Raw genomic sequence first — 71,144 nt, 5'->3', positions numbered from 1 at the left:
ATAAATGCATAAAGAAAGGGAAGTGATAGTTGAGCCGCATTTCTGTTTACATCCCTATCGCTGGACATTAACATTTTGAGTCTTCTTTGCTTTTGCAGAAAGTCCTGTAAAAGTTGCCTTGGCCCATAATCCTAGAAGCGCCAATGACCATCACGAGCAGTGTGTTATTGACCACGGAGGAAAGGTAGGACTTTGACGTCTCAAACCAAAACCACTGTCGACATTCAGCAGGCGCACTGGACATAGAAGAGGAAATGAAACACCACTTCAGCCTGTACTCTACAGATATGGCCTTTTCGCTTCAATTCTATGGGTGTGTGAACAGAATTGCAATTAACGCGGTGAGTAAAAATAAAAGTATTTATATTGCTGTATGAGTATAGGCTGGGTTATAATGTTTAGCCTCTGAACTGAATGTCGCACAGATCCGTGTTCGTTGATACAGTCGCTTCTGTTGATCGAAAATCATAGAAATGCGCTTTGAATTGTTTCTTGTGATTCCCTGCTGCGGGCGCAGCCTAAACCAGCAGAAACCTCTAGGCACAGCAACAATTCTACAAAGAGCATTTTGATCTTAGTTTATTTAACTTGTTCTCAATAAAACCTATGCGATAGATAACTGTAAGCAGTTTGACCAAAAATAATATAAAATAAATAACAAGAGAAATGAGGAAGAAAAAGAAAAAGAAAAAAAAGAAGACTAAATACAAAGAAAATGTATTTGAAGTCATAGCGAAGTTGCTTGAGTAAGAGTGCGCAGGCCACAGAGGCATGAGACAGGGGGATGATAACCTCTGCTGGTGACCAGAGGAAAAGATCAGGAAGTACTTCCTGGGCTCAGGATTCTTTACGCATAAGCGCATCACACTTTAAGCACTACTACCACAACTACCACAACTACCACCACCACCACCACCACCACCACCACCACCACATACTACTACTACTACTACTACTACTACTACTACTACTACTTCTACTACTACTTCTACTACTACTGAGGCTGCTTCTTGACATGATGCTGGGACATTGCCAAGTCACTATGAACATTCTTTAATCTGTCACTGTCGCCCTCCGAGACAACTCATGATGATTTCGGATTTAACAAAAAAAATGAATTGAATTGAATTGCTGCTGCTGCTACTTGCTACTACTACCACTTCTACTACTATTACTACTACTAAGACGACGACTACTACTACTACAAATATAATAATAATAATAATAATAATAATAATAATGAATTCCAATAATAATTAATCTAATAAATAGGCTATAACAATCAACCTAATAATTGTTATTTTAAAAACCTTTTGTAACAACAATATTAACTCCAGTGATTAACTGCGATTTGACATGGCTAATTGACTTAGTAATCATGTCTTTGAATACATACATAAATACTTTTATTTTTTTTTTAAGTAACTGTGTGCACGTATATTAGGAATTCACAAACGAAAGTGAAATATTCAGCCTGTGTTTAAATATGTACAATATTTAATATAATATGTATTCACTTTCGTTGTTGGCATTTTAATTGCTAAAGGAAAGTACATTTTATGTTAGTGTGTGTTTCAGCGTTCCTTGTTTTTGACCGATTTGTCTTCTTTAAGTAAGCTTTGAAAGCTTTTAGGGCTATAAAGGTGGCAACCTGCCTGCACAGACTCAAAGGCAGAAAATGGGAAGAAAAGGTCTTTGTTTGCGCTATTGCTCTGTCTGGACAGCACCAGTGAGTTCTCATCTGAGACAGGCGCTGTGGACTAGACAGTGACCTTGACAGTGCACAGTTTACCTACATTTTGTCGACATGAAGACATACATTATGTGCTCGTGTGGATGACTTCACCACATAATCCACACATGCTCGAACACTCACTAAAGCTGCGCGCTGATACTGACAAGATTCAGGAACTAGAAATGACCAAACTAATGAGCGCGGTGCTCCTGGAGGAAAGGCCTGTTCGTTTTAAACAGAGCAGAGTTTGTCCAGACTTTCTCGTGATAAGCAGCAGTCACGTCTATACACGATCTGCTGCAATGCTATCACATATCGGCCGAGTTGCAAATTATTCAAACACCAATATATAAGTGAATGCTGATCTCACATAACGCTACGTATGGACAAATCAGAAGCACGCCTGTTGCCTTTTCAGTGCACATGTGTGAGGTGTCCATCTGGCCAGCAGCTGACTCAAGAATACAATAAGAAATATAATAATAAAATAGATAAACATAAAATTGTATAATTCAATTATGAAATCCTCATTTACTGGAATTCGTAATTGCGTCATAGACATAAACACGTGATTTTTTCGGAATGTACTATATACTATATGGTCTCATAGACTATTTTTGTATTCACCCACACACACCCAAGACACACATCAAATAAATAAATAAATAAATAAATAAGACGCATATATAAACTATAAATTATTTAAATTCTTAATAAATATATATATATATATATATATATATATATACATTTATTATATTTAAATAAACTGCATTTAATCTGGTTGCTGCATGTTTACTAGTTTTCAAAATGGTCTTAAATTGCTCCTGTAATAAGATGTGTATTGATTTATTTTGCATGTTTGACTGAGACTTTGACAAAATGCGCAAATGACTGTTTGCTTAGTGTCCCTTGAACGTTGAGAACTATTATTTTAGTATCCTGGTTAGGTAACTTTAATGGCAAGGAATAAACTAAAAATAAAGAAATGAAACAAACAGAAAGACTCGGCAGAATGCCTGATTGCGGCAAAAGCCTAACACTAGGTTTAGGGGATAAACCATTCCATGGAAAGTTTGGGTTTTTTGATGAAACAAATAAATTGGGTGAAAATGCATGTGTGTAATTATACAATTATTGGTTGTATAACCTATAAGCCTACAAATAAACCAACTGTCACCAGGTAAAGCGACCCGTTGTGAGCTGATAGAATCAGTATAGTGCCCTCAGATATCTTGTAAAATTCACATAAAAGAATTGTGAGATGTATAACAATCCCAGCAGAGTTTGGCTGCGAACGTTTATTGGAGTTATCTGTTAAAGTTGTTCATGTGAGGTGTATTAGAGAATATAATGTGAAATAGACGCTCTTAAAGTAGCCTTGTAGAATCCCGTCCTGTTTTACTGAGCCACTGGTTCAACCTGCTGACCTTCTTACTGTAAATACAAGAGGAGTGCGGCAACGAGCACCAGTCTTTTCTTAAAACAAGCTTGTAAAATTTGTACAATGCAGCTTTATATGGCATCAAATACACCTATAATATGCAAGAAATCAGCTTGTCACACACACATTTAGGCTACTTCAAGAAAAACAGTTTTAATAAGAAATCGCATTTTAAGAACGTGTCGGTTTATAAAGGTCTTTAAGAGGCCATGGACAGTTCCTGCAGTGTAAAGAGACACAGCTCCCGCTCAAAAGCACGAGTCAAGTGAGGAAAACACACTTCAACATTTTAATAAAAGCTTTATGGTATTTTTAAAAAGCATATAAACCTCTGTAATACAGAAGTTAATGTTTTGTTTTGTCTGAGATGTACAAAGTGGGTGGTTCCATTTGTAAGTGAAGTTCGCCTTGTCACGTGGTTTGAAACGGACCAATCGGGCGCCCCTCCAGGTTTAACTACGTTAAATGTCAGATTGCAATAAACTAGAAGCTGTTGGTCGGGCCCGCGGAAATGGGCGAACATAATCTTCTTAATCCCGGGTTTGTGGGACCTTTAGTAAACATCCACACCGGAGACACGTTTTACTTTCCGAATTTTAGAGCATCTGGGGGACAACTGGCGGGGCTACCGTCTCTTTCGTACCCGAGAAGGGACAATGTTTGCTCCCTCCCGTGGAATCCTTCGGAGCCGTGCAATGGATACTCTCAATCCTACTTTAGCAGCCCGGTTTCTATCAACCCCTCTTTCAATCGCTCTTGTGAAATTACCAGACCAGACGAGAGCAAGTGTTATTACAGCAACAACAACGGAAGCAGGGAGACCTGCTCAGGTGGCAGCAGCCTCAAACGAGAGGACAGGGCGAGAGACACTTCCCTGACATCTGACCACGGGATGCACGCAGGAATCGGTACCACTGCTCCTTTTTCCAAATACGATTATGGGAACGATCAGCTAACACAAGACCCACCATCCTGTCAGTCACTAGAGTCCGACTCCAGCTCGTCTCTGCTCAACGAGAGCAGCAAGCCTTCATCCAGCGACACACAGACCCTTGTGTCACCGGGAAGCCATTCAGGCAACATAGCCACAGGCGGAGGTGGGTGCATACCGTCGTTTTTTTTTGTTTTTTTATCTCTGTACGTTTTGCATGCACTAGAATGCATTAAAAAGCTGACTCACTTCCTTCCTGTGGTTTAATTTGTGTAGTGTAACTGTGAATGGAGCTCATCTTGTTGAGAGGCTGCAGGGCACCAGTGCGCAAACGCCACTAGGGGTTGCCCTAAAATACTCCTCGTACAACGACCATGATTACATTTTCTGTCAGCCTTTGCAAAGTAAAGAGCCCATGTTCTGTTCTCAAAGCAGCCTTATGACAGTGATATTGCTCTTCCTTGCTCATTCAATTTCCTCAACTGCTGATAAAAAGCGCGTGTTGCAGGAGTGTGAGGAGGAGCAATGGAGATATTTGATAAACGTTGTTATTTTTATTCACTAGTACAAGACAAATCAGTTCCAAACGGGCCACTACCATCTCACGAGTTGTATGTGACGCAACAATTTGCATATCACGAACTCCTTAAATAGATGGTTTTGTCCTGTGAAGTGGCCAAAACAAACCCATGCGTTTAGAGGAAGTCATCTCTTTTCGTCTTGATATAACATAAACATAACTTCTCTCATAACCTTGAAGGTGACCGTGATTTTGAAACTGCAATGACTCTTTCTCCCTCTCCTCAAGGTGCTCCATGGTACCCGATGCACACTCGCACCAGAAAGAAACGCAAACCCTACTCCAAGCTGCAACTGGCCGAGCTTGAAGGTGAATTCATGTTGAATGAGTTCATCACGAGACAGCGGCGACGGGAGCTGTCAGACCGCCTGAACCTCAGCGACCAACAAGTCAAGATCTGGTTCCAGAACCGCAGGATGAAGAAAAAGAGACTCATGTTGAGAGAGCAAGCTTTGGCCTACTTTTAGAGATGCGGCAGAAGGTGAATCGATAGGCAGTAAAAAGCCAAGCCTTCTCTCTTAGGTGATATTTCAATGTATGCACTCATATCCACCTTTTACGTTACAGCCATTTGTTACATTTCAAGTATTTTTTTAAATGTAGAACTCAAAATGAGCGTCTATCGCGTTTATAGAATTCAAAGGCTGTGGAAGTATAACTGCCATAATGTAATGGCACAAACTGTGACACTGTTCAGAATTCAGCTGAGGTTCTTGGCCAGTTGATAACACGGGGACATTGTCTTTAACGCAGAGAATGTAAACAGAACCATTCCACAGTCACGTTGTGGATATAATGGACGAGTGCATCAAATGATTATTGATACAGTATTAGAAACATGAGTTGAGCTAGATATTTTCAGCATACCTCGTTGTGGGCGCGGACATGTGCAGGAAGTCAAGAATTCTGTAAAAAAAAAAAAAATAAACTAAAAAATGAACAAAGAAGCTAAACTTAACTTTTCAATGATTCGTTCCATTTGAACTTCAACAACAGTCAAACATCTCGCAAACGTTTATGTTTTGGACGAACATAAGCTGCTATTGAAGCGTTCAGTTTGTTCCGATACGAACATGAAATAATGTAAGGCTGCTAAAGAGGTCAGTCTAAAACCTTGGTGCTCAGAACAAATATAAATATGTATAAACAATAAAAGGCGTGCGCCATGACATGACTATAGCCGTGTGGGTTTATCTGCAGCATGTTATCGATGTGAAATGAAAACGTTCCTTTCTTAAAGCGTATTTAACCTCAACATTTAAGACTTAACAGTTAACGCAGAATGTAGGCCTGTTGTTATTTGTAACTACTATTAATAATAACTACAAGTATTATTATTGTTGTCATAACATTCTTATTATTAATAACAGGCCAAATAATAATTGCCTCAAAGGCCATTTCGATTTTAATTTGACCCTTGCATTGTGCTCAGTGTCGCCCCTCTTTTCCCATGTATTGTGTAAACAGTAAGTGGCACATGTTACTCTTTGCATCCTGTTTAGGATTCCTTATTGCTGTGTAAATGTACTTTGTTATTCGCCGTCTTGTACAATCTCGCATTCCATAAGCTGCCTATGCGTTGTTGTAAGAGTTATAAATAGGCATAATTATCTTATACCACTAAAATATTATTAAGAAGTGGTATTTAAATGTATCATTTATTACGAAACGAGAGCCTCGTTTTTGTGTTGTTGATGTTTTTGTCCGTTGTTGCGTTCCCTCCTTTGCGCTTCTGAGGATTGCAACATTGTCTTGTAAAAGTGTTATGAACATGAATGTATATGCGTAAGGTCTTCAATAAACAGATTATTGAAACACCCAACGGCTATCGGTCTGTTACTTGTTCATATCATGAAATATGTACTCGTTGTTGGTCGCGTATTGTTTAATAATCGTGACCTGTAATATTTGTCCAGACATTGTATTAACCGCAGTCTAAAACTTTCAACTGCAGGATTGAAGTCTTTTTGAAGCTCGTTTTGAAACACTATGTACTCGGCCCACACTGTCTTGATTCCAATCATGCCATCTCAACAGACTCAATGCTCTGTGCAGCAGTTTCCTTCATTGTAACGCACGTTTATGGAAGTGAATGTAAATGCAATGACAAGACAAGCCAATAATGGAGAATATAGGCGCAGCATAAAACTGTAAAACGGTAATAATGTGACATCCCAGTGAAATAGCCATGCTTTCTGGCCCTACCCCTCACTGTACATTTCGTTTCGTTTCGTTTGATCAAAACAAATGCATATTTTCTATATAATATAATAATGTAAGATACATAAGGAGTCACAAAGCTCTCTCTGCTGGTGAATATGTGTAAAGAGCTTCGTCTTGCTTCACTCAACCAAGCTGGCACCTTGTACAGTAACACTAATTAATGATTTAATTTGAAACACAAGCCCTGGGACACCACTAAAATAATATTCCGTTTCAAGTGAAGTGCACTGACTGAAATACTCCTTCATTTTAACCTTGGTAAGGTTTGAGCATTCTTTGAAAATAAATATCCTAATTCAATAGCCTGCTTATTCGTAGCACATGTATTAATATTGATATATGAATTATATGACTCATTGTTAATGCCCAATAAGAAAATGTAAACCATTAGTCCTCGATTTAGGAATATTTTGTGAAATATCCCGTGGTGGATATTTACGGACGCAGATCGTTTAGCCGTGTACCAGTCAGTGCTATTGACAAGTTCCAATATCGTCAATATCTCACGTTGTCAAACCAAAATAAATAAGACTCAGGACTGAACAAAATGCGGCAAATAAATGATTGAGACGCGGGTGGAACTCTGACCACGTCTGTGCTGGAGACGGTGAGTTGGACTTGGTTTAACAACGTGTCCGTTTGGTGTTTGTGAGCTAGTAAATTTGTAAAACAGTCTTTTAACTTGAACTTCAAAAAATGGAGTATTTGTCACAAAACATGCTCCTCCCGTATTGAATTATTCTTTTAACTGCGTGTCCTTTACGCACATTCGTATTTAACTTAATTTATTATATTTTATGCTTTTCTTTCCCCCCCTCTTCAGTCCTTGTACCGCGCAGCAATTATTTTGACATCTTAATTTTGGCATATGTAGCCAATTTATACTTCTATAGCTAGTTTGAAAAAAATAAATAAAACAAAATAAAACAACGCAATAACCCGTGAGTGCACTTGAGAAGAATTTGCCATCACGTGCAAACACATTTGATGACGCTGGACACAATGTCTGTTTACTTGGCTGGTCTGGACAATTGCTCTTTGAATGGTCCTGGACACTTTTGACTTTGAGACTGGCTAAATCTGTTTATGGCGTCCTGTCTCCGCGTCGCAGAGGTCAGGGAGCTCCACGGTGCCCTTCGCAGAGAACTTGTGTGGTATGTTGTCTAGCTCCCCCGCCACCCTCTGCCGTTTATGGTACGAAGCTGGCTGGAGAAATAGGAAGCGGTGTTATTTCGGTTAAAGTGCGCGCGCTGTGTGTTTGAATGGACTCCTGCGTGTATTTAGCACTTCTCAGGGAGCCCGAGGAGTGTATCTGTGTTTTGAAACTGTGTTAATTCGATTGGCAAAAGGAGGAAAGTCGATGTAACTTGTGGCATGCGCAATAGTGTCAACTGTCTCTTCCTGAATGGTCTTATTGATTTTGATGTTATTTGGACTGTGTTCTTTATGCACTAGCCTATATTTTTGACTGATCAATGTTATCATTTTTAATACAGTGCAATTTAATATGAGTTTGAAGCATTTCACTGGTCTGTGGTAGGAAATAAAATGAAAATAATGTGCAGTTTATTGTGGTCAGGGGTGTCATGTTGAAAGGCTTGATGGGATTTTTTAGAATTCGCTATTTATAAGTCCAATTGTCACCGGATTGTTCAATACTCCCTTGATCCCATTTGCAAATAAAATATAAACTTATTGTACATCTTGAGTTGATAAAAGTTTTGATTCGTTGAGATAGTGTATTTATTTGTCCAGACTCTTCAGTGGAAAGTTAAATATGCTGTAATGTCGTGAATGATTCAATTGCTCTCTGTTATAAAGTTTTGGAATATAACTGACCTGAGGTCTTTTTTTTTTTTATCTTCATGACGTTCTTCTCTTGCAATGATTCAAATGCTAATACAGTGTCAAATATGTCAAATATTTTGGAAATGTTTGAAATTGTTTTATTGTAGCCTCCTTTTTAAAGGCGCTCAGCATTGAAACGTGGCAATAGCGCGTGTGCTAACGGCAACATTCAAACAAATACAAGCTTAAGGAACTGAGCTTTTGTTATATATATATTCGTACAAAGAAAACGAATGCTGTGTTCTTGGAGAGTTTCGTTCTTTAATAAGTAAATCGTTGATTACTAATTATTAGTGTGTATTTTTTAGTAAGACTAATTATGCATTTAATTGTGATTGTCTGTTATATATGTATATATATATATATATATATATATATATATATATATATATATATATATATATATATGTACATATATATTTATATACATATGCAAAACATATGTATTTTGACAATAATGCAATGACTGTGAGGCTAGTACGAACCCCTTAAGCTGATCAACAAGCATATGACATGATACTTAACTCTTGATTCTGTAGCAGCCAGTGTCCACATTTTCCCGGGGCAACAGCAACTGATACACACAGACACAATGACACCATTTTAAATGATCCAATACTTCAAATAAAAAGGTAACACAATAGTGAAAGCTTTATATTCTCGTGATTGAAAGAGAAATACACTCTGGAGATTGCCTTGAATTTAACAACACCAACACCACCGACACCACCATCAACACCACCAACAACAACAAACACCACCACCACCACCAACAACAACAACAACAACAACACACTTTCTATCTTGTAAAATATTGTTTCCACCGTGTGTATTCACTGAAACCTTAAAAAGTTGCCTAAATTCACAGCTCACGACCCGACCTTTAACTGCCCGCCTTACATCCAATTAAAGTAGGCCATTCGTGTAGAGTAATGTGATTACTGGCTTCTCATTCTGCGGTGACTTCAGCTGCGTATCCTACTCACTCCGAGCCCGCTGTGTGCGCGCGCAGCTGTGTGTGTGTTTCCTGCTCATGGGAATGTGGCGAGCTGATGTGTCAGATTCACAACCCTGCACACTGTTTAGCATTTTTAACCATAGATATCTTCTGTGCCAACACCCAGGTTACCAATAGTAATTACGGTGCTAGAAAGTAGACAAACACACCCTCATAGTATAAGGAATGGCTTTGTTCAAGAACGCAACATGGAATACACCTGACAATTATCTCCCCAAAAATATAATGAATTCGATCGTGTAAATATTGGCCAAAATTTCTCTACAAAACCTTTAATAGTGTAAATTATAAAGATTTTAAAAGCGTCTTCATCTTCAGCTGCATCAACGTTGTCTAGTGGTTTGTTGCACGTGTCACATCTTCTGGGTCCTACTGCCTGTGGAATATCATTCCTCTGGAGATTAAAAATCAGTAATCAGTGGTTAAAAGAAAAAAGAAAACAACAACAACAACGTCCTTGTTGTCAATGACGGATGGTGAATATTGCCTTGAACTTTGCCATGACAAACCACAAAATTACAGCTTTCTTCCAATGGAAACGTTTTGCTAAATGTACTTGCCAAAAGCTGGAAAACTGCAGTCTTCAAAAGTAAACACATTTCCCCTTGTACGTCAGATGCATATATAATGAGGCAGGTTCGACATAGCCTACTGTAACTACATCGTGAAACACACATCCAGATTTGACAAAATTGGCTGGAACATTTTGATACAGTGTCAGGTTTAATTAATACAAGCTCACAGCATTGCACGCCCGGGGTTTGTGGCTGTGCGTGAAGCCACGGACCGATATATTTACCCGTAGTATTTTAGTTTAGTTGCAGTTGTTTGTTGAAAAAAAAAAAAAATATGATACTAATAAAAATACATCTGGAGTTGTTATATTCAATTGGACTATACGCCCACAGGCGCTGGTGTCACGTGCATGGAAAGACATGCTAAGCCAATCATTTACCCACGATGTATTTCCTAACGAAACATGAGCTAGAGTCATTTAAAACGTACAAATATAAATTATATAACATTTTGCTGCAAAGCACAATCCTGCGTTTTTATACAGAAAAACGAAAAAAATAAATTAAAACAATTCCTGTCATTCTCGACTTTACGGTTTTCTATAGAACAAAGGAATTTGGCGTTACTACTGCCATTGGAAGTTTTATGGTGGATGTTGAGAAGATTTTAGTGGTCAAATTCAAGTGCTGTGTCTGGACAGCTGTCTGCTTTCTTTGTACTTGGATGCAGGATGCATCATGTGAGTCAGCCTTTTGTCTATACGTGGGCAGTAAACAGTCCAATGCTAACGCCACATTTTTAAACCTGGAATTAATTTGGTCAAAAGCGCACTGTCTCATGCGTTGTGTTGTTATTTAAACCCACAAACGTGTAATATTCTTCTGATTGACTGAGAGGACACGGGTGTAGTTATCGGGTTGTTAAAGAACGTACTTTCCGTTTCCCGCATTCAGGATTTGGAATTATTAACAATAGTCCGTCATATCAATTTCACAATGTGCTCTATAGTTACAGTATAAAGTACAGCCCACGACGAGGCAATTCACATTTTTACAACAATGCAGGAACCAACACTATGCTGATGTTTCTCATTAACATTACATGTTAATGGCAATTTATTAAAATCGTATTGAAGTGGACGTGTGTCTTTAAAACTGTAACCACGCTACGCTAATTTCTGGAGGGAAATAACATCTTCTGATGATCTTGGAACATCAGTGGGGACGTATTTAATTTTAGAGGGATGAGGGGTGGCTTTAAACAGGCCCTGTTGGAGTGGCCTATAACATAAGTAGCCGTTTACAAGAAGCCTCTACACGTGCGTAAAAGCGCGCGGAAAGTGTATTTAGAACGTCAGGTACCAGATCCATTACAGTGATCCAGTTTATTCAGCAGCTTCAGCGTTCATTTGGTGCAGGTTAAACACGTTGTTTTACTTGATATATGTAAAAGATGTGTGGGATGTGGTCTGGTAATTATTCTTCAGTCAAAATGGCTAATAGTCGAACAACAGAGGGAAATAAGCAAATACAGATTATTATATTCTGCATTATTTTAACGTAGTTTCATTTGACAGCATAATTACTGATTACTGATGTAGACAAATAAAAATAAGAACATCATATTTCTCCGTGATGAATGTAGCCTACAGGTGATTCATTTGTATGTGCTTGTTCAGTCAGTGTGACAGCCATTTTAAGCCTTGATTTAATATAAAAAGGGGATTTAAATGACTGAATTCACAAACCACAATTACCAAAGTGTCCCGTGGAGTCCACACACAAATGACTCCTTCTCTGTGATTTTGTGAAACACTAAAATGTGGATTGAGCTCATGGGGCTGCTTTTGACTCCTTTTAACTAGTTTATGCCATTATTGGGCTAGTATTCACGATCCTAATTACAGCCTGTGCTTACCATGCCAACGTCTCTTCAGTAAATTACATCACTTTCATTTGTATTATTAAGGACATGTGCCTATTGCCCATGTTTGGGTTCATCCAAATGTATTTAATATAACATTTTTGGCAATGGATGGAAATTTGTTGTTATAAATCTGAAAACGTTGCTCTCCTCAGCACATCACGTTGGTCTTTAATAAACTAAATTACTGTATGAATAGTAAATACTTGCAGAGCCTGTCTGAGTGGTTTAGCATTTAGCACAGGGCTAGCTCCCAGCAGCAGCAGCAGCAGCAGCAGCTCATTAACGTGAACACTGTGTAATTGTAATAAGCGGCAAATATGCTCCCAGTTTTCTTTGTGCATTTGTGCTTCTTGACAATCCTTCGTTCGAACCACCTAGAACCTACCTAAAGCCAACCACTCCTACACATCCAAGTCCACCAAATTGATATATGACAATATCTACTTTCGATCACGTGTCTGCGGGGCGACTTAGACGGATTGCGCGTCATCTCGCCTTCCCAAAATTTCTCCTTCTGCTGCAGCTCGTATCCAAAACATCTATCTATAGTGCGTTGTGCGGGAGAGAGAACGATGTTTAACTCGGTGAATCTGGGCAACTTCTGCTCCCAGACGCGCAAAGACCGGACATCCGAGTTTGGGGACAGGACGGGCTGTGCGTCTAACATCTACCTCCCCAGCTGCACCTACTACGTCCCCGAGTTTTCTGCCGTCTCCTCGTTTCTTCCACAGGCCCCGTCCCGGCAAATCAGCTACCCTTATTCCACGAACCTCTCTCAAGTGCAGCCGGTGCGAGAAGTTTCCTACGGCTTGGACCCTACCAGTAAATGGCACCACAGAGGCAATTACGCCTCGTGCTACTCGGGAGAAGACCTGGTGCATAGGGACTGTCTTCCTCAAGCCACCATGACAGAAATGCTTATGAAGAACGAAAGTGTGTACAGCCATCACCATCACCATCACACCCACCCCGGCTCAAATCATCCATCTGCTGGTTTTTACTCCAGTGGTGGAAAAAATAACGTCCTCCCGCAAGGTTTCGACCGCTTTTTTGAGACCGCGTACTGCGGCGCCACGGACAATCAGTCAGACAATTGTTTACAAAAAGGCGAGGGGGGAAAGCTGGAGAGTGACTCCCAACAGCAGCAGCCTCCAAACTCTGTCCCCGGAGCCGCGGAGCAGGAGAAGGAGCAGGACGATGAGGAGGGGCACACGAATTCAGCCGGCTCCTGCGCGTCTTCCACCGCAGCAACCAAGGACGGGAACCCTAAGAGCAGTCACTCCAGTAGGTATACCGAAGCTGTAAAATGGGGAAGGTTAAGGGGACTAGCCCGGTGTTTTGTCGGTCAGATTTTATGTGGAGTTTTATAAGCATTCAAAGGATTTTATTATAACCCTACAAAGCTCTTTCTTGCAACGAGAAGAATTTTTACGATGGGAAAGCGCTTTGAAAAAAAGGGGATGTTATACACAGACGCCTCTATGGTGAGAGTCTGTGAAATGTTTAAGAGAAAGCTATTGTGACAAATGTTAACTTTGATCATGAACTTGCGTAGGGCATTTTAAGGGATATTCACGTTGGGCTGTCGAGTGTAAAAACCAATTGGGCAGAACATTGCTTTTGGCATCTTGTGATTTCTTTTTTTTTAGCACTAGGCTGGTCGTAAAGTAAACTGTAATGTTAGAATTTGTATATATTCTATCTTCTTAACTCTAGGAGCAGCCAGTCTATCATATTTTAAACATATATGTATTCAACATGTCAACATTTCGAATTATTAAGCAGCTTGTTGATCCCAGGTGCACACGTAGTAATGTGACTGTCTAATGCACAGTGACTTTGTACAGAAAGAGAAGAAACATATTCTGATGAGTGTTTGTTTAAATCATACCATTATTTATGTCTTAAGATTAAGGTGACTGTTTTAGGCAAACGAAGCTAACAATATAAATGCTAACGCTTGATAAATAAATTGACGGTACCATTTTTTTTTAATAATTAAAGCCATTTAAGTATATTTCTTACTGCTAAGAATTGTAATAATACATGTCAATATAAGTGCCATATTGTGAAAATAGTTTCCTCCAGAGGAATGTGACGCACGTAATGTGACAAAATAAAAATGTTGTTACATATTTATAACAAATAAACACATACTTATAGTGCCGCAAGTTGATATTTTTCCCTTTTAGCAATTGGGATACTTAACACTCTTTACGGCCTCTGCTGCTTTGCTGGATAAATATGTACTAAAATGTTGTCATGACACTAAAGCTGATTTCCCAGTTTGGAATTGTCCATAATACCAAAGCCTCAATAGCCAATACAGGCCATATTTGAATTGTTTACTTGCATTTCAAACTCTCACATGCTATGCTTTGTCTTTTTAGGCGCTCCCCGAACAAGAAAGAAGCGGTGCCCATATTCCAAGTTTCAGATCCGAGAACTTGAGCGGGAGTTCTTTTTTAATGTTTACATCAACAAAGAGAAAAGGCTCCAACTTTCTCGAATGCTGAACCTGACCGACCGCCAGGTTAAGATCTGGTTTCAAAATAGAAGAATGAAAGAGAAGAAATTAAGCAGGGATCGCCTCCAGTATTTTTCTGGAAATCCCCTTTTGTGAGTTGAAAATATCAGCTCTGATTAAAGACATTATGGTATATATTCTCCTCTCCCTTGAATTGTAACTGTGGGCACAGACATTTTGTAAAGAAGCCCATGCACCATGTGTGCATTGCAAGTGGAAAGTTCGGGTCATGCTTTAGGCCTGCATGGGATGAAGGCGCAATTTCCTAATTATTCAGAAAGGATAAAATTATAGAAATGAAATTATAGTATAATCATTGCTGTGGCTCTTGAAGTTGTCTATTCATCATGAGTGTTTACTCTATGTTCACATGGACATATTTGTTAAATATCAAATATAATCATTATTGTGCATATACCTCCCGCTAATCCCCCTTTCCCTGGTCTTTTTAAATATGGAATTATTTCCAGACCAGTGTTATGGCAGTTATACTTGATGCATTTTCCTCATTGATGTGATATCCAATATGTGAAAATATATCAACCCATGCAACGTGCATCTATGAATGTAAATAGGCGTATGTTCAATTTTCTTTTCCCGTTTCACTGCTGCTAAGCCCCCTCTGACCCATCCCCGCGCGGTTCTCTCTACTGCCCATTGAAATACACAGATGTTCATTAAATTATTTGTTTCAGCGTTGGTGCTCTCAGTGGCAGAGGGAGGAACATCTCATTGACTCGTATACCCTATGTAATACATATGAAATAAACAAGGTATAGTAAAATCACACCGACTTCGTGTTTGTCTTCCCAGCGCGTCACTGCACACCAGAAGCTGCAGTTGAGCGGGAGAACGTTGGACATTTGAGCAAACAGAGGACAACATATAGAGTTTAATAATAACACATACAAATACATATATAATTATTGTTGAATAAAGATGAATCGATTATATTTTAGAGACTTTTAGTGCGAACTAAATGTAGCCACTCCTGTAGTCTAGACACTACCATAAAGACAGAACACTAAATGGCTACTTTTTCCCCTTAATTGCCCCGGCTGTTCAAGGGAATGATGTCCACTTCCGCACTAAATAGTAAACAAGGAAGACGGCATGTCCAAAGGGGAAAAGTTACCAAAAGCCAAGCGCCCTTTGCATACAGATGTGATGCTCAATATTCTCTCATCACAACGTATTCACACACTTATCAGGTTAGCATTGAAGCTTAGTGATAGCAGTTTATTATTATACCATTTATTGTTCAGTCAATGTCACTAATGGTGCTCAATCCTCTTAAGAGATAGGTCCCAATGAAAGCCATGCGCTGTGAACTACTTTTACGCACATCTTCAGTTCATTTATCATCTTGCTGACCTCCAACTGCATGGGATTTCCACACATCAGTTCAAATAAAGAATTGTTGACTGATTGGAACAGGCGTTTTGGGTTAGATCACGATACAGTGAGGGTGAATTTAATTTTAATTGGCGTGTCGTTTTTCTTTCTTTCTTCCTTGTTTCACTAACTACTCATGTGCTCTATGAGTTTCAAGGAGTTTGCACGTGTGCATTCACAACAATTTATAATTAAATCTAGTCTTTGAACTTCAATAATGTCAAGGCCTTCACCTTTAACCCTCTGCAGTAAAGTGGAATCAAGGAGCCCCATTTGCCCGGAAATGTGTGCCACGGCAGGACGGGCCAATGGGATCGAGTGGGAACAGAAAAGGAATGTGTAGAGAGTCCAACTTTGACCCTTCGCGTTAAACTACAGCAGGTAACTTGCCAGCTTTAGCGCGCCCAGTAAATAGACTTTATTGTGCTTGTAAAATGTATAGCTTTCACGCATGAGCCGTTTTAAAACGTGTTGGTATAAACTGTACGCCCAATTCTGAAAAGTAAAAAAAAAAAACATCGCGTTGGTTGAGCTGGTACAGTGTCATAATGGGTGGTTCTAATGTGTTTTGTGCGTTCTGTGTTCAGATTTATTCTCACTCTGTCCTTTACTCATTAACTTTGCATGCTGCGTATGAAAGGATGGTTTGGTTGAGTGTTTATTTTTTAACAAAACAATGCTCTTCGTTTCGTTTTGAATGAGGTAAGCTTTAGATCCATGGGTTTCGGAGTGATAAAAAAAGAGAACATTTTGTAAATTCAGAACAGAGTGGGCTTGTAGCTTATGTCTTTTGAAGGGTGAAAAGTCCTTACAATCTCGCGTATAAACCGGAAGATGATACCAAGGGGGAAAGTATGCCGTTGCAATGATATGTTCTTATTGAATTATTAAATGTTTTACCATCTGAAACAAAGCATTGGCTGAGATCAAGGCTGTAGGAACTCCTCCTTGCTGTCGCCACACCCACCAACCTTGGCCCTGGGACGGTGACGTGGGACATTTGTAGGTTGTAAGACGTAGCACGTCACCAAGAGAATTCGGCTGCAGAGACCCTGGAAGTGTTGTCTGCTGACCACACGGGGGCCCGGGATCCTCTAATCCTGTACTGCTGGGCTCCTGCATCACGTTTATGTGGCAAGGGTTCTGTCAAATGGACGTCTCAAAGCAGTATAACAAACGTCCTCAAGGTGGAATAACACAGGATGATTCTGGTATTATTATTATTATTATTATTATTATTATTGTAGTAGTAGTAGTAGTAGTAGTAGTAGTAGTAGTAGTAGTAGTAGTTGTAGTAGTAGTAGTAGTAGTAGTAGTAATAGTTCTACTAGTAGTTAAATCTAAAGGCGGTATTATGTTATTATATTATTATGTGCCCGGTGTTTTGCCGTAACGTGGCCTAATATCACACGGGTTATAATATTTGAGTTGTAATATTTGAATACATTAATGCTTTCTAGATGCAGAGTGACCGAGAGTGAAGAGCACACCAGCTGCAGTTTGTATTGTGTGTGAGGGGTAAAGCCTGTAGCCTTGAACCATGTGGTGTGTATGGAGCCTGAATAAAACATACAACATTCATTTAGAGTGTTATATTATAAGTAGCATATTACACATATTACACATATTACACATATTACACATTGGTAATAGTTTGCGCGCTGTGCCTAATGTCATAGCGCGGACAAGACAAAACGTACAGATCCTCACGCGGGCTAAATGAAGGAAACCTGGGTTTACGTATGTTTTTAATGCTGGTTTTATTAAAGACCTAAATTGAGCCCTGACCTATATATTTGAGGGAAATGGAAAATACGTTTAAAGCACTTTTTGTGGCGTGAGATGTTTAGCGCGCAGAGCTAAACTGAGAGGGAAGAACTGAGGAGCCGTGGGCTATAGTCATAAAGCAATTTTCGTGCCTGTCCATAGTGCGAATAAAACAAACCTTTGTTTGCTATCAAGGAGTCTATAATTAACTATAATTAAGTGTAGTTTCGTCCTTCCATGTCTCGTGGAAGCAGTAGGCTATTGAGACACTCAACACAAAAGACAAACAGTGATCTCTCACATATTATTTTATTTAATTACCTTTGTCTTATACTGTCTCTGTATTAAAATAAATACAGAGCACAGTGGTATGAACGCTAGTCATGTTATTACATTTGATGTCTTAAAATATTGTGAACAAACACGTGCAACCAGACAGCTTATTCGTGATGGGGGCCTTTTGGTCTGACATTTATTTTCATATCCGCACGGTAGCCTTAATTCATTGAACTCCGAACTTACTATGTAACGTTGAACGAATGCACAAAAAGAAGGGTTGTATAAAAAGATTTAGTTTTAGTCACATCTGGACAATGTTTTATAAAAACAAGACTCTTTCGTCGTGTGCGGATCTATTTATCCTACTCTCTAAGAGCATTTATCTTGTGAAAGAAAATATTTAGAAGCTATTTTCAACAACAAACCAGTCAAACAAACAAACAAACAAATAAATATATTTTCTTTATTGAATTTTCTGAATACTTTCAAAAAGCCACGTTGCACAGTTAGTTGGCCATGACATGTGAAATGGCGAACTCACTTCAGCTGCTCCTGCTCCTGTTCTTTTCTCTGGTATAGAATTAGCCCATGAGTTTTGTGCTAACCATGTAACACATCTAAACACATTCCCAAACTGAATTCAACCGCGGAAAAATAAAGTGGACAGACAGCGCTTATTTTGGGTTAATATTAATAAATGCCTTTGAAACCTTAAAGACTCTTCACGTGAGACGGAGAAGCCAATATCATACAAAGCTCCATTTAAATAACCTACAATGCAGGAGGGAAAACAGTTATTTAAATCTCGTGAACATAAAATGAACAACTTATTTACGCCTATAAAGTAGAAGATGCCATACAATAGAGTCAGAATAGTGTAAGTGTATTCTTAAGATGAGCATCATTCACTGTCAGAAATAGACAATTCTCATAGCTTGATGAGAATTGTTTTCAAATGTGGAATCATACGTTTAAAAGCGCCAGGCAATGGGCTATAAACCAGCATTATAGCCTATTGTTTATAATACTTGATTATACATTGAAATATCATTTACTTCAGTGGTAGCTTTACAGAGATTTCTTCAGCTTCAGCAAACAGCGCATAAATCCTCAACAATGTTTAAGTTTGGGCTGTATATATTATTATTTCACTACAGGCCCTTGCACGCATTATGTGTAATATTAAGTAGTCCTGTTTACAAGAGAAAAACATAGGCGATATCGGACAAAACGAACTATGTTTTAACAAACCCTCTGTCCCCATATCCATACATCCATATATCCATATATCCATATATCCATATATCCATTGGTCAGGGTGGTCCAACGTCGAGTTGAGTGTAGAACTTTTTTGGGTGGTATTGTGAGCATAAAGCAAATGAAAAATCACACAGCTCCAAAGCCACGGCTAAGAGTCTCTAACTTCTACTGCAGCAAGTCCTTTGTTCTTTTTGTCGGGGCCTGCTGCCTGTTACGCCTGTAGTCCACATGGTGGCGGTCGTGCTCCACCAAAAACCTCTCTCATCCCCCAACTTGACCGGGCTGACGTCACGTTAGTCTGGAGCATCAAGGCCACTTCCACGTTTCTATTGGTCCGGAAATCACATGACTCTTCCCTCAGCATCTTTTATAATGTTACTGATATATTTGCTCTCGGATGTCAGTCCATACGATCCGATTCTCCTGGAAAAACGGCAGTTTAGAGTTGATGACGCTAAAGGCCAAAGATGTCATGAATAGCCTGTAGCTGCCTGTACATTCCTCATGGATTCCTTAAAGGGTGGATCGTCTTGCTTTATGGGTGAGGGTTATTCCAGCAACCCTGGGATGTACACCCCCTTATCTGCAGACTATGGATATTCAGAGATGAGAAACATAGAGAAGCTGAGACCGTCTCCACAAACGTGTAAAAAAAGTCCTTCTGGCAACTTGGCTCTTGGAAATATTCCGTATGCATCATACCTGCCCCAACCACCGGCCACATGGACCCCCGGCTCCACATCCAGTCGAGACCAACCTGTTGCACACTGTTTACAACCTTGTTCGCTTCCAGCAGGCAACGTCAAAGAGGAGGCGTTTTGTTGCCTTTATCAGAGCGGCTGTGGCAATAAGAGGAAGGAGACAACAGAGCCGACTGCTTACATCCGGCTAGGAGACAATAGCCACAGGCCTGGGCAAACTGCCCCTTCGTCTGGCGGCTGTTTCCAGAGATACAGCGAGGCCAGGCCGCAGCAGGACAGCCAACAGGAGTTTCCCTCCAGCTCCTCTTCTCTGACCCACTTGGCTGTTGATTCAACAGAAGAACAAACAACAATTAGATGCAGCAAACCATCGGAAAATGCCAGGGAGGTTTCAAAAACAGTGGAGAGTCAGAGCAGGAGGGAAGAGGCAGTAAAGACTGACAGCTGCCCTGATAACTCGGACGGAGAATTAAAAGGTATACAAACTCTCCACCCTCCGCTCAGCTCCCGTAACATTGTGCATGTAAAGACGTGATTCACAAGCATGGCACATAAATGCATGAATATTACAGAGGAGTCAAACAGAACGGCACATGTGCAGGGCTGGCATCTGACAGCCTCGCCTCGGCGGTTTGGTAACTCATGGCATTTAACACCATTCTATTAACGTGAGAATGTGAGTTGAGTGTTTATCAGTCACACTGAACACACTGTGCGCACTGACAATCATGGCTCTTTCCACTCACTTGTGCTGACTTTTTATTTATTTCTTTTTTCTTGTGTGGACACATTTCGGCTTTACATATCATTCCGCGAATTTGTCTTTAGGTCTATAACAATAATAACAATAGTAATAATAATAATAACAATCACTATTATTATTATTATGATAGTAATAATAGTAATAATAGTAATAGTAGTCATAATAGTAATAATAATAATAATAATAGTAATACTAGTAATAATAATAAGAATAAGAATAATGGGCTGATGATAATACTGTTATTTTATTAGGCCTGTATTTTTATTATGAGCCTAAATAACACCAGCATTACCGTAAGCGTAATATGGTGCCAATACAATTTTGGTCAGCAATTATTTTTGCAATTGACAAAAACTACGCTTGCTTCATAAATAGTTTATCAGGTTATATCAGTTTTATCAAGTCCAATGATCCATCACATGTGGAAAAAAAACCTGTGTGTGCGTATCTGACTCATGTGTGGATATTTGTCTAACTCTGGTTATTCCCAATGACGTATTTGTAAACCTGGTAAATAACATAATATAAAACACACCGAGTCATACACATATATATTATCTCTCTTTCAAAACCAATTTAGATAATTAATTAACTTATTATTGCTTATTTTCTGCACAATGTAAGCTATCTCCCGTCTCTAGTGCATGAGCAGCCTAAATAGTTGTCCTTTTGGTTACAAAATATCATATCTTCGGCGCGCAAAGGTAATAACATTTTATGGGAGTCTGAGGTGCCATAGGCCGAGACAAAAGGAGTGATTATACTAGTGGTTTGGTTTGGTCTAATTATAGGCGTTCCTCTCATAAAAAGCAATTTAGAAACAGTGGGAGTTCGGATCATAAGATTCGCCAGTCGCAGTTGTCTGATTATTCTTCAAAGATGGCTGCGAACGGTGCACTTCCCAGCTCTCCACATAAAACGGGCGTTCTGATCCAGAAGCGAGGATGGACATTTGAGTCATGGGCGTGTTCTTCTGGACACATAACAAAGAATACCCTCAATGTGGCCTATATTATTTTTGAAGGAACCGTGTTAACGTTTGTATCGCTTTTGCCTCATCAGATGATAGAAACGAGACAAGCGGGAGCTGGTTAAAAGCCAAAAGTGGACGGAGGAAGCGTTGCCCATACACAAAGCATCAGACGCTGGAGCTGGAGAAGGAGTTCTTGTTCAACATGTATCTGTCTCGGGAGCGCCGCCTGGAGATCAGCCGGAGTATCAACCTGACCGACAGACAGGTCAAGATCTGGTTCCAAAACAGACGCATGAAGCTCAAGAAGTTAAGCAGGGATAACCGGGAAAGGGGGCATTTTTACAACTAATCTGGAATGTTGCGCTTTAGCTCATAAGCGCTCCACGCCACATGACATAAATACAAACTGATGTCATGGCGCGTCAGACACATTATCTCGCTTATGTGTGGAGCTGCTGTAACTGCGAGATTCATTGAAATACATGTCAGGGTGGCTTTTTTTTTACCATAGTTGTGGTCCACAGCAGTTTTGCCAGTCTGCAATGACCACATGTCATATATAGTTACAATGAAGAGACGTATAGGAACTTATACTAGTTTGTCAATAACTCTGAGATTTATTTTGCAGTGTTTGTTGGACACTACTGCTTCTAGTGGATTGTCCGAAGTATAATTCCCAACAACTAAAACGAAGGAAATTATCATAAGCACACCTTCCTTGGCATTAATTGGAAATAAAAGGGAGTGAGATACATCGGGATGGGAGAAAGAAACCTTAGCGCAGCTTTAATAGAATTGAAAGACCATAACGTTGATTTAAATATTATCCAGGTGACCACAGTAAGTCAAGGTCATAAAATTCTAATGTCAGGTTCGCCCTGGAAAGCGTTGGGGGAGGATTTTATGATCTGCAAATATAATGTGCTGCAGCAGTAAAGATGCGTTTAAAGGTGTGTGTGTGGAGGAGGGCGAACCCAGACTGCAGGATCCAAAGGCACTGGGCTAAAAGAAGTATGCAGCCTCCGCCTCCGCAATGGAATAGTACATGGAGCTCTATGGATTCTTAAGATGGGAAAAAAAAAAAAAAGATGGAGGATAAAGACAGTGCCGCCTGCATGGACAAGCATTCAACTGAAGCTTTGCGGCAAACACGTGGATAAGTAAAATACAAGGCGGACGTTATCTTCTGACTCGAGTAAGGTAGGACACGAGTTTTACGTAATATTTAATTTCCTGTTTGGAAAGTATGTCACAACTGTCAGGGGAGCGCGCTTGACAGCTACTGGCAGGCGTGCGCGCGTGCTGCTGAGAGCTGGCCTGACTTGCCTGCTTTGTTTTGTTTTTTTTGCGCTATGGGTTCAAGAGGCTTTGTTTTGCATTGAAGGTTATATTTTGACACGTGATTAAGCTATGCAAATATTGGCCAGTTTTCCGCAGTACAATCTCCCTCATCAAAGTCCAAGCAATCAGAGAATGAATCAGAAACTATGTGTCAGTGTGCACAAGTGTGTCATATCTATTGTTTGGTAATACTCGCCGTCTCTTTGTGCTGTTAGATCGTCCTCATTTGGGCTTTTGCATGCATTTTCCTCCATGGATTTTAACCTCTTTGCGCGAAGCTGAAGCGTAGTCTAGGTAGTTTCATGTTGTTGGGGTTGGCTTCCTGGCTCGGCAACAAGAAACTGCCTTGATTACGTCAGTTCGTCTTCATCAAGGGCACAATTTCCGCTGAATATCCCTTGCCCGGTCTCCGCAAATGGCATTGTAAATGAACTGGCCAGTAATACATTGGACAGAGAGCTTCTTTCTTTGCCGGGATTTTGTGGCGGGCTGTAAAAAGTCAGCTCTCAGAGGCATAATAGGTTGTAAACAACACAGGCTAAAGTTTGAGACGGTTGTGGTGCATCTGTCACAGGGTGAGCTTTTCTCTGCATGGATTTAATGGTTTCAGCTGCTTTATGATCATTTCAGAGAGGCATGAGATGGCATTTGGACTCATTTAGTATTGGTATCATTTAAATGTGAGCTTTTCTTATCCAACGGATGGAGATATAAACTAAAAAGAAATAACTTGGAACTTGAAAAAGAAATACCTTGTAAGCATTGTAAGAGTTGTTTTAATTGATTTGCGTGAATAGATTGAAACGTCATAATGATAATACATTGATATACACACATTTTTATGTACACATTAAGGATAGATCTTGCAGATTTTTTTTTTATTTTTATTTTTTTTGGTGTGTGTGTGTTCTATATCAGTGACTAATCAATAGCTATAACATTATAAAACATATTACATACAGTCACTGCTCTTAACATCCCGACTTCAACTTTAAAACGACAAAATACTTGAGTACACAGTTATTATAAAAGCACTTTTTTACCACAACAACATTTTAACATTTTACAAACCTAAACATGATCCCTTAGTAACAAGTACAAGGATAATTTAGCTTGGTAAACAGAGATGCTTATAGTGAAATTAAGTTATGGAACTTAAGTTATGGAACAAGTTATTCCAATTAAATGTAATTTTATGGGGAAATGTTTTGAATCTTTATTCATGCAGAGCACTCGGAAGAATGGGTGCTAACTTTCTAGGACATTCTTTCAAGTATCTGGAAACCTTATGGCTATAAATAGCCTACATTTGAAAATAATTATTTCCCTGTTACATTGTATTCTTCCCTTGAGTGGAAACCAATCTTGTCCTATGACGAAACATGTTGCATAAAGTAAATATATCTGTTCAATTCTGTAGTGGGTTTGTAAGTGTACAGGGCTTGAGAACAGCATCAGCATTTCAATAAAGTCTATAAGTGTATATTCTACTCTTTTACTGTTTTTTTGTATGACCTACCTTTAAAGCTGGGTCAAAATAATTACTTGTATAATCAATATTTCGGCTTTGCACACTTGTTGAAATGGTTTAAAAATATGTCACATAATACATTTCTGATTACACTGATATTTGCCTTTAAGTCTGTCACAGAAATCAACTAAAACAACACGCGCGCACACGCACGCACGCGCACACACACACACACACACACACACACACACACACACACACATACATACACACACACACGCGAACCTTTTACAAACCTTTTAACTGATTAACACAGATATTTAAGAGCTCATTGAGTGCCCTGAGCAGAACAATTAACTCCAATCAAGTGGTGGTAAAATAAAATAAAACAAACAAACATTGCCACATCAAAATATCCTCTGCATTTGCCATTTGTCTTTTTTTTTCAAGAAAATAAATGCACCAAGATGAAAGAAAAACGTTGCATACAGAGTAACAGCCAAATTACAGTTGCAAGCCTCATTAGATTGAATGATTGTAATGATATGTGATGATAATTTGATTTGATGAAACAGTGTGTCTCAGACTGTTGTAGTGACCCCCGCGCCCCCCACAGCGGTGGTGCAACTGGAAGAGACAGTCTGGAATCCAAAGTCACTTTCATTCAGCTCAGTGAATGAGAATCTTCCTTGGTATGCGTCACTGACAAAGGCTTTACGGCGCAGGAAACACCACTTGGAGCTCCAAAGATTCGCCCTAAAACCATATACACATAAAACCATTCATTTCACTTTGTAGTGCAGACAGGGACCAAAGCTTGAGACACCCTCTGCTTCCGGACATTTTAACGTGTGGCTGCCACGCCGCAATAATGCAATTACATAGGCCTGTGCTCTTCTGCTCTGGATTAAAGATTGTTGAAGATGTGCAGTAATTCCATAAACGTCCAATTATTCTGGCAATACATTTCAAATCTACAGTTTAATCAGTCTACTCTAAAATCCACTCTGAGATTGTATGGTGCTGCGCGATGGGCAATTGTGTATTTTAGGTAATATATATGTCATCGCCTTAACGGGATGAGAATAACTCATCTTAAATCTTTCATTACTTCCGTCTGCACTCCAATTTTACAAGCAATGTCATTATTGAATCTTCAATAAATAAAAATGATCAAAGCAGTATTGACACCTTTGCTAAATTATATTCGAATAAATAAAACATTTGCATGATTTTGGCGGGACTTTTTACACGAGCACAACGGATAAATTATAACTCATTTGGTGGTGACATCGTGTTATGGACCAAGTCCCAGTGCTTTTATTTGTTTTTATTATTTGTATTTGTTTCGTTTTTGTTATTTTATTAAACAAAACCACAACTGGACAAAAACAGTCTTAAGTGTACGTTTTAATGCCCGTGTCCTCGGTCTCTCAAAAACTACTGCAGTAACAAAATGTGTGGTACTTTCGGAGATATTAGGTATTAGATATTTATTTCGATGTGTAAAAAATATTTCAAAATACGTGTATCAGTAGATATAGGTCAAGATCAACAATTAGCCAAAAATTATCTCATCCAAATAATAATCTTGAACAAAATAATTAAATTTCCACTATTGTTGTTCCAAAGTGAATACATGAGTCACACAAAATAAAACCAAAATAGACAAATATAGACTTTCAGATGCAAACTTATCAAGGATGTTTTTTTGTTGTTTTCAAACTAAAATACAAAAAAACGTTGCAACAATTGCTCACATAGAGATAACGGCATTCATCAATTTAGAATCCATTATTACTGCTCTTAATTGTAGTTAAGAGTCTAGCCTCATTGACACATGGCCCTTTAAAGCTTTTATTGCCTTATGTTTTTGTAATAAAGGTCGTTGAGCACTTCCATTGCCGGTTTAATGGCACGATTACGATAAAGGGATGTACAGAGCTGCAAGTCATGGCAATAAGCTATACAGCCTAATATTTGAGTTCATTTTCCCTCAGACCCCAGCCTGTCATTAGCCGAACACCTTTTGGCGTTTCTCAGGTTAAGGTCTGGCTTCTGGCCGTCAAAATGTCATGGCTAAATCGGATTTCAAGAGCCAAGACGAGGGAAACCAGAAAACGGCGCTGACGCTATTTTGAATCAACCATTAGCCAAAATATTCTTTACTCTATTAATTCAGCATAATCTATCTAAATCCAACAATAATGCATTTGATATATTTGCCAACTTTGCATTGTATGGTTTTATTGTACATTTTCTATCTTGTCTTGATTGTTACGTATATGGAGAACGGTAGAAAGTAGCCTAGTTGATATACAGTTTGTAATGTTGGCTACATTTTAAACTATTAAATCTGTAATTAAAATGCGGACATTCACAGCCACGTATGTTTCTCTTCTTTCTTTTAAAGTAAACTCCCAGGTTTCATCACTGCGCCGCGCTGGAGTTACGAACAACAGCATTTATATCAAATCTGTAGAAACAAGACAACAAATTACTGACAACAAGCTCTGTCTCTTTTCCTGGCTCTTATTGCACATACATATTTCATCAGTTAGCTGCTAATATTAGGCTTCCAGCTGTCTAATTGTTACACGTGACACGCGCCTCACACGGTTCCTCTTACTTAAAGCACATTACATCGCCTTCTTTGCAGCGACACAGAGTTAATTTCACAAGCTGCAAATGGCACGCGGGGCCTGGTGTAAAACAGCGAGCTGCTGCCATCAGAGCCGCTGGAACAGTATCTAGTATCTTATAAAAGCATTTTGGTTAGCCCTTTAATCAACCTTTTGCCTCCTCCGCTCAGCAGTCTCCGGGCTTCCTTTCCTCGGCCCTCTACTTGATCTGAATTGTTTCTCGTGCGCACGGTCTTGGTGGTATGGGAAGTTGGGTGAAGTCCTATTAACGACACGTTTATGAACAATCAAATGGCGCTCGTTAAAATTTATTGATAGGCATAAAAACACGAACCACCGCACCAGCCATAACACAATCTGCTGAAATGGGCTGTTTGTCCCCGAACCTTTGTCCCTCTTTCCTCTTCTGTGGATTTAGAAATATACAAGCCTGTTCTTTCAACTTTATTGCTGTTGTAGAGAGGATGTCTCATCAATGTATTTATATTATATGCTTACTCTTTTAACGCGCTCTCCTGTATTAAGTGCTAAACAAGTAAGATATCAAAGCCACTTGATCAAATGTTTCCGTGCAGATAAAGATCATATATATATACAATGACCGCAGCTGTAATAGGCAAGGCTTCCATAGGAATAACATAGCGCTGGTAGGACAGAGATTGATTACAACATCAAATAGTGCCTCAGTCGCTTTTTACTGCGCGCAAGTCTGTGCTTCGTCGAAAGAAACGCCTACTTTTGCGCCGGTATAAGATTTACTTTTTCATCATGAAGATATTCTTCGTGGGGATACCTCTAACAGGTCCACGTGCACGAGCAAAAAGGGGACACTGTATTGAAATGACTTGCATCCCTAGTCTTGGACGTATGGCGCATTGATCCACTGTACAATCTTTGAGTGGGTAAATATCATCACGTGTTACCGAGGAAGCCAATCGCAGCCAGGGAAGTGCAGAGAAATAATTACCTGCCTTGATTGTTCTATGGCTAGATAAAAGTACACATACAGTCCATATAATAATCGGATGCATGTTTAAGAGCCTGGACGCAGCGACATGTCGACCACGGGTCCAATAACTAATTATTATGTGGACTCTCTGATCAACCATGAGCATGAGGATGTTCTCGCTGCCACTCGGTTTTCTGCGGCCGGGTCTCACCCCGCTGGCGCCCGCCCGACGCCCCTAGTCCCGGAGTGTGCCGACTACCCTTCCTGCAGCTTCGCACCCAAGCCAACCGTCTTCTCCGGCTCGTGGGCTCCGGTCCACTCGCAGTCCTCTGTCGTTTACCACCCGTACAGCCACCAGCCGCACTTAGGCACAGACTCGCGGTACGTGCGCTCGTGGCTGGAGCCTATCTCCGGAGCGGTGCCTTTCCACGGCTATCCAGGGACCAGCAGGCAATTCCAGGAGCACAAAGCCGGCGAGTGTCTCGGTGCCAGCGGCAGGACCTTCACGGATTATCTGTACTGCTCCCCCGCAGATATACGCGACAAGACCCAGCCGAACCTGCCCTCTCCCGAGTCGGAGTTTGTGACTTCAGGGAAACATAAAGACGACAAGCCGGAGCTAGATCCGAGTAAGTTCAAGCTCTTGTCGCGCAATCCGTGCGGGTGGGAGGCTGTGCGGGGAGTGTGCGGGGCGGTTAAGGCTTCAAACCCTTATAAAGTTCAACATGGACAGAAATTATAAGCTATTCCATACTCCCTTTTGTGTTGAGTTGTGAAGCGCATCTGCTGGGGATAGTTTTAAGAAGGTTACTACCAGGTTAATATCGGGGCTATAAAACTGGCAGGGTTGTAAACATGGACTCAGACCTATACAGCAAGAAGTTGAATTTGGGGGAAGTAAAACATGAGATAAAATCAAGCTTTGATGATTTTAATGTGAGTCGGGATTCCTTACGAAATACTATTGTAATTAATGTAGTTATAGTAGTTGACGTGAACATATGGCACACCAAAACTACAAGCCGCCTTTGTGCTGCTTATATTATGGGCCATTATAGCTCTGCAGAAAAAATATGCTCAGTTTTATTCTTGATGGTAAAATTCACTTAAAAGTTGCAAAAAATAATAGAGTCAAGTGTGTGTTCATATATGAGCCTTGGTTCTCCTTTCTATTACGTTCAGGACAATCCAAAAACTCCCCACCCTTGAAAACTAAACTAACTTTAGGAATGTAGGGACTCACTCGAGGACTTTCACCACGGACCTGTAAAGGCTTGAACTACTGGCCACTTTATGGGCCAATAAAGTGAATAAGCACATTCAGTATTTTACGATGGTGTTACTCAAGTTAAGGGGACAAGAAAGCAAGTGTCTTTGCGTTTGGATAAATTCTTTACTCAGCCGTTATTTTTAAATTGCTCATGTTATTGTTAGTGTTCATACAATGTAATATACTATAGGATCATATTGTATTTAATTTTGCTAAATCAAGCCTAATGAAGCGTATTTTGTTCTATTGCTAATTTATAAAATACAAACAACACGAACACTTGTGTAATAATGTGTCTAAAGTCGTTTGGAATTTTTAGATTTTGATGTCATTTATGATTTTTTTGTTTTGTTTTGTTTTTTGCCATTTTCAGACAACCCAGTGGCAAATTGGATACACGCCCGCTCCACGAGGAAGAAGCGATGTCCTTATTCAAAACACCAGACTCTTGAACTGGAGAAAGAGTTTTTGTTTAATATGTACCTTACACGGGATCGACGTTATGAGGTCGCCAGAGTCCTGAATCTGACCGAGAGGCAGGTCAAAATTTGGTTTCAGAACCGGCGAATGAAGATGAAGAAAATGAATAAAGAAAAAGGAGAGATAAAAGAACAATAACGAATAAACGGGACTATTTTTCAAATCACATCTAAAACACTAGTGATGGACAGCACAGATGAACCAAAACACAACGTCTCTTCTTTGTATTGATCACTTTGTTCCAATTTATATTCTTAGCTGTTTTGAAGCTATTTGTCTTTCTTAGTGCACAATTTCATGTCCCTCAAAATTACTACAATGTATAGAAATAATAAACAGGATGTAGGCTATATTCATTTGTCCTTTTGTGCTTTTTTTGTAAGAATCAATGTTTGGATAGCCTATGTTCTTCAAGAAAATACTTGAATTCATTTCGATTTCATACTCAATAATTTATTAAGTGGAAGTGTCTGTCATAATTTGATTTCTTGTACATTGCTTGTTTTATTCAAAGAGACATATCTGCGCTCGCCTTGTATTTTGTTGTGATGCGCATCGTTGTATTTCTCCACCCATTTTCTTTGATTGTAACATATTCTGTGTGAATACAGATGTGTGTAAATACAAACATAAATACTAAATTAGTGCATTGTCTATTGATCTTGAATTTAAAATGAACACATCTAACACTTGACTGGTTGTGTGTGTTTGGGGAGGAGGACACCATACGTTTGTTCAGTTAGATAATGATCGAAACACAACTATTATAACTGGATCATATTCGTTCACTTAACAATATGGCACCGAATAGCAGTTACTGACATATCCATAAACACAAACATAAGATGCTGATGATGTTTTACGCAACACGCAGGACGCAGCGTAAACACGTGACGCGCTGTGTGTGTCGGCTTAAGTAATACTTTATATCAGATACATTGTTTTGTTGTCTTGGCATATGTTTGTATGTCAGAGCTTGTTGTGTGGCGGTGGCATCTCAGTTATAAGCATGAAAAAAATCAACGTGAAAGCAATCAACCAATGTCGCACATTTGTTTCCTGGTATCAGCCTAAATTGTCTTTTTGTGGTGGTCAACAATACGCACAGGATGCAGTGGTTTCAAAGGACCAATCGAGCATTTCCGCACTGCTCGGACAAAAATGCCAGTTTTACAGCCCCTGTTGGAGCACGGCTGTTTGTCTCAAATGCAGACGAACAAAGCGAACTCGACTAACTGGCTAGACGTCTGGGCTAAATTACTTTATGGTTTTAATGGCCGGTGGTGGTGGAAGTGGCTGACTCGTTCAAAGGAGACCCATGCGCAATGTTTAAGTTAGCTTAGCCTTTCCCGATGGCCAGCAGCAACCACACTGAGGCCTGCTCCATGTGAGTGCTCTAATGCATCACTTAGACAGGGACAAGTCAATATTCAGGCTGTATGCATGTATGCAGATGTGCTCACGCGCGCGCTCATGGCAGGTTTCAATACCTGCTTGTGGCAAGAAGAAATTGAAGTCGGGGGCGTTTTGAAATGTTATTGCACTTTTATCTTTGTAGTGTTTACAGAAACGAAAGAGAAGAGCCATTGTTGAGACAAACGGGCTGCCTTCTGTCCAAACTGCAGTTGTTTCTGATTGGTGGAGCACACCTAGTATAAGACACCTTTGGACACTAGATGACGCTGTTGATCCACGGTTTGAGCTGAAGAAGTGTGTTATGAGGGGATTTGTCCCTGAAGTGACATGGATGCAAATGAAATAGTCTCTCGATGACAAAATTACTGATACAATAGAGCTTTCCCTTTTAATGTTAGGTCTGTAGAATTAAATAAAATGCACTGTTGGAATATAATGAGACATTTTTGTTTTAATTTCTTATTGCTGTTTTTCCCTGTGTCCATTTATATTCTTTAATAAACATATTATACTATAATACATTGTCATATATTCATTAACCATTACATGGTATTATCATTATCATTATTATTATTGTTATTATTATTTGTATTATTATTATTATTCTTTTTTATAATTGCCTAGAATAAAATCAAACGAGACATTATAATATTGAAGTAGAACATTTTAATAAAAGCACAATTAAAATACATTTTAAAGCACTATTTATTTATTCAAAACATTACAATTACATGTACAGCATCGATGCATGCAGTTTAGAACACAATACAAATTAGAGCAAAATTAAAGGAAAAAGCACCTAATAATCAAAAAACAACAACAATGATAATATTAATAATAATAATAATTCTGATAATAACAGCCTTTCATAGTCATTTTGGTGTAAGACTCCTTTTTGACAAATTTAAATGGACAACGTGTGCATCATAAGTCCTCAGACAATGGCAAACTGCACATTTACGGAGTGTAAGAGGTCTATAAAATTGTGTATTTCATATTTTACGATCGCACGTTGGCTACAAAGTGTTAGTTACAGCGCTAAAACCACACTGGCATATTCACAACGCCAAAGAGCCGCTCGTTGTGGCTAAACATCCGTGTACGTGTAGCATTTTATGAACTAGTCCACGTGGGGAGATTTACAGCTAATGTGCGCCGGTTTTACGGGGTCAGTAAAGTGGCACCCAGTATTCATAGGTCGTGTTTATATTTGCGAGTGTTTTACGGCGCGCAATGATCTTTCTCGATTACAACGCGTAAGATGTTTCCTTTTGCACCTGTACACTTGTGTTCTTTCTTTAATGGCCTTTACGACTTTGATTACTTTGTTGAAACTTTAGGGGCCAGTGCAAATATTGAAAGTATGCTTTTTTAAGAAAAAAAAAAGCATAATATCCCAATCCGAAGGCCCATTCAAATACACTTAATAACTATTGTGATATGTTATAGTTGTTTTCAGCTGATGTGTAGGTTAATGCTAACAACACCTTGTGTTAGAAACATAGCATGAATCATATTTAAAGCCTTTTTGCTTGTTGGTTATGATTAGTATACAGCTCCTCCTGAGGTGGATCTACGTAAGCCTCACGTCTGACCGGTCGCTGAAAAGATGAAGGGGTGGGGGTGAGGAGGGAGGGTGAGGAACGGGGCGACCGTGGTGGGGGTGGTTGAGTGGGAAGCTAAAAAAAAAAAAGGAAAAGAAAAAGAGCAGCGTCTGGGACTTGTGCCGGTTGGGAGCAGGACAGCTTCTTTGACATTAGCTTTACGCACATTCAAAGCACATGCATTAAGAAACTGCACAACCTGGGGACCACGAAGTGCAATCCACCGACAGGAACGGCTCTGAGAGAGTGAGCTGCCGTAGATTGTCCAAAGGGGCAGCGTTTCTTCTAGTTCCGGTTTGTCTGCGTGCGCTGGAGGAGTTGGGACCCTTAACAAAAGGCTGCCATCATCCTAAAGGAGATTATCTGCGGCAGGGAAGCGTGCGTGCTTGATGCTAGCTCAAAATGAGCTCCTATTTTGTTAACCCTCTTTTTTCTAAGTACAAAGGGAGCGACTCATTGGAGCCAACTTACTATGACTGCAGGTTTCCACAGAGCGTTGCCCGCAGCCACACGCTGGTCTACGGACCTGGAGCAGCCGCACCGGGCTTCCAACACCCGTCCCATCACGTTCAGGACTTTTTTCACCACGGAACTACGGGGATCTCTAACCCCGGATACCAGCAAAATCCCTGCGCCCTGGCTTGCCACGGAGATGCTACGAAATTTTATGGATATGAAGCCCTTCCGAGGCAAACGCTTTATGGTGCCCAGCAAGACGCAAGCCTAGCGCAATACCCAGACTGTAAATCGTCGAGCAGCTCTAACCCCGGGGAAGGACAAGGCCACTTAAATCAAAACTCCTCTCCCAGTCTTATGTTCCCTTGGATGAGACCCCACGGTCAGAATAACGTTATTATTTCCTATTCTTTCACTGTTAATTACGTGTATGTGCCAACGTGCATGCGTGTTGCTATTACTGTTAGTGTGTTAAATCATGTTTAACTCTAAAACGATGTACGTGTGAGGGACATAATGATGCACATACAACCTGTACTGCAGGTTGCTGTAACTCCGCAGCACATGTCCACACAGAGCAGAGAGGTTGCTTTGAAAAGGGTCTTCAAAAAAAAAAGCTCAACTACTGAAACATAGCTCTTGACACCAGATCTTTGAAGTCAATTATCGTTCTCATAAGACATTTCGCAAACCTGTAAAAGCAACAGAGAGAAGATGGATAAGTCAGTTCGAAATAGCTCACTACTGGCACGCAAAGTGACAGTAAAGGCTAAGATCACGTAGTCTAACACACATGCCCAGGTGCGGATACAAACAGAGTGAGACAGATTTTCACTCGACTTTAGTCTGCTTCAAACTAAGGCAGCAGTGCCATCCAAGGGGAAAAGACACATTTCTGTCTTTTCTGCTATGGAGGGTAAGGATAATAAGACCGTATTAGACGCAAAATCCCTCCATGGTGTGTTGGGTCACACAGATGCATTTAAATGACTGTAAAACACATATTGAACTAATTTGCATATTTAAAACAAGACAGTGCAGCTGTTAGATATTTGGAAACACGTATGCAGTGTTTCTGGGGTTTGAATGACATCGTTAGGATATATATACCTGCAGTACTATCACGTTTACGCACCAGTACCTTAAAAAACAAACAAACAACACACTTAATATACACTTTAAGATACATACACTTTAAGTTAGATGTCCATAAGTCAGTCAGAGTCAGCACCTGAGGTAAAATGAAAGAAGCTGCGTTAGCTGAGTTATTCACCAAGAGGGAAATGAGAGTAAATGCAGAATTAATTATAAGTCATCGGAGTGCTTTTATGGCGGACCGTGGTCAGTCCGGGCTAACCTTTGGCTTTATTTCATTTAAGCCCCAGGAAGACGAAACGGAAGGCAAACCTACAGTCGTTACCAAACTCTGGAACTGGAGAAGGAGTTTCTGTTCAACCCTTACCTGACGCGCAAGCGACGGATCGAGGTGTCCCACGCTCTCAGTCTCACCGAGCGCCAGGTCAAGATCTGGTTTCAAAACAGAAGGATGAAGTGGAAAAAGGAGAATAACAAAGACAAGTTTCCAGGCCAGAGAGGAGAGGCTGAAGCCGAGGCCGAAGAGGAGGGCAACGAGGACGGTGAAGGGGAAGAAACTGAGGAGAAAGAAGCGGAAGAAAAGGAAGAGGCCAAGGAATGATTTTATGGTCCTTTTTATGGTTATATGGCTGAAAACGAGAGAAAAGAGAGGCCCCATAAACAGACCGAGAGTCAGAGGAAGGCAGAGAGCGTCAACTTTATGACCACCCATTCAATTTGTCAAAAGGGAGAAAATCCCACCAATATTACTGTCATAAAAAGTCAAAATTTGACTCGTATTATAACATTTGGCTTTTCTGAGAGACTTGAAGCAAATTGCGTCTCTGTAAAAATAACGCATGTTAGTTGTGAAATGGCATAACTATTTTTTACAAATGTGCTTTTATCAAAACGCATCGCCAAATAAGATCAAGACCAACGCCAACGTGTTTTGTAAATAGATTCCAGCCTCATATCAGAGTAGCCTTTCAGAATTGTAGGCCCGGTTTGTTGAGACTTCATAACAACTGTCACATCGGCGCACAGCCAGTGTATAAACCAGTTTGAATCTTGATTGTTACTGTACTGTTTATCGTTTTATGTGGATGGCCTCGATAGCCATTAGCTCCTCAGACTTCTTTTCTCTAGGATTACCAGGGAGATGCAATCGTTTGAAATTCTCTGATGCTACCTATATCTGGGGGAATTGCAATAGAGATTTTTGAATATACAGATTTCATATGATTTTAATTTGAAAGTGTTATATAACCTTCTATTATTCTATTAATTTATCTGTGTAGCATTTACCCCATATACAATATACACTTGTTGAAGACAATTTAAGTCTTGGGAAGACAATTAGCTCCAAGCCAACGCTTTTTAAGATTGTACTCGGCACTACCTAAACTCAGAGCCCTGCCCTTTACTGATTTTTATTCCACACTCTTTCTTGGGCATCGCTCTGAAAACATTTAAGCTGTTTCCCCAACAACTAAAACTGCCTATGACGCACATTTAGCGATGTGTATGATTATACCTGCTAAAATAACACATATTTTAAACATAAGGGAGTTTTTATTTTAATGTGCTGGTGATATAGCGTAGTAGTTTTGCACTGAATATAACCTTTATGTACGTCTTGTTATATATTGATGTTAACAATATGCTCGTTTCCTGGTGTTTCTCCTGTGAAAGACGGAATTGTGTGTCCTCGCCGTTGTTGATGTAAAATCACAAATAAACAAGATGGCTCACTCTTATTTATGTTTTTATTAATGTCACAATGTTGAATATCAGATACCAGCCGACAAATCAAATATACAAGAGGCTAAGAGCAATAATGCACCTCAAATTACACGTTCACATCGATGCAGAATTTACAACAAACAGCATAAAACGATGAACGAAATGCCCCAGAGCACACGGGACACACTCGTTTTCAGACACTACAGTATTAATACGTGTAAATAAACCAAACAGGGCTTCAAAGCATCTTATCATTCAAACGAAGCTGTGCCAATTTCTCCTCTGTAGAATGTATTTAGTGCGCGCGCCGCATACAAGCCAAAGCCATGCACACTGTTTGATTCATCCGCGCAATAATAGGCATCTTGTCCTAAGGGAGGACTCCAGCCTTTTTAATAAATGTTGGGAAGAATAATGACTGTATGGGTTGACTAATATCTGATGTGGTGTCATGATACAGTAAAATAAATAATCACAAAGCTTTCATGGGAGTTCATTCTTCTATTTATGTCTTTCAAACCCACGCACTTTTATGTGTTTGAGAAAAAGTATATTTTCTGCTTTTGATCAAGTCACGAAAATGAGAAAGTATTAAAATCCAAGCCTCTATACACAAATGGATGTCCCTGCAGCTGTTCATGTTGGAGACACGAACGAGTGAAGTATGTAAGTACAAATGGTGTCCAAGGCTTGACAAAATGGTAAAATAAAAGATTACGGTCTCTATTGTTTACACGCAGTTTATTCGACAAGGTGATGGTATTCTATTTCATCTTGGCTGGAACATTGTATTGACTTTTTCATAATTAGTTGCGTCGTCTGCGCTCATGCTCAATTATTCAGTGGATTGCCATCTCTTCTGTCAGCGCCCGTCCGTTCACTTATTTGAATACGTTCAAGTGAAGCATTGTATGTACAAACCAACCACTAGATGCAAATACTGAGGTGGGAAATTGTCAAATAATTAGTCCCTTTATCGAAGAAAACAGGGGAAATATTACTGCGGAATTTGTTTGAAATACTGATTAATGTAGACCCTTGTTTCTAAATTTGTGGCACCTTTTGTTTTGTGACCTAAAATGATTGCGCTTATTCACTTTGAGTGCATTATTGTGAGGGTTAAGGGGAAACATAAAATAATGTGGAACAATAAGCAATATTCTATGTATTTTATTTTTTATTTTGCATGTTTGTCGCTTCACGTCTGTGCGCCATGCGTTGCCATTCTGTACAGTGCCTTTCTAAATGACACCTTTCTGTGACTTATACGGCCATTGTGTGTGTACTTTTAGCATGGGGTTGACATTGCCATTAAAGTTTAGTGTAGCTGCTGTAAAGTTTATTGGTGGTGTAAAGACGCTGCTTGGCTGTTTGCGTCACTCTGCGCTCACTGCAAACCAAGGACAACGCGCTCCACCACAAGTATGTATTATTATTGTGTTTGCTTGGTTTTGAAATATCAGAATTCATTTTGTTGTTGCATTAAGTCACTCTAAAATACCTGGCTTAAAGGCGTTTGTATTATATCACAAAAACACCTTACCTTTCGAAGATATATTTGCTTTCCATTTTCAGTGATCGGGAATAACCTTTTGCGTACATTTACGATCACGTTTTGTCTTTTTAAAGTCGTTGAAAAGGACGTAAAAAGTACGTGGTCCTATTTTCTCCGTGGTTCTGGTTGGAAAAAGAAATCCCGTCTCTAAAAGCATTTTTTGTGTGTTCTCTTATATATTTGTCAGAGTAAGACCACATTAGAACAAAATGTTTTTTTCGTTTAAAAAAACAATAATCAAACTTTAAAGGGGATTTAACATGTCAGTTGTTGGAGCTAATGGTCGCATTATGTTCAAAATGTGCATCAGCAGCAAGAACATTAGGCCGGATTTTTTAAAAGCAATTTGTTGGAGGCGTGGAGACTTGAGTTTGTGATCTAATTTGAAAATTTGCACCAAATCTACCTTATCTCTCTCTCTATCCCAAAAATCTTAGATTTCCCACTGCCCCTCCTCTTCTTTTAGTTTTATATTTCTTTTGTAATTGGTCAAGCAGCGTCAGTGGCCCACAGTAGGAACTGCCATATATGTTTTGAATGTGTGAGATATGTCGAAATCTCCATTCCTTGGTGAAGCAGTTTTTCGTCCATTTGAAAAGAAGTGAAAAGATGGGTGCAAACATTCCTGGTTGTTAAAGAGAGAAATTTACAGCTGAGTAATAAAAGTTTACGACTGAATCCTCTCTGTGATTGGCTGAGGTGAGCCACGTGACACACGCTCTATGAACATGAACTTTATGCTGTTGTCTATTCCCTGGTCCTTCCCTTGTATCCGCGGCAGACAAGGCTGCTGCGCTTAAGCTCGTTTTTGCCTTCATGAAACAACTGTAGAAAACTGTCGTTTGTTTGCGGATCCGTGTGATCATCGCCGATGATGTCTGACTTCCTGACAGAGGGATCGTCGGGGCAGTCGCCGCCTCTGCGTTTATTCCCGGAGGCAATAAAGCTTAGCCGTGGCTGGAAGAAGAAGAAGGATGTGAGAAACAAATACATTGCTATTCTGTCTCCTTGAAATACCGTACGTTAAGAACTGCTACGAGACCGTGTGTGTGCCGCGCTGATGTTCCCTGAACGCCATCGTGACGGGGTCACAATGGCGTTCAGCTTCTCAACCAAAGAGGTAAGGCGGCTTATCCTTCATTTCAATGTTCATCTGTTGTGGTTTGTGTGCTTTTCAAAGATGCTTGATGCAAAGTAAATGACGTGATTGAAATTCAGGGATGCACATGCAGTGCAGATGTGTGTGATCTGACCTGTAGCCTGCAGCCTCCTCCCTCCAGCAGGTATCTCCTGTTACCTGTGCACTGCACCTGAGAGCACACACAGGTCATGCACTTTGTACTTTTCACTCATGTTTTTTTTGGTATTTTTATATTGTTGTATTTATTGCTTTGCCAAACAAGAGTGAACTTAGTGAACAGCGCCATGTGCCTCTGAATGGCCTGGGATGGATTGGTTTTACAGCTCGTCTTGTCAGTGCGTTTGTCTCAGTATCTGTCATATCTGTTGACACATATCCAAGCCAACATTGAAATAACTCTAATAAGTTATTTGGTGAACGCGCATGTATTGCATTCATACAATCATCAAGCTTTGTGGGACTGACAGGTTATTTTAGCAGCACTGCCCCCTAGCGACCATCAGGCTCTGTTGTTATGTAGAAGGGGGCGTGGGTTGACTCTTAGATGTTTACGGTAGCTCCGGAGTACTGCGGGTGTCAGCTGACCCACCCCGGCTAAGGACAGGACCAGGTCTGAGAAGAATACACAGCGCTGGGTCCAGTGGGTTTGTTTCCTGTTTGGAGCTCATTTAATGCGCAGATATTCCAAAGTGAAGAGGCAACACGATAGATCTAATATGGCGCTATGACATAAGCGCTGACGAGACCATGACAAGCAGCAGCTCGTTGGTTTTATTTAGTTTTCACTGGTTGTTGTTTTTTCATGTGCAGCTTAACACTTTTTCACGTGGCCCAATTTGACCTGCCGTTAATAATGTGCACTCTTGATGCCAGTCCAATGTTCTTCTTATTTTCAACATAACATAAGGCATATTTCTTTTGGACGTCACATCTAAGGCATTTCATTCATGTGAAACTGTTTTAAGGCTGCTTTTGTTGGGTTTTATTTACCAAGCAAAACACACAACACAGTCCATTGTCTTTTTTCAATTGTGATGTCTTATGATACAGCACCAATAAAACGTATTATCCCTGGAAGTCATAAAGAGTGTGCCATACACGTTTTGTGGATATAGGTTTTTGGCAAGAGAGACTAGACGAGGCCCATGGTGCAACTTATCCCACAAGCAAATTAATATGAGAGAGAGTGAGTTACATTTGAGAATGAGATGGTCAGATGTTTATCACTCCCAGTGCTTTGGCTTTGTCGAAATCCCGTTTAAAGCTCATCAGTCTGTGTATTCCTGTCCCGCGTTGTGTTGAATGCTCCTGCAGTGGCTGAGCCCGACTCTGCGCGCCGCCTGCAGAAAGACAGAAAGAGTGCGGGTACTTATGTCTGCTGTTTGGGTGCAATTAAATGGAAAAGCACTGCGTCTGTGCTGTCAAAGCAGCAGAGAAACTCTGGCATGAAAAGTTATGAAGTATAATGAAGCTGTCCGCATCACCACATTTAGAAGCTCACTTTTAAATCTCGACAGGCTGAAATTTTCTTGCTAATGGTCATAATTTATGATGTGTGGATCAACATGCGCTCATTGACCAACAGCTTCCTGAGTGCTTAACGACCAAAGTCGAACACTTCCGGACATTAATTGGACCAGCCGACGATGGTAAAGCGCTTATAGAGGGCTTTACATTGTTACTATAAGAATTACTCCTTATTAGTAAGGTTAAAAGCTGCAGTGAGCGAGAAGTACACATAAGCTGTGTTTTTAATCATGGAACCTTAAGTAGAAATTTCACAGATACCATACAACTAATTCTGACTGATGTGGTGCGTTTGAATGTCAAAGCGCAAAGAACGCACATTTATGACCAAATGGGCCCCTGTGCTTTGCCGCAGGCCTCTTGCACAGTTTCCGAGTCAATTGACCTATAGGAACCAACTAGTTCCCAATAAAAATAATAATAATAATAATAATAATAATAATGATAATGATAATGATAATGATAATGATAATGATAATGATAATGATAATGATAATAATAATAATGGAAAATATGATTAGTTATAAGAGTTTCAATGACTTATGCTGATATGAATTTGTTGCAAATTCGTGGAAACCTGGACCAAACGGTTTCCCGCCTTCTCTCATCAAAAGGCGCACATGGGATTTGCCTCACAGCCCGCAATAAAACACAGGAGGAGAAAGAATGACCTTTCTATTTCTGCACACTGGCAGAGGCTCGACAGCATTCCAGCCACTCTTAGAGCACATTTTGGGCAGAGTCCAGTTTATTTACTGTCCCAGCCTTTATGATCCGCCCGCCGTGTGTCAGCATGTTGCTGAACATTCAGCGTTTGGGAAAGCGAAACATTTGGACAAGTTGTAAAAGTGCACCTCTGAGCCCGCTCCTTTCCTCAAATCAATTGGAATGGATTTGTCAAATGGAATAAAATAAAAAGTTAAAATAAATAACAAACATAAAAAACAATGTGTGATGATAACTGATATGCGCAAAATGCGAATCTATTTGTTTTTTTTCTCATGCCCCAAATGTATTAATTAACATGATAAAAGCCCCAAATATTTTAAATGTTTAAAATAAATTTCTATCAGTGTTATTTTTTTTTTTTTTAAGTGAAATTATTTGTTTGCTTTAATAGGCGAGTTCACGTTCTTTAAAAAGTTGTCTCTTTACTCTAAATAATTTGAACAAAAAAAGGTATGTACAATATCTTTACCAAATGAACATGAATGGCATATCTGCGATCTGTGGCATAGTTTTGTATTTTAGTGTTCTGGCACTTTCCCGTGTGTTTGTCTGAGCTGTGCGCGGATGTCACAAATGGTCGGGAATAAGGTGATGGGAAGCTTTTATTACACTGGCCACTTCCTCCTCTTTGTTCTTGTCTCTTTTATGGTCCATTCAGTTAGACCTCAAACAACAGAGGCAATGCTGCTGTTGCACTGCGAAACTATTCATAAGTGAACAAATCAGTGGCTCGATTAGTGAGTTTTGGAGGTTTTCTGACATTAAAATAAATAAATAAATAAATAAGGCAAGTTGTGCCGTGGAACAAAACACTACAGCAATCCGTGAGACGCACACACAAATTATCACCAAATTAAAACGTAACACTATTACGAGTACATCATACATGGATCTTGTCAACTGACTTTGATTACTTGGTCTTGAGTCCATAATTTGTCACAGAGAAAGGCCAAATTTATTCAAACAAGAAAATAATTGGTCATCCAAAATGTAAAATACATGCGCCCCTTATTAAATGAAGAAACAGTACCTCAAGCGCGCGCCACGCATTAACCCGCGCAGCCGTGATAGCAGGCCTGTCCACGAGGCAAGGACGTGTAATAAGTGCTTATATTTGATGAGGACGAAAGCAGAGATTATAATTGTCACGGCTTTTCTGGTGCTCTTCCCTAGAACAGTCCAGGGACTCCGGCTTGCGTTGCCGAGATGCATTGCTGCAGAGATAGTTGTTTGTGAGTTGGAGAACGTCACTTGTTTTATTGCCCAGAAGAGAGACCATAAACGCATTCTTACTACCTCCCCCAGTCACCAGAAAGAGCAGTTCACAAGTCAGATACTCTGAAGAACATTAACAGTGTGTTGGAGAGCGATAGTGGGGTTGATATGAAATAGAAATGCCAGTTGTACATGTTTGTTTTGGGGACAGGACGATGAGGTGCGCGCAAAGTGGTTTAAACTGAACTTGTTCAAAATACACAACAGGCTGGTATGTTAAAATGCTGCACATACAACACAAGAAAGGTAATAATTTGCAACTGTGGATGCGCGTGATATAACCATTAATTAGGTTTAACATTTAAATATGCCACTTTGGGTAAGAGTCTGAAAAACCAAAATGTGTGAAAGTTAAGCAATTTCCCGGTGTCAGTCAGTCCGGTGTGTCAGTCCTAGTCGACTTTGTGTTTATCGGCATTTAGCACTAATGTTCAAGCTTTGAGCTAAAAGCTACAGTTTCTCCTCAACTCCTGCCTCTCAATTGGTTGAGCTTGGTCAGCTGACGTTGTCATATTGTCTCTCACCGAGCCAAGCCTCGACTATAACACTCGGGTTTGTGCGTCTTAACCGGAGATTGGAAATTAATAATATTGAATCCTCAAAGTTGCCCTCGCATCACTTGAGTTGAAGTCTGACGTGTGACAGAACACTTTAGAGAAAGGTGTGTTTGCGTGAGAGAAACGGGAAAGGATTTACACCAGAAAGACCGAACAAGAAGTGGAGAGAGTTGGAGTGAGGGTTACAAGCAAGGTATGAATTCTTATTTCGCAAATCCGTCGCTCTCATGCCATTTATCCGGTGGTCAGGAGGTTTTACCCAACGTGCCACTAAACTCCACCACCTATGACACGGTCAGACATTTCTCGTCTTACGGCGCGGCAGTGTCTCAAAATCGGATCTATGCACCTTTCTACTCGCCACAAGACAACGTTGTGTTTGGCTCTGGCCGGGCACAGTATGAGTATGGATCAAATATGTTTCTTCAAGACAAGGACGTGCTCCCGAGCTGCAGACAAACAAACATGGGACTTAATTCACAAAGCCACATTGCCCAAGAGTACAGCCTGGACCAAGGACGAGCAGGAGCACAGGACCAGAAGACCAACATCCCGATCTACCCGTGGATGCAGCGAATGAACTCACACAGTGGTGAGTTTTACTACGACAAATAAATTAAGTAAATGGTCCAGTTTTACGATATGTCTTACCAAGAGAGTAAGTTAGTTTTTATGGCCCCATAAAACATTACTGTGTCCTCTCTACTTGTAGATGGGTCTTTACATGTGCAAACAAATAGCAAATTAAGATGATATTGATCATAATCAGCTGAGGTCTTCCAATAGGCTAATTCGAATATAACATAAAGGCAAAATAGTTTGAGAAAAATTAAGCCCAAAAAATAAAAATAAAAAAATAGTGGACAAAAATAGCGGCCTAATGCAAAATCTGTTTGGATGGACAGACTTTGTAGCTGCAGTTTGGAGGAGAATAACAGAGCTGTGACTTTGTGTACCCCACAGGAGTAGGCTACGGGACAGACAGACGCAGAGGACGTCAGATATACTCTCGTTATCAAACGCTCGAGTTGGAGAAGGAGTTTCATTTCAACCGCTATTTGACGAGGCGCAGACGCATCGAAATCGCAAACGCGCTGTGTCTCACGGAGCGTCAAATCAAAATCTGGTTTCAGAACCGGCGCATGAAATGGAAGAAGGAGAGCAACCTGACGTCCACTGTGACTGGAAGTGAACAGACTGGCAGCTCCCAGGAGGGGGAACGCATTGAGGCAACGGATGAAGAAAAGGAGGACGAAAAGAAAAAGGAATAATTACGGGATTTATTTACTTATCAAATGACCCTTCAAAACCCAACATAACTACCTAAACTACCTAAATGAACATGGGAGCGGCTTCACTGCATGTTGGCTGTCCCAACGCACTTATACCTTGACCACGGAGTATTGAGTCTAAGAATTTATTTTAGCCCCAAATGGCACATTGGACCGCAGTGTTTTTGTTACTGCAAGGTACACTTTATGATATTGTGCAAATATCACATCGGTATTAATACGTTCTTCCCAAGTATTTATCCCCCACAGCCTATTCATCACTGTGAATCCTTTGATCACCCCCACAAAAAACTAAGTATTGTACATCAACATTCCATAGTTCAGAGCAGGATGAGGCAAACAGTTTGTGTGCATTTCAAGTCCACATTTGAACCACTTTGCTGTATAAAACCAAAATAAACAAGTCCACAGCTTTGTAAAATACCAGTAATTATTACTTCATTGTATTTAGTTGCTTTAATGGTGGCCCCGCGGGATTGAAAAAAAGAAAAAGAAACACAACAATTGCTTAATGAATCGCGCTTTGTGCATAGGAACAGGATCCAAGAATATAGATATTCCTTGTCAGTAAAATTTGTACATCTGTAATTATCACCATTTTGGGAACTGTCTGTCATAACTGTGTATCACAAATAAAGTATTTGTAATACTTTCAACTTTGTCATGTTTTAAATGTTTAAACAATAAAGGCAGTGAAAGAAAATGGATAATAATCAATAAATACATCACTTTTAAATAATCACTGCACACGAGTATAAGGAATAACTTTCATTCAGACACAAAAAGCCCTGGTCTCTACAGGCTCCAGGCTATAGTTGTGTAAGTAAAGGTCCTGCTCTTCTGTTCAGACCAGTGGGTTATTAATTGTGTTCTATTCTTATAATAATAATAATTCTTATAATTATTATTATTATTATAATTATTATTATTCAAAGCCTTATGTCTTGTGCATTGTGCTATAGTGGGGTTAGGGAGAGGGACGTGGGGTGCAGTGGCTGCAGTGTCCGTCCTGCCCCATACCAGACACCAGATGACGCTCTTGTCTTACTGTCGTGCCCTTTTTGCGCTAACCACGCTCTGCCTGGTCCTCACAAACCAGCAGCTCAAACTTTACTGGACACGTTTCTGCCATTCATCAATATCCCCATTGAGTATCAAAGCCAATTTATGACTGGCCAACATACGCACGTGATCTCACAAATGCCCCATATGTGGGCAGCGCACTTGGCGATCAAGAAATAAAAAAGATAGCAAACCCTGTTTACGCTTTAAAACACGGACCATTATTGTCATTTTGAACAAGTTAAAAAGCTCGTAGCGTAAAAAGCGACGGCAGAAACAACATTATGTTCTGCAAACGCCACGGAACGCGTGCTACTTCCAGCCAGCAGGTCTGAAGAGTTCAACACGAGCGCTTTTATTCACAGCTCCAGTTTCACTCAAACCGCGGAAGCAACTTCCAATGCCATGTTTAATTTTGATATGTCTGAACGCGTGTCCGGTCGCTACATGGGCGTCGATCCGAGCGGACTGTACACTCGTCCCATCCCAACGACCTCTGTTGACAGGGACGAGATCAAAACTAGCCTTCTTGGCAACTCGGAGGCTCCTTTCCAGTCCAGATCGCACATAATGGTCTCCAGTGACTCCACCGGGGACGCGAGCGCGCACAGCTACAACAGGACGTCGGTGCTGGGACCAAACCAAGAGACGGAAAAAAGCTCCAAATACGGAGTCAACAAAAGCCAGGAAAGTCAGAGAGATGAAGACAGCGCACAAGGATTAAAACAACACACTAACACAAGTCAACGAGAGAGGAGTGAGCAGCCCCAGATTTACCCATGGATGACAAAACTGCACATGAGCCACGGTAAAGTTTGTCCTATTTCTTAAGTGCGAAAGACGCGATTCCCAATCTATTCACTACAACCCTTCTTTTCGATCGGTCCACTTTTCTCTTGAGTTTTATAGGCCGAACGCAGGAAATAATAAAAACTCGCGGTCATAAATTTTATGACAAAGGCATCCATTGCTCGTAAACCTGCTATGTTACGACGAAGAGGTGATCTGAGGGTGATTTATGATTGTATAATTGGATAAGAGAAGCAAACGGTTAAAACATAATAGTCTAATATTCCAAATACCTTTTAAATATAGATTTGCTTTTGCTTTGTTTATATTGAAACTTATTCCCTTCACATTATCAGGCTCAGTCATAGTCTGTGTGTGTGTGTGTGTGTGTGTGTGTGAGACAGAGACAGAGACACAAGCCTAGCCTTAAGATGAACTCTGGGAAGCACCACTGCCCTGACCCAATCATGAACTTTTCACCTCAAAAAGATTTGAATAGACTTGCGCTTTAATTCCTTCACTGTGTCTTCGTCCTCGGCTTGATGGGACAGACAGTCTGTCTGATGCCTTTGAGTACAATGCACAGTGAACCTCAGCCCTCAGCATAGATATTACTCTATGTTTACGCCTTCATTTAGCAGCTTTAATTTGAGATAAAATTAAAAATTAATATCTACCATTCGCATTACAAAAATAGCGTATAGCTGTTGCGCATGTGCACCAGCCATGTTAAAAAAATAAATAAATAAAAAATATCGGTCACCAATTTCAATTCAGGGGAAGGGGGGCGTCTTTTTGTGAGTTTGCACCCCAATGCAGTCAGAAATAATGTAATTTTATTCTCTTAATGAAACTCTTATGCGTGTTCTCTAGCGTCGTCATAAAAAACGAGCTCACACTTTTATTGACGAAGCTACAAAGGACCAAAACTATTTATTGTTTCATAATCAAACATTATTGTGCGTTTTTAGACCCATATTGTCTTGCAGTGCAGAGTTAATTGAGGTTAATTAATTTCACTGCCTCTTCAGAGACGGAAGGGAAGCGCTCCAGGACCAGCTACACCCGGTACCAGACTCTGGAGCTGGAGAAGGAGTTCCACTTTAACCGCTACCTGAGCCGCCGCAGACGGATTGAGATCGCCCATAGCTTGTGTCTGAACGAGCGGCAGATCAAAATATGGTTCCAAAATCGGCGTATGAAGTGGAAGAAGGACTCAAAGCTGAAAGAAAAGGAGTAACTGCATTGCACAGGGTGCACAGTGGAGCGTGACCTCAAGATGAACCTTGTGGAGTATGACATCATGACACTATGCTGCGTGCTTCATCACCAATTATGTGTCACTTGCTGCAGTTTGGGACCTAATGTATTGAATATCACTCAGTTTGATCAATAGGTTTACATTTATGAATTAATTTGCTGCCTATGCGATGATAACCTCACTTGAGAGCACTAAGAGGACAAGCTGCAAATAAGCAAGGCAGCACAATATCACCAGTAACCTCAGTGTCATTAAGCTAAGAGCTAAGGAGCCAGTGTCTCTTCATCTTTAAACTTCTTCGAGTTGTAAGAATTTCACTGCCCGCGTTTTTAAAGACGACTCTCCGCTCGGATGTGGTCGAGCGCGGAGTGTTGTTATTCAAACGATTGCAAATGAATCCTGTAAGTGTTGTTGTTTATGTGAAATTGATGCATTTATTTTTTATGTTCAGCTCACGTGTGACTTCACAAGTTCTCGAGCAACTAATACATTCTATGCTGAAAATAAAGTCTCCTTTGATGCCAAAACCGCTGCTAAATATTGTCTCTATTTATCGGACCAGCGCTGCCGATGACGAAGGCCCCTCAGCACAGTTTATTGGCCCTTTGGAGCCCCTGCAGACAATGTTTCCTGTTTAGATGAAGCGGGAAAGCGCACAGTAGCCTGAAATAATACAGCATGAGGAGGTGAGACCACTGCGTCCTTTTTCCTGCACAATGGCGCGCCACTGATCAGGCCATTTTGTAACTTAACGGTGTCGTCTTGCGTCGTGACGGTGCCATTATTAGCCAATGATAATTTAAAAAGACAGTCCACATATATGTTATTTCAAATGTATTCTATATAATTGTGTGTGTGTTTTTTTATATCTGAAAATGTAAGTATTAAAAAATAACTCACCTCGGACTTAAAGCTTCATATTCACTGTGGTCAGCGCTGCGCCCAAATTGGTCTGATGTGTCTAACCTTAAACCGGGACAAGGTAACGAATCCCTTTTGTGTGTCTTTCTTTTCGGGTATTTTAAAGTTTACAAGGTTACATATGCCAATTGGCTCAAGCATGGTCTGTGAATGGTGCATAGGAAGCACGTGGTGCCATTTAAGTGGGTTTTATGGCCTGGAAGAGCTGACAAACCTTCGATATATACACATCATATATAATCTTAACTGTCTGGAATTGCAGCTGCTGACTTCCTTATCTGAGGAAGAAAGAGCTTTGTGGCAGTAAAGGACCACAGCATTTGCGGGCTGCGCTGTGGCCGCTGCGGAGAACTGACAGGAGCTCTAGCAGTAAGTTCATTTTAAACTTGCAGGCCGGAAAATGCCTTTAAAGGAGATGTCTTTAATCTGCGTTGAAATAATAGTTTTTGGGTTTTGTAAATTTATGTCACATTGATGGTAAAACAAATGATGCAAACATTGAAATTATTCGCCATCTTGCTCAAATTTTAAATGCATCGCTATTGAATTTAGTTTATTTTGGTAGATTAAACGGCTTTGATCAAACACAATCCGGAAGTTTAACAATTTAATTGTTTGAAAATTATTGTTAGTATTATTATGATCATTATGATTATTAATATGATTATTATTATTATTTTAAATTAAATAAAGAAAAAACTTTTTAAATAATTTAATTCAGTCACGTGGATTTTCCATATAATTTTAGTGTAACGCAGGTTTTGTTATGGTGTTATTTGTCGGTCGGCTTTATTTAATCAGAGTGATTTTGCTTGATGTCTCGCACGCTGTTGTCTGCTGGGGTCATGGAGAGGCCACGGGACGCGTTTAACTCAAAGTCACTTTGCAGCGAAATTATGGCGTCGTTCAATCTGTGCAGCTCTCCAAAATGCACTCATGTGGACGAAAAAGAACCTGCCTTTTTTGAATTATTTTTCCATCAAAACTTTTCTTTTTCCTTGTATTTTTTACATTTAGCAACATGGCACTGATGTAGCCTGGACATTGTACAAGTTGAAAGTGTTTGGAAAAACAATTAGGCTTTGCTTCTTTGCTATTTTTGCTGTTCTTCCTGTTATTTGCTTGGCTTTTTAAAATCATCACTTTGCACCGTTTTTTAACCATGCTATATCAAATCCAATTTCCAAAAAATAAAGCTCTGTGCAGCACGTCAGCAGTGTGCAGTGGGAAATAGATTTTTAAATGCAACTTTCATTGCCAGCTCATCTCAGATAACATGCTCTTCAATTCGATTATTTTTTTTATCCAATGATCACATTAAGTAAGTGGAAAATTGGAGGCCAGTATTGACTTTTTGCTTCTCCACTTCTAAGCTCTACACAAAATAATCACTTACACCTCCAATAGGGGGCACTGTGTGACACCAGTGTAGGCATTACTCCCCTGTGCTAGGCCGTGCACTAGTGCTCCCTTTGTCCATACGTCTCAGAGGATAACATTGGCTTTTCTAGAACACTGGCCAATGCAAAACAAAAACAGAAGAAATAGGACCGTCATCACCGTCATCTTTAATCTCTTATAAACCAGAGAATACAATTCAGAAGTTCGACAATTCGTTGTCACGTTGAGCTCTTGTCTGGGGAGCAGACAGTTTTCATTATTCAAGCTGCAGGGGTCATTTCCGGGTGAACGTGGCTCTCTCTGAATAAATGGGAAACGTAAAACATAAGCCCTACTTGCCCTCATTGTACGCACAGGGAAAACGTAGTAACTATGTGAAGACAAAGTCCTCATTTTTGATTGTCTCTTTACCATAATTCACTCACGTGCTGTAATCTCCAAAATGAGTAAATTTACTTTTAATGTCTGAAAACGATCCATCCCAAGCCGCATGGTCCCAACCCTGTGTGAGCTCAAACACGTCAGTGCGTTTCTGGGGCAAGACATCAGAGTCGACCACATTTAACACCCGACATGAACTAAACTATGATCCACGTCCTTGAATCACCTTTAAAGTGGGCTGTACTGGGTTTCTGTACTGAGCATGACTGTCATATGAAGAAACCTTAGATTTCCATGGATTTTGGATGCACAATAATAATTTATGATTGCAGATGGTAAATATAAATGTGCATGTATGTTACTTTTAGCTTGATTTGTCTTAACGTGATAACACACTTTGTTTTTCATATGCTTTAATTAAGGCATAATGCATGTTCTTATTGCATCTTGAATTTATTTTATTTTTTCCTTTTTATGTTTTTCAGATGAGTTCTAAAGACTGCTCAGCGAATGTCTTTGTAAGTGTGCCACACCAAACTCACAGGCCATGCTCATTGTCACCTTGTTAATGAATGCATGCATGTCTTTCAATCTGTTATCTGTGCTGTCATACAACCTGCATTATCTCCATTTTGCCTTTCCAACACCCCATGTAATGTGAAGCTTTGTCAAAAACATTGACCACTTCTTGGTTTAGCCTATACTGCTATTCAAATGATGAGCAATTATGCATTTGGACAGTGGGACGTCCTCTACACCGGTTTTTCCCTTCATATCAGCCGTTCGTCTCCAGTCAGCCTGCATTTCATTAATTGTTTTTATTCACACCGGACTCCAGCGTGCTGAGAGAAAACATGTGGAGGCTATTAGGTTAAGGGCTTGATTAAAAGCACTTCACGTGTGCGCTGTACATCTGGGAAAGCATGTTGTTGCATCCAGGTCAGATATTACAACAGTTTTCAGGCTTCCACAGCTACTGTTGGGTCTCAAATTAAGACCAGAACAAGCCCAGTGTCGTCGTTGTATATGGGCGAACACGATTAGAGCACAAAAAGTGGGGTCGCTCAGCTATTCTTCAAATGGACAAATGAAACATCAAATTAGTTCGCCCGAGGGTCTCGTTTTTTTGCACTTCTACATTATAACTAGTTATTGAACTAGGTGCACGATCTGAAAGTCATTTGTGGAGGGAAAGAATTCATTGTTGTCCCTCCATCAATAATCCTTGGCAGTGAACTATTGGAGGCAGTCAAACGCGAGGGTGAACCGCGGGTCAGCCTGTCTAAGTAAAATTAAAATGCTTCATCCACAGCGCAGTGTGCAGCTTCTTCTACACGCTTATTTTCACCAATAACACAAGAACTTTTTAGCACTTTTATGGAGCATTTCTTACAATCCGTGGTATTGACACGCGGAGAAATATGAAGACATAGATGTTTATTGACAATGCCTGAAGTTGCTCCCTCGTTTCTTCCCACCTCTGTAATCAATAACATCGATTCACAATCTGAACATGTTTGCTGTTTTTAATAACCCCCTCTCCCCAAACAGCTCGCATGTCTGATATTGCGATTTTTCATCTTGGGTTTCTCATTAGCTTCCATAGTGGCAGGGAAAAGGGTTAGCGAGCGGTCAGTATGGTAATGGCAAGCAGAAGAAATGGTTGAGAACAATAGGAACTTATTTTTCATGCGACCTGTCACGCTGTCCCTTTGTACGCGCCGTGTTTGGGCCTGAATATTCATACAGCAGACAACGTATGGACCTGAGTTGCATGTTGAAAAGGAGAATCTCTCATCTTTTCTGCCCGTAGACAATTTTAGTGTTAAGATTCTCTTTTTTTTGCACGCACTAAACCTGGTCATATTGAAGATTGTGATTGAGTCTCTTGCTATTGAAGTCACGTTCTATCGTTAAACTCATTAGTTGTCTATATGTACCCTGTAGAACCGAATTTGTGTTAACTAATTAATCGCAAATCCGTGTCTACAGGAATACATGGCCAACTGAAATCCGACGCCACAGGACTTTTTCTTTCTTTCTTTCTTTTTTCTATTTTTTTGTGTGCATCTTTTTCTGTCTGCTTTCATCGGAGCATCTGGTCTATGATAGGAGAATGAAGTAGCCTAACTTTGTCTAAAAGGACACTGGATACTGAGCGCAGCAGACCCACGCGCAGAATCTGCAGCAACTCCCGTGTCAGACCCTGTAAAACACGTTAGGAACAAGAGGTCGTTTTAAAGTGACTGATTTACAGCTTTTATTGCTCTATAAAACGCCTCTAACATCCTTGCAAAGGGTAATAGAAATGTCGTGCACATTCTGTACAAGCCCAGCAGAGAAATACAACATTTGAAACAATATTATGCAATTATTGCTTTGGAAATAACCCCGTTAAACTGTAATCCGATGCTAGTGGACAGTTAACAGGCACGTGGGGTATTTGGGGATATTTATTTCAGGAATATATCTTGCGAGTGTCTGCACAGGCATGTGGGCTGTTAACATGACAGTAATTACCACCTCTTTAGTGATCTTTATGTGGAATAAACATGCCAACAGTAGCTTCAGAGTACAGTGACATATGGAGTGTCAACGGCTTGTTTTATTGAATTTTAATTTTCAAAAGTTTTTTGAAAGTTTTTAATGTCAAATCTGTGTGCAATTAGTGGAAACAAACTGCATCTGTTTATTTTATACATGCCACTAACCATATTTTTTTAAATAAATTAATCTAAAATGTTTTTATTCAGTTGTTGGCTTGTTAGATTTGTAACTTTTCTTGTGACTTTTGCTCTGCTCAGAGGTTCTTCTTTGTGTTACAAAAACGTCTTAATTTTGTTGCATTCACTCTTTGGTGAGAGAATGCTTCATAAAGCACATGTGCTACTGTCGCTTTAAATATACAGGCCTTTCTAGAGGTCTAGATAAAATGTAAATTGGGAAATAGCAAAGCTGCAAAAACAAAGACAATTCTGAGGACTTGTCTGTTTGCATTTGTGATGTTAGTGCTCCCTGCTTATTGTTTTACATACTCTACAATTATATGAGGGTCAGTAGCTCTTGTTCTTTTGTTATCTCACTCATAAACAGAAGACAGAATGCCTTGCAAAGTTATGTGTGTACATGTTATTGGACCATTTCGGTTGCAAATTACTAGTATAAAAATGTATGCTGTTGACTTTCTAAAATAAAAATATTAGAAACCTTCCAATTTAAATCAGCAATATATGAATAAACAAATTACTTATTTTTATTATCTCCGATGACATATGAATCATATTCATCTAAACATCACTTTACATAAAGTGGGCTGTATTAGTTCAATGTTGTTTGAGCAAATCCTTTTATGGGGATGTCCTGGAAGCATTGCAACGTTGTAAAATAAACACGTGTTGTTTCAATAACACTGGATTACAGCTTGATCCAGCTTGTTTGCCTTTCAAACTACAAGGCTGATTTACATGCTCAGTGACAAGTTCTTGCAGAGCTTTTTCCTCTGTGCTCTGACATTAACACAACACAGAGGCAGGAGGACACCACTGCTCTGATCCTAACAGTACTAACTGATGTTTCACACTTGAACTACGAATGGTAAAGGCTGCATGTTCATTAATTAGCAGGTAACCTTTGTATTAGGTGCCAGGCGTCCAAAATGATAGCTCTTCTATTGTTGTAACTTATCCTTGGCGCATCACCTATTGTCCCAGTGAATAATTGAGTCCATAGGATTTTGCCTGTTTTATTTTTGCCATGGTCAGCAACTAGCTACTAGTTTTGTCCCCAAGATCAATGGCTGTGGTAACACAACTAGAGAGAGAGGAGAGAGAGATAGATAGATAGAGAGAGGTAGCATTGTTCCCACAATGGCGACTGGAGGTATGAAATACCTCTGGTTCCTTATCCGGGAACTACCTCTGACTCTGCTATTGGGCCTCTTGGTCACGTGGTAAAAGTAACTTTACAGGGCTGCTCGCAAGTAGGAGGGCTTTATGGAGCAGAAAAACGACAAAGCTAGAAAAAATATTTTCCACTCCAGAAATTAATGATCATGAGCTCGTATTTGATGGAGTCTAACTACATTGATCCGAAATTTCCTCCATGCGAGGAATATTCGCAAAATAACTACATCCCTGAGCATAGTCCAGAATATTACAGCCGCGCGAGGGACAGTGGCTACCAGCATCATCACCAGGAGTTATATCCACCTCCGCGGGCGAGCTACCTAGAGCGCCAGTTTAACTGTGCAAGCATCCCAGAACCTGACACGCCACGGGGACATGGAATAGCCCACTCTGCGCACCTGCTCTCTGGTAAAGGGCAGCCTGCATCCTGTGAAACCTCACAGTTGTCCATGTCCCCTGCCACCCCGCCGGCCGCAACCTCCGCCTGCAACCAAACCACGCCGGAACATCCAAACAGCACAGCGTCCTCCAAGCAGCCCGTGGTGTATCCCTGGATGAAAAAGATTCACGTCAGCACTGGTAGGAAACTTGTGTGTGCATGTTCCGTCTCTCCTTTTATCTATGAGCCTCTTACTCCCAACTCGTTGCCAGCCCCTGCTCCGATAGCAGGGAAGCTTTTGAAATGGCACAATTGAGGCGGATTTACGACTCGGCATTGGTAATTACACCCACCATAAATTTTATAGCTGAGGTATACTCAGGGCAGCCGTATCACCATGTGGCTTTTGCTGTTATGTATTGCACCACAGTCAGAGAGAGGGGGTAGAAATAAAGAAAAAAAAACTAGCTTTGTAATCTTGCATTAATAATTTAGCTGATTGCTTGATGTGAGGATCCCATCATTACGCAGAGAACTTCTTAACTTCACGTTTCAATTCCTTCAACAGCTAAACATCCATTCAATAAATCTCTTTGCACATCCAGGCCATTCTCGTTTACCCATCCTTTCCTCCCTTCTCTGCACTTCTCCTTTTTTTGCAGTGAACCCGGGATACAACGGAGCGGAGCCCAAGCGGTCGCGGACAGCGTACACCCGGCAGCAGGTCCTAGAGCTGGAGAAGGAGTTCCACTATAACCGCTATTTAACTCGACGGAGGCGCATTGAGATCGCGCACACCCTGGTGCTGTCCGAGCGGCAGATTAAAATTTGGTTTCAGAACCGCAGAATGAAATGGAAAAAGGACCACAGGCTGCCCAACACCAAAGTGCGCTCCACCTCATCGTCAGGCTCCAGCTCAGGCACAGCAGCCGCCGCTGTGACCGCAGCCTCGGCCACTAACTCCAGTGCGGATGAACTAAGCGCACAGCACGGCGAGGACATTACCAGGTTATAAAGCTGCAGAACGCGGCCGTGACAGACTCTTATTTATAGAACTATGACACGTTTTGTTTGGTAGCTATCTTGTGCGGTTTCCTTTAAGTCCAAAGTTATATAAAATGCATGTTATATAGCATGGATTACTGCGAACACCGTTTAATTATTTTTACGTGACACAGGGTTTAATTTATTTGAAGTTCAATTAAAAGGTTTTTTATTAAAATGTTTGAATGAAGGGGAAAAAAAAAGGAAAATTTATCAGAATGTTATTGAGGGCCAATCTTTTGCCCTGCTGCCTAAGGTGAAATGCACAATCTATTTATTTCAAACACTGGAAGCAAATCAATATAATGATAGTTATTTTTGGTATGACGCTGAAACACACCATTGATCTTGAAGCTAATGTGTGATTTACCTCGTGTATTTCAGATACTGCCTTTTCATTTCAATTTAGTTTTGTGGTGTTGATGTTGTGTTTAGTCCGTTTATTGTCAAATGCAATGGACGGGGTTTTAGTGTATTTGTGCTATACATACTGGTCAATAAAACCGTGTGTGTCTACTTGTTTTGAACCCGTTTGCCACAGCTTTATTCCAGGCAGGATGAGGTCTGCTGGGGTTGACTTGTTGTCGACTTAAACCTGGGATTATCTCTTACGGCTACATCTACTGCAGGATACATCAGGGTGTTCAAGAGTGTGCTATTTATGGACTCGTTTTTTTTTCTGTATTAAATTAAAAATGAAGTACTTGTGATGTGCTAGCTCATCAGTCTGAGGGGCATTCAATTAGTGCTTAACACAGGCAATTGAGGCCCATTCTCCGCCACTAAACCACAAACACGAGCTGCATGTACTGAGAGAACATTGTGATTTGTTGTAATATATTTTCTAAAACTCCAACCAGTCACTGTCCTGCTTTTGTTGACGGATTTGACGTGTAAAATCAAAATAAAGTGGTGATAATGCAGGTGAATTAAGACTGGGTGCTAGTTCATTATTATTATTTTTTTTCTTCTATGTATTGGATGCTGTGAAACTGACCGGTGTGTGTAAAAAAAACACCATAGTAGGCCTCTTCAGTACCGTTTGCTTCTGTACCAGCACCACACGAGAAAACCCTTTTAAAAATAGAAAGAACTTAAAAAAAAAAAAAAAAGAAGAAGAAGAAGAAGAAGCTAGAGTCTGCAACGTCATCGTGAGATCTGTTTCCGTGTAGCCAACAAACCGTAGAGATGCTGAATGGTGTTCACTAAACATTACTCACACCGCTCAATGGATCTAGTTTATTTTACTCTCAATTACTCAATTTTTCCAGCTCTTGGACACACAGATTGAAACACTACTTGGAGCCAGAGACGCGCAAGAATTTGATAGATTATTGAAACAGTGACATGAATAGGCCTTATAAAATGCCTGACCTAGGGGGGGCGTTGGGCAACAAAGGAAAAGAGACATTCTGGATCATTAATCTGCTTTCACTGCATCGCTTTGCGTATATTTTGCAAAACAAAACAGCCAAAAAGCGTATTTTTATATCATTAAATATTTGATCAAGACTTATATTTGTCTATATTCCAGAAAGCTAGCCTCCATGTTGTTGTTTTTGGTGACTGGTGTGTGGACATTTGACCGCAGTGGACGTGGTACTTTGGAGAGGCGTTAGAGTGGCATTGAGGCAGCGCTGAAAAATGATTCCTGGAGCCTTTATGTAGCTGGACACATTAGAGAAATTAATGTCCTCAGCAAAGTCGCAGCATCCGTCCACTCCCATTGGAGGCCTGTCGCCTACACGTCGTGCGTCTCAAAAGCTGCGTTGTTTAAGTTTTTGTGGCAAAGTAGAGAAGGCCGAGTTCATCTCAAGGACACATTTTCTGTGCCATTAGGTTCTCTGCTCTCTGGAAAAGCGTCCTCTCTCCGCTCCGAGGATGTTTAGTTAAGTTTTGGGTTTGATGATTGTTCCAGATTGTTCAACGTGTCAGGGGGGCTGGCCCGAACCAAGCAGACTTCAAACATCGTTGTGGCATAGCATAATACATATATAATTATTAATAAACACAAACAATTTAATGGGAATTGTTGAAAAAAAAATGTAATTTAATGGGCACATTTAGTTAATTAAATTAGTTTACAGGCTGAAAGGTTTTTCATTGGATATAAATATATTCTATTCTTGTCACTCACTGCTGGGCTGATATTGTTAAAGAAAGTGAGGAAGTGACTCTCAGGTTACAGCAAAACAAAGGACTGGCCCTTGAGACGCATCTGTAACTGGAGGAGTAAAAATACACTTTCACCTTTTATCAGGAGCTCGCGTTTGACGTGGGGTTTGTGGAATTTATGATGGGAGCAAATGAGAAATGATTTAAAGCTCCTTAAACAAATGCTTGTGTCACTAGTATCATCCATAAATCAAATAAAACATTGGCATTTAAATATTAGACTTGAAGTTATTGCGCACACACCCTTTGCTTCATATATTCCATATTCACTTGTAGCTTTATCTCAGAGTGTGTTCCACCTTCTCAAACCATAAGCTGTGTATTTGAGAGATCTCCAGAACTTTTAGAAGCAGAGGCCTGTATGACTGGCTGGCACTGGGAGAAATGTCCAATTATTTTAAGACCGTTTTCTCTTTTGCACATCGCAGCTGAGTCTATGGAGTAAATGGAGTTTGTAGCTTTAACCTGACTCTCTCACAGGAATTATAGTAATGTTTGGTATTTTAATGCCTTGGCATTTCCGTTACCAACCAAACACTGTATTCTCAGTTTACATGATTTGAGCAATGAGTGATTTATGTGCACTTAGGCCCCAGTTTTCCCGAAAAAAATCCCAATTTGACAGAGACAGCTATGAAAGGCAGAGAATCAGCTGTTTCAATACCTGCCCAACACTGCAAACAGTGTCCACTCGTCTCAGGTGAGAGTCGTCCACTCACTCGGGGCGTAATGAAAGGTCTAGGGCAGCGCTTTGTTGGTCTGTAGTGTGCATGAAAAGCAGCCATGGCAGCTGCATAAAGGCACAGAGTTGAAACAGGGGTCATGAAGCTATTTTCTAGGGACAGACTCGCTGTGCCTCGCATTGACCAGCGGTGGGTGTGTCACAGATCCGTAAATCTCTCTCCATCACCAACAGATGCACCACGTCTTTTCTTCTGGCCCTGGACTCAACTCATTTACATACAATTATTCAGACATGTTCAAATGATTTACTGTGGAGCTGTGCAACATTTAAAGCGCGGACCAAGTGTCGCATTTTAGATGTGCATATAGGTCTGTGTGTCAACAAGTAATTGTCTAAAGTTAATTCGTTATTTTTCCTATAATATTTGTTGTTTGTTTTACAGTTGTTTCAGATGAGTGCTGTTTAAGTTCTTACCTGCAGAATTATGATTATGTTATCCATGTTATTCACTTCTCATTAGCGGATTGATTGGAGTATCGAGATTCAAACATGGATTTACAATATATTATTATCATTATAATGATGAATAGACGTGGATCTGTTCACAAAAAACTCTTTTTATTATGAATTTTAAAATATAGCCATACAATAAACGCATGTCTGCAGTGTAACAAGGGCCTTTACTTTAGAGGCAGGTTTGTAACATGGTATGGTAAAAACGGATTCAAATCTGGCGTTTTTTGTTTTTAATCAAGACTGCGACACCAGTAAATGTTATAGATGCTGAAATGATTAGCTTTGGACGAAAACAATAATAATACAATAAACCAAATAATGAAATTGCAGTATACAATGTTTTCAAGACGAATTGAGCTTTTACTTGTTGAGGCAGTGCGTTAACCAAGTTTAGAAAATTCTTCTTTGGCTTTTGGCTTCGTTGTGGCGAAATGGGACCAGCTCATAGGCTTCAGGACAAAATTAATTTTCCCCTTAAGTAACTGTTTAGGCCAAAGCTTGTTTGGGGAATTGACAATGTGAGTCTTTCCCCCACTTATGAAGTGCAGCCTGCAAACTCTAGTCCTTTCATTTCAGTCTGCATTGTTTACAGCAATATAGGGCACTGGGCCCATAAATCTTCTGCAAGCTCTGCCAAGACAGCGCCATTTGTATGCACCGTTTTAACCGACAGCATCCTCTGCCCATTACCGTCTCCTCGCAGCTCTCTCAGTCTGTTCTTATCTGCCCACCTTCGTCCCCTGTGCACAGCCAGTCACATCTCTGCAGTGCACAACCTCCAAATGAATGCAAACACATAAATAAAGCTATGCATTGGAACACTTGCGTATAAGAGCAGCATAGCCTCTCCCGCGTCCCCACAGCGCGCATTGCATCCTCTCTTCCGCCATTTCCACTGTAAGTTATTGGAATGGGGAATAAAAGTTTATCGACGGTTTCTTTGCTTGTTTATGTCAGCAGCCACGAGAGCGCAGAAGGTAAGGAGGAATTGTAAAAGGGTTGACACCCAGAGCGACCGGCGCGCTTCTGTGTGTGAGAGAAAAAAAATGATTTATAGTCAGCGAGGCAGTTCAAACAGAGTTCACGGAGAATTGTGGTGGAGGCGCGGAGGAGCTAAATTATGGTCTTGCTGAGCTAGTATATCATAGATCCTATCTCCAATGCAGTGAGTTCAAGGGTGTGAAATAGGGAGAAGCAAACACTCCATTCACTATGTAATAATAATAATAATAATAATAATAATAATAATAATAATAATAATAATAATAATAATAATAATAATAATAATAATAATAATAGTAAATGCTCCTGTCTCTATCCTAACTGAACACTAGGCTGCATCGAGCTCACTCGTTTCATTTTGGGCATTTCTCGGACCGAGCTCTGGGTTCAGGTGAAGTGAGGGGGAAGAACAGCTCTTGCACTCCGCTCCTTTTCCATGAGTACATAATCCATCACTGCACACCGACATCTAAAGAGAGGCTTCTCGACAGCTTTGTTGTAGTGAACTTCTTAAGATAGAGCATGCCGCACAATATGCTAACATGACCCTTTTTGTTACACTGTATGAAATTGGTGAAAGCTTCATTATTCTGCTTATTAATGCACTTTGCATACATTTGCAGGAATTAAGCGGCGGCTTTATGAGGTACATTTTCAACAGTAACTGTGTTATAGGCCACACATAATTTCAGAGATATTATGCATTATGTGACTGTTAGTATTTGAGTATTTGAGATTTAATCTGCATACCCTGTGCAGAGTTATTCAGTGTTCTTCGTGGTGTATCCTGGACAATGCAACCTATACGTCAAATGAAGCAAAAGAGTTGAAACAGTGTGGGTAAAAATGTAAATAAAATGCATTGTTTATTGGATATGTCTGTTTTATGTTTGTTTTTGTTTTTGTTCTTCTCTTTTTGAAACTGAATTGTGCTTTATGTGAAACCTTTACAGGCAGTATCTACTGTTCCATTATTTTAATTTAGGTCTTGGGTGGCATCTCCAACACTGAATCAATAGTATATACTTGTACATTAGAAGTATACTAGCCTATGCCAATGGGGCGGTTTTGCGCCAAAATGTCTCCTCATCATGCATATGGGCAGACACTTGATACTGTACAGTGATGCCTGATTAATGCAAGTGCATTGAGTGTTGGCGTTAAAAAAAACCAGTAATGATTGCTGCCTTTGTCTTTCTGTGGCAATGACTGTCAAAGCCTTTGTTTAACCGCTCCCTGTGAATCCCATTAAGCTTCTATTGCGCGCGGACAGTTACAAGCATATGCTATTTTAAGAGAAGCGCGGCGATTTCAAGCGACCAGTAAAATGAGCAACTAATCCAAAAATAGCCCGTATTACGACATATAGGGAGCACCGTGCGAGCGCGTTATAGCCTGTGCTACACGGATAAATGCATGAGATGACCGCAGAGATGAACATTATTATTTATTATGACAAATGAGGTGGCACAAAAATGCAGTGGTATAATTAAAAGCAACATTTTACAATAAGAGCATCGTCAGCGAAACATAAATAAATAAACAGAAAGGCTCCATTACGCGGGGCCATAGCCTGTATCAGATAGTTGCTAATAATCAAGTAGCTGCTAAACGCAAAACAATACAGAAAAGTTCAGTTATAAAATAAAATAGCCTATCAATACTAGCGATCACTTTTAAAATAAATAAGAGAGACGTAATGAATACTTCAGAATAACCTCAGCTTTCACCAGCGCGTTCTGCCTTTTCCTTCTCAATTTGACGCACAAACAAACCAACCTCCCTTTTCTCCCAGACACACAGAAAATATGCCTGTTGGCTGTTGTCTCCTCATATTCCTTTCTGTTTTTCATTCTAGGTAGAGAAAGTCGCCGACTCCTAAAAGAAGAGTTGTCTGAAAATATCAGACAAGCTTCTCCGCGCCCCAAATTGCACAGAGGGCGCAACCATTGGAGGAGAGCCACACGTGACCGCGGCCCCCTTCTGGTAAACGTTATTCAAATGTTCCACCTATAGTTAGTTCAAGTGCTCTTTTCCGGATGCCTTTTGGAAATCAGGTTAATTGCAACCAAACATTAGCTCAGCCATATTTAACACAATCAAAGGAGTCGTGATTTTATTTTAATACTTTTGGCAAGTGTAATCCATGGACCCCCGGCATCCCACCCTCCCACTGCAGGCAACTGATGGCAACACTTTGGCTTTGAGCTCTGGACAAGTGCCAAAAGTGCATTACAATGAAGCAGGAGGAAGAGGAGAGGGTCAAGATGCAGGACTAACTGTAACCTCAGCTGCTCATGTGACTTCCAGGTTGTGCCCAGGTGAGCGGCTTCAGAGTCCCCCCCTCTCCTGGGGTCAGTGCCACGCCAAGGGCAAGAAGGACGACAGGAGCAGGGGCAGCAAACTCATCAACATCTGCCACTCAGGATTAATCTTCCCCTGGATGAATCTGCGAACAAGTGACGCCCAGCAGTCTGGTAACCTTGCATGTTCCCTTTTTTCCCTTTTTACTTTACAGTGTCTCATAACACGTTAATTAATGTCTAAAACACGTTAATTCCACCAGAACCAGACATATGCTTGTATACTTTTGGGGAAATGTCTATGCTGGATACTAAGAGGGGGGAAAGTGACACCTGGAAACCAATTAAACACTCAATTCACTCTTAAATTTGAGCTTCTCCTGGTTGACTAAAATCTGCTCTGCTTCAGTCAGAGCCACACACCTGTGTCACCTGCATAATTTATTACAGGAACATTAAGAAGATGTATTTCTCTTCTGAAAAGTTTTAAATAAATTATTTGAATTTTATAATTGATTCTAAAAGGTACAGCACAGTTAAAAATGCCATTGCTTGATATTTTAATCTGATATAAAAATAGAACAAGTGACAATCTGGTGTAAATGATCAATTATACAACTACTCCCTTCATATCTCCTAGTCACTCATACAAACACAGGAAGCTCACAGCAGAGCTGCAGCCTCCAGTAAAGTGGGGCTGAGTTAAGGAGTGATGCTTGCTCTCTAAGGTCACTTTAGGCCCTTTTTAATTTCCATTAACTCTGCTAGATGCTGTTGTTATCAACAGTGCTCCACTAGTGCTCATATACATGTCAAATGGAATCTCTAATGGTGGTTATTTTCAGTGGTGGTCCCTAGGTACGTTTAAATGACTGAGATGGGGATTTGACAGGCCTGCTTCCATGTGTAGCTGTGATTAATGTGGGCTGTCACTGCGGTGCTGTGGCGTCAGATGTTTCCCCCAGACTGTTTCTTTGGGAGCGAACTTTCCCTGAGCACATCACACCACAGACAGCCAGTCGTGTACAGTGTCTGCGTTAGGCTGAAGAGGAACAGCTCTGGGCCTCACTTTGTCTCCGGTTGATTGGTTGAGGATTACTGCAGCTCTCAGTCCCTCCACAGAGGTTACACTGGATGATAGACTTGTTAAATGTCTGACACTTGCTCAGCAACCTCTCTCTTTCTCTGCTCTCCTTGTTCCAGTCAGCAGCAGTGAGAGTGGTCCACTGGGAAGAGGCAGTCACAGCATCCGCAGGGAGAGGACGGCCTTCACCAACAGCCAGCTGCTGGAGCTAGAGAAAGAGTTTCACTTCAGCCCGTACCTGTCCCGCCCCCGGAGGATGGAGATGGCCTCCGGGCTCAAACTAACAGACCGCCAAGTAAAGATCTGGTTTCAGAACCGCAGGATGAGATACAAGAAGGAACAGATACTCCGAAAGGACCAGCTCCAGCTTTCACCACTGATTTCAAATGTTCTGTCATCTTCACCAGAGTTTCACTCTTTAAACTTTGCTGCCATGCCATCTACATTCTGTTGCTCTTACAGTGGTGATCAAAGCAGCCTAGTGGACTTTTCTAATATGAATTGCACCCTGCTCTCTATTGAAAATGGCCATGGGTCCTGTGCAGATATAGATCACACCACTGGCCTTTTAAACTGGCCGTAAACCACCAGCACCTGTATCTGTATCATCAACATCCCACTCAAACCCCCACTTCAACTCAAAAGCTTCAAAATGAGTCAAGATGGCTGTTTTGAAATGTTAAATTCAGCGATATGGACAAATGACCTTTTGCCGAGACTCCAAACCATTTTTGTACATAGATATGATGTTTTTTGGCCTAAATTTGGTATTTTGAATTTCTAAAAGTGCATGTTAATGATTACTCAAGTTTGCATTTCCTTGCGCTGTCAAAAATAAATCCTTCACAGTGTAAATACTAAATTAGAGACACTTTTCATTACAGTAAATGGAAAGGAATTTTGTGTGTAACGATTTTCTGTGGAATGTATTTTTGTTACAGCCGTTTCATATTGTTGTTGATTAATTGAGATGCCACGTACGGTATCGGCTTAATAAATGCATTTGGGAAAGCTGTATCTCCTGGGCGGCGTGGATTAAAACGACATTTCCCTCCCATATATTTCATGATTAAGGATGTCTGGATTGCATATAGAAAAAAATAGACAGTATTCAGTAATCAAATTAAAGAATGCTTTACGTTCATTGAAAACTCCAAAAGTATTGTGTATTCAAGTTGCACAGTCTTGCCACAAAGCCTCTCCCTCGCTCCTGCCTTCAAGTGAACAATCATTAATCACACAGACAAGGCGGTCTTTCCAGCACTCCAACCACAAGCTCTGAACCCACTGGGCATGACGACAAGATCTCCTGCCTCCTCCTTCACAAGCCCTGCCTTTTCAATAGCCAAATTGTGCTGCTGCAAGTCAGGGCTGGCCTCCCTCTCAGGGGGTATGTTCGTTGTATAACTGAGGAGCCCTTTCAGTGGTTCACATGCCAAAACAGACCAGAGAGGCTCAATCACTAATGATAGCATTATCTTTAGGAACAATGACAGGGACTTTGCTTTTAACTGGTGTCTACTGTGACATTGTCCCATCTTAATTCCTTAAAACAAACATGATCATGCAAACGCTTGTCCTCTTATCACACGTATTGTTCCGTTTCACTTTCCACATCAGACACTCATGTAAATTATCTGCCATGCATTTTGCCTTATTTGACAGAAATGGGTCACAGTTTTGTCTGGGGGTTTTCAAAAGTAGACAGTAACTTTGCAACAAATGATAAATGAGCGCGCACGCCGCTTTAAACATAATATGTGCTTTTACAACAAAATGATTTTATGATTTGTGGACACACTGACAGTTTTATATCAGTGACTGTACTGTAAATGAGATGTCACTGAGAAGTACTGACAGCTATAAAACCCAAGACAGAAGCAGGGAACATATCCCCTAGTGGTTGTGTATAAAATTACCTCTGCTAATTTATGGTCTTTTGTTAGTGGCAGATCTTTGGAGATGTTGTGTCTACTATAAAGTTTCTTGTTAGAGCAGGTGTCTAATCGGCCAATTTAAAACACGCAGAGGAGTAGAGCTGACAATAAACTCATTTATAAAAGGCAATAAAGTTCAAAAAAGGTCACAAAAAGGTCAATGTGAATGTATTTGTTATCTAAGTGATGGGGGGAACTGGGAAGTGTGTAAGATAAGACAGTTTTTGTTGGATTCCAAGGATTGTTGTGTATGTGAGTGATTTATGGCACTAACAGAGCCACGCCTCAACAGGACCTTTACCTCCGGACCCTTACGCACTCTTGCTCTGACACTAAAGCCAGGAGCATTCGCAAACAGGAGTGAAGTTTTTCTGTGGAGAAGGTCAAGGGGGTCCTGGGGGGTGGGGGGTGGCCCTCCAAGGTCCCCATTTCAACATGGAAGGGCCAAGCTCTATTTAAACATTGAGCTGTTCTCACATAAGGTCACTCCTTCTGCAGCATTAGTCATTATTTCTTCATTATTCCCTTCCACAACATTCCCTTCCTCCATTTTAATGTTTGTTTGTTTGTTTGTTTGTTTAAAAAGTGTTTTTAACTCGTGCACTACCTTTGAGGGTAGCACAAGTTAGAACTAGTGATAAATGATGAGAATTGTAGAAGCAGCTTTAGTTCACGATGTATTGAACCAATCACATTTTATAGAATGGTTTCTGGGTTAGTTTGATGGTGTGCTGCTGTTCAGTTTGCAGTTGTTACACAGATTTTGGGGATAGAGCATACAGCATGTTCTTGAGCTCCTGTAAACACAGCACTTTATACTCAACAAAGACATACTGACACATCTAATAAATAGGTTTGATATATTGGCTATTCACGGTTCAATTGTTTTTATTCACAGATACAAATCAAACTTGGTGTGAGGTTGACTGGACATTGCCTATGTGTTTGGGCACTGGGCGTTTGGGGATAACTCTTACACAACAAGCGTAAGGAAGGTTTTTCAACAGTATTACATAGTTTTTACTTTGACATATGTCCACATACTGTATATACACATGAGCTGACCTGCTGACGTTACTTGTCAAACACATTCACAACACATTTTCCATGTTAAAAAACACCATAAATGACCCATAATGTACATGGTGTTAATTTAAGAATAACTTAATTGTCCCATCCTAAAGGAGATTATTTAAAGTTTTCTTCAGAAAGATTGTTTTCTTCAGAAATAGACCTGTAACACGACATAAAACTGCTGCATGTTTAATCTATGTATTTGACAGTTATTTACAGTGTCCCTGATTTTTGTGTAACTGTTTGTTAAAATATACAACTTTCCATGACACCCTTTGGATTACAACATTAAACTTCTTATATCTTTTTTAGATTTGACACAAAGGTAAAGATGTGGTTTTAGTGAATAATGTGTATATTCTTATCTTTATGCCAACACCTTTATTAACCGTCTCTGACACAAGTTCCTCGTTCTAGAATTGGTTAAAAATACAAATAAATGAAACACCACTTAATTCTAAAACCATGTGTACTTTATAGAATATATTTGTATGTATATTTGTACTGTTGACTGGAATTTTGGAAGAGGAAAAACATAATTTTGAAAGGACTTTAAAGTGATTGTGAGTCACATAATGTAGTAGTTTTGCACTTTAGGCCTTCAACTGCAAATAAACAAAACTACTATATCATATGAACTGCATTCTTCAAATAACAGATGTTGGATGGAAAGTTCAGAACAATATGTACGCACTGTTGACCGGAATACACTGTCATTTGTACTGCCGTCATAATATTGTTAAATGCATAGACATATACCTGTGACTTATGTTCTCACACACATAATATGACAATGATGTTATAGTTATGAAATCTTACTCGTACAGTTACAGTGACACGAGCCCACTGGTGCTGTTTCTGTTGCAGCCAAGTCCTTTGTGGAGCATAACCCTGAACCTTTAATACGGGGTCTGTAGCAGGCTTAGTTCCCTTTATGACCTGTTAACCTTCTCGGACAGCTCCCACAATAGTTGTTAGCGCTGCTTTCCAGTCTCTCCAGGTGCCTGTTGCTCAAAATTATTGTTAAGTATCAATTTCCATTGTCACCTTTATGGGTTTTATTTATTTGTCTGTTCCTTCATGTGGAACCAAGCCCGGGAATCACTCAAGTAGATGGATTATAACTCAACTGCTACGACTCATCAATCTTTGGAATTTGACTTCCTGAATCTCATACAACTGTTACTGTCATATTACAGAATGGCATTATAAAGATCAATGACATTTTAAATGCTTCCCAGTTAAGGATGATGGTGGCAATAAAAAGGTAAGTTGGTGATGGAGGTGTCTGCGACTAGCTGAGGGGGGCTATGCACAGGAGGGGATCGCCTTAAGTTTCATCCATGTTATTAAATCCACAAGGGAAATATCTTAAAACAAATTCTAGTATAGGTATGTGGTTATATATTATACACTTAAAATTTGGGTTGGTTTAGTGTGTAGTGACATGAACGAGTCATCAGTGTATTCTACTTATTATTTATAGTCTTTATGACAGGTTCTCCTGTTTTTCTAATCATGACTTAGCTTAGTAGGATAGCATCTGTGGTTAATAGAGAATCCCTCTGTGTGGGGTGGGACATGTAGGACAATTCACACTGAACGGATACAATATTCTGAGAGTTTAAACAAATATATGTATATATACATATATATATATATATATATATATATATATATATATATATATATATATATATATATATATATATATATATATGAACTATATTTAACTGACCATGTCCAACCAGGAAGTAACATTATAAACTTTGCAAAAATGTTCACACTAGGGACAAAGAGGCACCATGTTTAGTTATTGCATTTCAGTAAAATGTGTAGTCTAACCTGTCATATAGACTTTAATACTCATATTGTATGCAACACAAATACAATTTGTATACAGTACAGAACAAAGCAACCTGTTTTATACAAAAAGGATACACTTTATTTTGCAGGAGTATGAACTTATGCATTGATGGGTGTTGCACATATACAAATACATCATCCACATGGTTAGTATAAAGTCTACAAAAACATAAATATCTTTGACAGTCTGTTATTTCAAGTTCTAAAATGACTTATAGACTATTTTAAATGGAATGTATAAGTCAGAGGACATCATATACATTCCCCATGCCATCTGTATGAACTAATGAACTAGAGCTCCTGATTCGTCCATATAAGAGAAACAGCCCACATCTGTTTCCCCAGCTGTAACCATGGAGATGTATATTAAAAAGGTAGATGTTTTTTTTTGATAAGCTGACTTTTTATTACATCACATTATTTTCTTGATAGTTACAGAAGATTCTTCACCATGTACGGTCGGCACTTTCCTTTAAAAACTTATTGGGTAATTTTCTGATACTCTTTCAAAACCCCATATCTCACATGCACTTTCAAGAAAACACGTATAGGTAAATCAAGTTTGCGAATTCCTGCAAGGACAGTGAAAATGCTCAAAAACTGCACTCTTGGAAGAGCCATTGTAATGACTGGTAAAGAACCTACCAGTAAATATTTGTATATATACCTACCCAATAAGTGGAATGAGCAGTTGCAGCGGGCTCCAAAGCGATCAGAGGTTTCCCAGGAGCACCTATGTTCTTACAAATGATTAAAAATGTTGTATTGCACTTAACTTGGTGGTTGGTATACAGTTCTTGAGGCTATGGACTTTGTCCCTATAATTTCAATAAATCCATTTGATGCTGGTGATACGGACACAGTTGGTAGATATGGTTACAACTGTATGCCTTGTTGTGAGACTCATCATGTGGGGAGGGCCTCTAAGGCAACATCTGCTCAGGGACCTGTGAAGGTTTGAGGCGTCACTGCAGTCAATTTAATCATATACATGTGTAATCAGTGTCTGACATGAAATAAAGAATTAGGTGAACCAGTTATATAGGAGTCAGCAGATGCCCACTTGAAGCGTAGTTTCTGAGTCTCACCACAAATCTCAAAATGTGCTTAAAGAATTTAAACAGCTTAATTAATTTCAAGTAATGACATAGATTTACATATTTTTTTGCTATTACACCCACAACAAGTCATCTTTGGTCATCGGTGGCTTTTCTACCCACAGAGAAAATATGAAAAAGATTTGCTGCATAAAATTAGCCATGTATCACTCTATCGTCATATCTCTATGATTTGCATGCACAGACAACTTTGGAGTAATTGTAATCACACAGGGAATGTTTAAGAAAAAAAATAATTAAAAACCACAGCTCTGGTGCTCCTGCAGCGAAGCGTGCTGGATGAGGAGCCTATTACAGAGGGTGCTGCCGTGCTGAACATTTCCTCCTGTTTCATGTTTAACCCTGCTCATTTCCCACAGTAAGAACTCCGGAAACAAAGTGTGCACAGCAGCTCGGGGGAAGATGACTGATGGCCTGTTGTCATGATGTTTGGGATACTGCCGACTCTTGGCTCACTGGAGCCATGAACGCTACAACACATATAGGCTATTAGTGAAAAGCCCTGGTATTAGTCAGCTACTTCAATGTCATATTATTGAACCTGTACTTATCTGTAATGTATCTGGCTGTTGATATTCTTATGCTTACAATGCAGCAATTCAGGCTTTCAAGAAAGTGGGGCAATTGATTTGATGGAGTTTTCATGTGGTGTTCTTTCTGTTGTGTGTGGGCTGTACAATGCTAAATCTTACTCTTCACATAAACATTTATCAAAAATGTCAATAATTGAGAAAACCTGACATTTGCTATCAATCAAAAGGACAGCCATATTTCAGTGGGTCAATGTACCACACTTGATTATGTGTCTGCTTGTACCTTGTTCTTTGTCTCACCTGCCATTTTACAGCTCCATTATGAATTGCCTGAACTGATGATCTCCATAAACACTGCGAACATGTTGTCATCTTCCCCTCCTGGAACTACATTAACTTCCTTACCCTCAGTAGCCAGCGGTGATAGTCGTCTGTCAGCACTGGTTAATTCCCAGTCTTGTGAGGGTCAAGAGCTGACACATAATAAGCGTTGACAGTGGTGGAGGGTGATACAAGAGTCTGCTGTCGACAGTTGCCTGAGCATCCTAATCTCAAAAGCATGATGAGGTTTCAGTTCAATCCGTGGTGGTAATCTGAGCACCCTCTGATCCCGAGGCCTCTGCTGCCTATTGATACACATCAGAGCATGGACACCAAACAATTTAACATCAGTCAAGATTGACTCTTCCTGACAGAGCCACCCAAGACCTGTCATGTTTACCTCACCTCCAGTCAAAAGGCCCTCCAGTGATGGTGATGGAAAATGTTTGCACTCACTTACAAGACGATGTTTTTGTTGCATGTAAATGGTATTCTTTTTGTTAGATATAAGTGAAAATCACATTTGTTTTTCGAGCATCTACCCAAATTGTAAGATTATTCCCTTTCTTTTCTCTTTTGAATGCCCATGCAAACTATGCGGTTCAGGCAACACAAGCTGTGCAGAGAAAGGCAGATGACTAAAGATGACTTAAATGTGAACATAGAACTTCTGTTCTAAAAGGTGTTGAGCACAAAACACATCAAATATGCTAATCAGACATATGGCACATTGAAGAATAAACAATTTGATTTGTTATTTGTGTCCTAAGTAAAAGGTTACTTGGTTTAGAATGTGATTTGAATGCATCCGAGGGCTGAAATGACAGAGGTTTCTGCATTTTTTTTAAAAACTCGTTTGCATATTAGAAAGCAGAGATTTCTCACACCTGTTTTTTTCCCCTCATACTGCCCATCGCCCCACCCTCCCTCTGCTGAAAGCCATTACAGAAATACAATTTCTAATACCTTCGCACAG

The 71,144-nt window shown here is 40.1% G+C and overlaps 9 protein-coding genes across 10 annotated transcripts; all 9 read left to right on the top strand.

Annotated features, from left to right (window-relative positions):
* Positions 1-3,543: 3,543 nt before the first annotated feature.
* On the top strand, positions 3,544-6,512 carry hoxc12a (homeobox C12a). Its single transcript, XM_072449912.1, has 2 exons — positions 3,544-4,276; positions 4,919-6,512. The coding sequence occupies exons 1-2, from the start codon at positions 3,691-3,693 to the stop codon at positions 5,155-5,157; spliced, it is 825 nt and encodes a 274-aa protein (XP_072306013.1). The 5' UTR covers positions 3,544-3,690; the 3' UTR covers positions 5,158-6,512.
* Positions 6,513-12,651: 6,139 nt separating this feature from the next.
* hoxc11a (homeobox C11a) lies at positions 12,652-15,535 on the top strand. Its single transcript, XM_072449911.1, is given in 3 exon segments — positions 12,652-12,770; positions 12,772-13,505; positions 14,612-15,535. Coding segments are annotated over 3 exon segments (1,086 nt in total). The 3' UTR covers positions 14,845-15,535.
* A 2,824-nt stretch (positions 15,536-18,359) lies between these two features.
* hoxc10a (homeobox C10a) lies at positions 18,360-22,313 on the top strand. Its single transcript, XM_072450246.1, is given in 4 exon segments — positions 18,360-18,373; positions 19,673-19,709; positions 19,711-20,626; positions 21,976-22,313. Coding segments are annotated over 4 exon segments (1,227 nt in total). The 3' UTR covers positions 22,236-22,313.
* A 5,716-nt stretch (positions 22,314-28,029) lies between these two features.
* Positions 28,030-30,680, top strand: hoxc9a (homeobox C9a). The gene is made up of 2 exons (XM_072449910.1): positions 28,030-28,918; positions 29,933-30,680. The coding sequence occupies exons 1-2, from the start codon at positions 28,396-28,398 to the stop codon at positions 30,175-30,177; spliced, it is 768 nt and encodes a 255-aa protein (XP_072306011.1). The 5' UTR covers positions 28,030-28,395; the 3' UTR covers positions 30,178-30,680.
* A 2,430-nt stretch (positions 30,681-33,110) lies between these two features.
* Positions 33,111-36,349, top strand: hoxc8a (homeobox C8a). Its single transcript, XM_072449908.1, has 2 exons — positions 33,111-33,897; positions 34,895-36,349. The coding sequence occupies exons 1-2, from the start codon at positions 33,462-33,464 to the stop codon at positions 35,209-35,211; spliced, it is 753 nt and encodes a 250-aa protein (XP_072306009.1). The 5' UTR covers positions 33,111-33,461; the 3' UTR covers positions 35,212-36,349.
* A 2,277-nt stretch (positions 36,350-38,626) lies between these two features.
* Positions 38,627-65,099, top strand: LOC140363382 (homeobox protein Hox-A3a-like). 2 transcript variants are annotated; one of them, XM_072449906.1, is made up of 4 exons: positions 38,627-39,010; positions 50,712-50,744; positions 62,243-62,409; positions 63,439-65,099. In XM_072449906.1, the coding sequence occupies exons 2-4, from the start codon at positions 50,737-50,739 to the stop codon at positions 63,900-63,902; spliced, it is 639 nt and encodes a 212-aa protein (XP_072306007.1). In that variant the 5' UTR covers positions 38,627-39,010; positions 50,712-50,736; the 3' UTR covers positions 63,903-65,099. The 2 variants fall into 2 exon arrangements, with proteins under 2 accessions (XP_072306007.1, XP_072306006.1); XM_072449905.1 differs by lacking the exons at positions 38,627-39,010; positions 50,712-50,744 and having other exon boundaries at positions 61,928-62,409.
* LOC140363381 (homeobox protein Hox-C6a) lies at positions 42,826-45,063 on the top strand. The gene is made up of 2 exons (XM_072449904.1): positions 42,826-43,711; positions 44,083-45,063. Exons 1-2 carry the CDS (start codon positions 43,315-43,317, stop codon positions 44,388-44,390), a joined length of 705 nt encoding a protein of 234 aa, XP_072306005.1. The 5' UTR covers positions 42,826-43,314; the 3' UTR covers positions 44,391-45,063.
* hoxc5a (homeobox C5a) lies at positions 45,391-48,052 on the top strand. The gene is made up of 2 exons (XM_072449907.1): positions 45,391-46,281; positions 47,294-48,052. Exons 1-2 carry the CDS (start codon positions 45,879-45,881, stop codon positions 47,500-47,502), a joined length of 612 nt encoding a protein of 203 aa, XP_072306008.1. The 5' UTR covers positions 45,391-45,878; the 3' UTR covers positions 47,503-48,052.
* hoxc4a (homeobox C4a) lies at positions 53,554-56,081 on the top strand. Its single transcript, XM_072449903.1, has 2 exons — positions 53,554-54,710; positions 55,173-56,081. Exons 1-2 carry the CDS (start codon positions 54,272-54,274, stop codon positions 55,523-55,525), a joined length of 792 nt encoding a protein of 263 aa, XP_072306004.1. The 5' UTR covers positions 53,554-54,271; the 3' UTR covers positions 55,526-56,081.
* Positions 65,100-71,144: the final 6,045 nt, after the last annotated feature.

Source organism: Eucyclogobius newberryi, unplaced genomic scaffold, assembly GCF_026437365.1.
Source record: "Eucyclogobius newberryi isolate DKJ021-1_F unplaced genomic scaffold, fEucNew1.0.hap1 SCAF_17, whole genome shotgun sequence".
Lineage (NCBI taxonomy): Eukaryota > Metazoa > Chordata > Actinopteri > Gobiiformes > Gobiidae > Eucyclogobius > Eucyclogobius newberryi.
This window is presented reverse-complemented; position numbering and strand designations above follow the sequence as displayed.

Bases quoted from the DNA above. Each gene is read 5' to 3' on its own strand.
- hoxc8a (XM_072449908.1), top strand. From the start codon at position 33,462: ATGAGCTCCTATTTTGTTAACCCTCTTTTTTCTAAGTACAAAGGGAGC. The intron at 33,898-34,894 runs GTCAGAATAACG...ATTTCATTTAAG, and splicing joins CCCTTGGATGAGACCCCACG to CCCCAGGAAGACGAAACGGA.
- LOC140363381 (XM_072449904.1), top strand. From the start codon at position 43,315: ATGAATTCTTATTTCGCAAATCCGTCGCTCTCATGCCATTTATCCGGT. The intron at 43,712-44,082 runs GTGAGTTTTACT...TGTACCCCACAG, and splicing joins GCGAATGAACTCACACAGTG to GAGTAGGCTACGGGACAGAC.
- hoxc5a (XM_072449907.1), top strand. From the start codon at position 45,879: ATGTTTAATTTTGATATGTCTGAACGCGTGTCCGGTCGCTACATGGGC. The intron at 46,282-47,293 runs GTAAAGTTTGTC...CTGCCTCTTCAG, and splicing joins AAAACTGCACATGAGCCACG to AGACGGAAGGGAAGCGCTCC.
- LOC140363382 (XM_072449905.1), top strand. From the start codon at position 62,079: ATGGACCCCCGGCATCCCACCCTCCCACTGCAGGCAACTGATGGCAAC. The intron at 62,410-63,438 runs GTAACCTTGCAT...TCCTTGTTCCAG, and splicing joins AAGTGACGCCCAGCAGTCTG to TCAGCAGCAGTGAGAGTGGT.
- hoxc12a (XM_072449912.1), top strand. From the start codon at position 3,691: ATGGGCGAACATAATCTTCTTAATCCCGGGTTTGTGGGACCTTTAGTA. The intron at 4,277-4,918 runs GTGGGTGCATAC...CCTCTCCTCAAG, and splicing joins CAACATAGCCACAGGCGGAG to GTGCTCCATGGTACCCGATG.
- hoxc9a (XM_072449910.1), top strand. From the start codon at position 28,396: ATGTCGACCACGGGTCCAATAACTAATTATTATGTGGACTCTCTGATC. The intron at 28,919-29,932 runs GTAAGTTCAAGC...TGCCATTTTCAG, and splicing joins CAAGCCGGAGCTAGATCCGA to ACAACCCAGTGGCAAATTGG.
- hoxc4a (XM_072449903.1), top strand. From the start codon at position 54,272: ATGATCATGAGCTCGTATTTGATGGAGTCTAACTACATTGATCCGAAA. The intron at 54,711-55,172 runs GTAGGAAACTTG...CTTTTTTTGCAG, and splicing joins AAAGATTCACGTCAGCACTG to TGAACCCGGGATACAACGGA.